This window comes from Vitis riparia, chromosome 17 (genome assembly GCF_004353265.1).
Source record: "Vitis riparia cultivar Riparia Gloire de Montpellier isolate 1030 chromosome 17, EGFV_Vit.rip_1.0, whole genome shotgun sequence".
Taxonomy (NCBI): domain Eukaryota; kingdom Viridiplantae; phylum Streptophyta; class Magnoliopsida; order Vitales; family Vitaceae; genus Vitis; species Vitis riparia.
Genome location: NC_048447.1, coordinates 11368581 through 11430842, shown reverse-complemented (window position 1 = coordinate 11430842; position 62262 = coordinate 11368581). Strand labels below are relative to the sequence as shown.

The following is a 62262-nucleotide window of genomic DNA, read 5'->3' as shown; positions in this document are numbered from 1 at the left end:
TCTTTTCCTAGTATTTTTTGAAACAACCTAATTAAAATCATCACAAGAACTTATTGATTATTGTATACCATTCTATTTGTATAGCATATCTAGGCTATATAGAACTTTTTAACACATACACCAACAAGCAACTTCTCATTATGATAATCTCCATTCCCAGGTTATAAATCCATCCAAATACGTACTTCATGGCAAAACTGTAACACCCCAAAATAAATTTTAGGGGTAAAATAGTAAATTATAAATTAATTAATTAAACTCATTAAAGGTAAAAAAGTCCTTTTACAATTAATAATCTTTGGAATAAATTAGATTTTTCTCTTATCTTCTTTATTCAGAAAACTCTATTAACCAAAAATCAATAAACTGGAGAATGTAAGGCTCAAGGTTTGAAGGTCTAGAGTTTGAGGTTCAAATTTTAATTTAGATTAGGGCTAGTTTAGTTAATTTATTTTAAGATCAAAAAATTGAAATTATGAATATAAGTTGTTTCATTGATGAAAATAGGGAAATTCGAATCTTTTTTTATATGAATAGATCTAAACAATGAAATTTTAAAAATTAAATGAGTAAATAAATATATAATTATATGTGGCTTAAGGGATTGGAAAATAATAAGATGAAAAATTGCATGTTTCTAGATTTTGGATTTGAGGCAATGTGTTGGGGTGACAAAAAAAATGATATGTAACTGTGAAAAGGGTGGTAGTGGAATAAATTAAAATAATAATAATGAGTAGAGTTGGTGGGGTTGTTGGAGTTGTTAAAAGTACATGAGGTATTTTGTTAAATAAGAGGAGTCATTGGGATTAATAAGAATAATGATAATGATGATATTAATAATAATAATAATAATAATAATAATAATAATAATAATAATAATAATAATAGTAAGAATTGTGTGATTTGGATGTTTGTGAGTGACGTACAATAGGGGGTGTTTTTGGATGTTGCAAGGTATCGAAAAATATAGTAATAATAATAATAATTGTTTTTAATAAAAGTTTTAATTTAGTTTAAGTATACAAAAAAAATAAATGGTTAGAATAAGATTTGGAAGAAATATGAGTTTATAAAAAATTTGGAAATTCATTAAATTATATTATTATTGTTTAAGAAGTTGAAACTAATATTGGGTAATAATAATATTAGAATGAGAAATTAATTAAGATCCCTAATACTAAATAAAATATTTTTAGGATTGTCAAATTTTTACTGTTAGATAATTGTGTATGATAGTATGTTAGGTGAAGAGTAAATTCATCAAGCTAAATACTTCAAGTTTTTGAGCACTTCTTCAAGGTAAGGGAAATTAATGCAGATTTTTTCAAATAATAATAATAATTTTCTTTTTATATTGTATTTTGAAATGTGTAAAAATATTATTTTTATTTTTTCGCATGAATCAAATGTGTTTTGTATGGAAAGTATATTTGGCAATTTTCTTTGTTTATGAAAAATGAAAAATTGAGGAGATATGATATTTTGTTTTGTAAGTTTGATTTAATGAAATAAAGTGTTTGACTATGGATTATATGACCCTAGTCAATGAGTTATAATTGTTGATATTTTCGGCCTTAGTCAACGATTTATAATAGTTGATATTATATGACCCTAGTCAACGGGTTATAATAGTTAACCTTATGACCCTAGTCAACAGGTTATAATTGTTGACTTTTGGTTATGTTCACCTTAAATGGAACAAATTTGAAACTAGCCACTCATTTGTGAAGTCCCACCTAATTGGGCACCATTTGTTATTTGATAATCAGAGCAAAGATATTTTGAATGTATTTGATTTGGTTTTGATAAGAAATTGTTTTGAAATGGATATGAGAAAGTTTTGTTGAAAAGTTTGAATGTATTAGTATTTTGAACTCAAAAGTTTTTATGAAAATAAGTATATGTTATACCTCCTATTTGCAAGTATGATTGAAAATGTTTGATCCATGAAACTGTATTAATGTTCCTTATCGAGCTTTGAGTTCATCACACTTTATTGATAATCTTTCAAGTAACCTCAGTTTGGGCAAGGAGTGACCAATATGAGGGAAATTTGGCTTTATTTGTACATTTGTTTAAACTCTTTTTATCTTGGACATTGTTGAAATGTTAAAACTTAATTCTCGTTTCAATTATTTTGAGTTTAGAGTTATTTGGATAATAACACTTTCGTTGATGTATTAGTTTTTTTTAAAAGTTGATATTTGGAGATTTTAAAATTTTGTCCTAGAATAGGAATTTGGTAATTGGTAAATTTCCAGTTACAATACGGATGTTTGTGTTGTTTCCACTTTGAGCCCTTAGGCTTGAGATGTGAAATGACTGTCATGCCCTTGGAATGGGTTTTAAGGCGTGACAGAGTGGTATCAGAGCACTAGGTTATGATCTTGTTGGGAACTTGTTTTAGTTTACTTTTGGGATAGATGAGTGACATATTAGTTTAAGTTTCAGTTTCATCTTCTATAAATTCCTATTTTTTCTTATGAATCTAAATTGGCTAATTGGTTTTTTAGTGACTAATTTAATTATACCTAATGTTTTATAGAACAACATGGCACCAATAAGAACAACATCTTCCAAAAACAGTCAGGCTAATAATGATGTACCTCCTCCACTTGAGGGTTTGTCTCCCATGAATGTAGAAAAACTTTATAGGTATCTTGAGACTTTAGCTGGTTTGGTTAAGCGTCAAGCTAGAGCTATTGAGACTCAAGCTCTTGGACAACACTCATCTTCTAAGGGTAGCTCATTTGATGACTTTAATAAGTTAGGTCCTCCTTAATTTTCTGGTACTTCAGACCCAATGGAAGTAGAAGCTTGGATTCTTAAGATAGAGAAATTCTTTGATGTTAAAGATTGCTCTGAGGAGCAAAAAGCTTCTTATGCAGCATTTATGTTAGATAAAAAAACAGATCATTGGTGGCATATGACCAAAAGGCTTTTAGAGGATCAGGGACCTATAGTTTGGAGACAATTTAAGGAGGCATTTTACAAAAAGTAATTCCCTGACAGTTTTAGACGATAAAAAGTAAGAGAGTTTGTTCGTTTGGAACAGGGGGATATGATGGTGGACCAGTATGAGGCTAAATTTACAGAGTTGTCACGTTTTGCTCCACAATTAATTGCTACAAAGGAGGAAAAGACATTAAAGTTTTAGGATGGATTGAAACCCTATCTAAAGAACAAAATATATATATTTTGAAGCTTAGTGCCTATTTAGAGGTTGTAGATAAAGCCCTTATAGTGGAAAAGGATAATAAAGAGCTTTAACAGTACAGAGAACAACAAAGGAAGAGGAGTAGGAGTGATGGTGCACATGAGAACCAAGAACCAAAAATGTATGATTCAATTGAGAGTCAGAATAAAGTGGAAACAATGCAAAATTCATATTTGACTTGTTCTATTTGTGGTAAGAAACATTGGGGTAAGTCTTGCTATAAAGAGTCTGGAACTTACTTTGGTTGTGGGAAGCATGGACATACGATTTGGGATTGCCTAAAGAATAAGAAGTTTATGATTGGGAAGCCTAAGGAGGAGAATAAAGAGGATAAACAGAAACCCAAAGTCCAAGGGCGAATGTTTGCTATGACTCATCAAGATGCTCAAGTCACTTCTGATGTGGCGACATGTACTATTTGAATTTGCAATTAGGAAAGTTGTGTTTGCAGCTGCCTGTTTGAAAGTATTATGGATATCAAACTGGAAGAAGTTGGAATATGAGATTTGACCATGAAATGGCAAAATATTATCTTTCTCATGCACTTTTTTTTCTAACTCCATTTTATGTTCTTAGATTGCCCTTCCATGTTTCCATGTCAGCTGCAACCCTATCTCCATATTAGCAGGAAACCCTCCATGTCACATAAGAGACTTGAAATTTATAAAACAAAAAAATCAAACCTATGAAAAATCACCTAACCTGAGACCCATGTAAATTTTTAAAACCTTTCTTCTCTTTGATTTGGGAGCTTCTTTCTCTCTCTCTCTTGGCTTCATCACCCACACAATCCCGAGACCCATGTAAAATTTCCTAAAAATTATCTCATTGGAGAGGAAAAAACCATTAATCTAAAACTCTAACCTGTGTGTTTCTCTCTTGTCCACATAAAAGTGCAACGAAATAGAGCATTCCATCCTAAGAATGTCCGGTTAAAAGAAGACTTCAAGAGGCGCATCCATGATTGTGAATCTACTTCAGTAGCGCGCACCAGAACGGAAATATGGAATCCAAAATATTGGGTTCGTGAACAAGATATCTCTTCCTGTCATTGAGTGGCATTTTTCCCTAACCCCAAACCGAAATATGAAGGTAAATTATTTTCATTTATTGTTCTTTAGTTCATTAATTTGAAATAGAGCACATCAACAATTTTGGAGTAGTTGGTGGACTTGAACTTTTGTGTTGGGTTGTGGGAACCATATTATTCCCAAATAACCATATGACCCACAAGTTGTATTGAATCCAGATGGAACTTACAACATATCTGGTTATAAGTCGCATTGTTATTTTGCGGATTGTACCTTAAGTACTATCTTAATAGCCCTTAGGTACTACCTTAATCTACCTTAGGTACTACCTTAAGGGACCTTAGGTACTACCTTAGTTAAAGATGGGTTCTACCTATCCCAAGCCTCAAACCTTCCTTTGTGACCCTTAGACCATGCCATTATGTGATTCTTTTGTGTGGGCAAGTGGTTCACCTTTGGTTGTTTGCAGATTGTACCTTAGGTACTACCTTAATAGCCCTTAGGTACTACCTTAATCTACCTTAGGTACTTCCTTAGTTAAAGATGGGTTCTACCTATCCCAAACATCGGATCTTCCTTTGTGACCCTTAGACCATGCCATTATGTGATTCTTTTGTGTGGTCAAGTGGTTCACCTTTGATTTTTTTAGGACTATACCTTAGATATTACGTTAATAGCCCTTATGTACTATAATTTACTGATTACTACCCAAAAAGTGTTATTTTACACCTTTAAGTCATTATGTTTTAAGCACTTTTGTGTAGTAATTCTCCATCTTTATTCCAATTGGCATGTTAAGGACCTAGCAATGACTTCTAATCATATTTGTGGCTAGTTTTAGTGTTTTGACAGCTTTTTGGATCATTAAGACAAGCCAAGTAAAGGAGAGAAGCAAAGAGGAAAAACAAGCAAAGTGAAGAAAACAGAGGACAGTAGCTGCAGTCTTCTTTTGCACTTTTGGAGTGCTTCCCGAAGTCCATTTTTTACATTCTATATACCATTTCAAAGCTCAGGAAGTCAAGAATCCAACGCTTTAAACCGTGTACGATTTGGAGCTGAAATGAGGAAGATATGGCCTTTGGAAGACAACTGCTCCAGGCTTGTGCGAAATTCGCACAACACCTTGAAATTCGCACAACACCTCCAGGTTGTGCGAAATTCGCACAACACCTTCCAAATTCACACAGCCCATGCGTGGTGCGAATTTTCCTCTGTTTTTTCCGACTCCACTTTAGTTCTTTTCTTATGTATTTTTTGATGTAAATTCCTTTCTTATCCTTGTAACAAGCCAATCACAAGCTTTGCTTTTGTAAAGACTATATAAGGGGTGGAAATCACCTCTCAAACACAACTAACATATATGTTATGTTTTACACTTAGTAAAATACAGAGCTCTCTCGTTTTCCTTTTCTCTCTACTATTTTCTATTTCTTGGAAGCCAAACAACCTCTGAGGATGTTTTCCCAGAGGATGAGAGGCTAAACTTATAGTTTCTTGGAGTGAAGGAAGCTAGGTGAAAAGTCCAGATGCAATGGTGGAAAACTCTCGTGCATTAAATACAGTAGTTGGAGTTCATAAATGGCTTTTAAATCAAAGTTTTGCTTTAAATCCCTTAGAATCACTTTGAATGGCCAATACATGGTAAGCTTCAGGTCTCTATGGATGCTTATTGCTAGATCCATAACAGTCCATTAGTTATCATGTACGAGCCATTGGAAGTGGTTCAAGGTGAAGACCCATAGTGTCTAAAGCCATTAATGGACTTGACTACCATTTCTATTGACTTTTTATGGATTAAATCTTCATTGTTAAACTATACCGGTTCGGGAAATAACTATAGGGTTAATCCCCAATGCGAGGAGAAAAATCCGGATTTCCACTTTGCATTCTAAACTTGATCCTAGCAACCCTTAGCTCTGGGAGACTTTCTTTCTTCCATTTTTAATTAGTTTATGTTAATTTAGTTTCAAACACTTTCAAAACAAATTTTATTTTCTTTTAAATTTTAAGTTTTTGATAAAGGAAATCATTAAATTCAATTTCTAATCTTGAGTATATCACTGGTAGAATGAAAACTCATCCCAGAGTTCGACCCTAGAGCCACTATACTATAGTAGCTTTGCTATGCTAGTATGAGGTCATAGGTTTTATAAATGTTTTTTATTAAATGACCTGACTGGATTTACACGGAATCATCTACCTTAGGTACTACCTTAGTTAAAGTTGGGTTCTACTTATTCCAAGCCTCGAACCTTCCTTTGTGATCCTTAGACCATGCCATTATGTGATTCTCTTGTGTGGGAAAGTGGTTCACCTTTGGTTCTTAGAGGACTGTACCTTATATACTACCTTAATAGCCCTTAGGTACTACCTTAATCTATCTTAGGTACTACCTTAATCTACCTTAGGTACGATCTTAAGCGACCTTAGGTACGATCTTAGTTAAAGTTGGGTTCTACCTATCCCAAGCCTTGGACCTTCAATCCCGAACATTACTTGTTATATTTTAAAATTTGTAGTTTATCATTACTAATACTTTGTATTTTAAAATATGATATTATTTTAAATTGCACATGTTTTTTTTTAGAATTTCCCTTAATTTCTCTAAAACATATTATTAAGTAAATAAATTTTAAATCAAATTATTAATTTTTAAAAATAATTTGAAACTCAAAAATCAATTTAGGGTACTTTTTTATTTGAATAGCATAGAAAATCATGAAATTCAACAAAATAATATCAAAGAAATCATAAATTAAAATTCATTTTGAATGACTTCACTAGTTTCTTCTTTATATATAATTATATTTTGGTAAATTTTTTTATTTGGCAAATAAACTCTAAATCAAGCAAGACTTTGTGCATTGGATTCTTTAACGGATCTAGTAATTTTTAAAAATAAGTTAAACTCAAATAGTGATCAAATTAATATAAAAAATCTATGAACAAAAATTAATAACTTTATTGTTTATTTTCTATATAAAATAATTTTTTTTTTAAATTTTGTTTACTAAAAAAATAAACTTCAAATTAAATAAAATTTAATGCATTGGATTTATTAACAAGTCTAAGTAATTTTAAAATCAAATAGTGAACCAATTAATACCATAAATTTTTGGATATAAACTGATATCTTCTATTATTTATTTATGAACATAGTTATATTTTTATAATTTCTTTCACTACAAAAATAAACTTCAAATCAAACAATATTTTGTGCTGAATTTATTTATTTTAAATAATACTATTAATCATTCTTATTTTTAAAATATTATTATTGATTTTTAATAAAAAAAAATCAATTATTATTTTACAAAGATGTCAATATCCATATTTTTATAATAAAGAGCAAAATAGTATAATAAATTCATTTTAAATAATATTGTTAATAATTATTATTTTTAAAACATTGTTATTAATTTTTAATTAAAAAAAATCAATTATGCTTTTACATAGATGTCAATATCCATATTTCTATAATAAAGGGTAAAATGGTATAACTTTAATAAAAAAATATATAATTTTGTGATTGTAATATAATATTACCATTCCTATTTTACTGAAGACTATTTATTGTTTAATTACAAAACTAATTTTATTTTCAATAAGAATTTTATTAAATTTAACTAATATTACATATTGAATTTTTATTAAAATTTAATTAATATTATATAAATTTAATTTACAATGTTTTTACAAAATCAAAATAAAAAATAATAATCTTAAAAAACAATGCATCCAAATAAGTTTTTTTATCTTTAAATTTAAAAATAAATAAAAAATAACTTACCAAATATCCCTATTTTTATGAAATACTATAAAAACTATATATATTGTTTTTTAACTTCAAACAATTTTTTTAAAAATATAATAAAATATGACCTTATATTCTATTCAAACTTAAACGTTAAATAGTAATTCTCTTTTTGTCTGTGAGCTACTAAATATTTATAAAAACTATCATCCATAGGAATAATATTTAGAGTGTCTTTGAAAGTATTTTCTGTAAGGTTATTGTGGATCCCGCATTTTGCACGATGCGTTATTACTTGATGACGTGACTCACTTTTTAATTTATTTTGGTGAAAATTTGATATTTTTTGAAAAAGACTTGGAGTCACCACTTATTTTTGTTTTATTTTTTTAAGGGAAAAAAAATAAGAAATAAAAACCCTAAGTGTGACTCTTGAAACTGTGAAAAATCGAGTATGGGTCCAGGGGTCAGGTTACTTATTAGGAAGGTACGATGGTGAGCCGTAGCACCCCTCTAAGCTCATATACGTACAGACTCTACTAAATGAATTAAGAGAATTGCGACAATTAATTAATTAATTATGAATACTAAGAAAAATAATCATGCATGAGTATGTACAAGTCATGGTGAAAATCATTATACATAAAAATAATGATGAAATCTAATTACAAGAATACACAAAATAAATGACAAGAAAATTATGCAAAATGATTTATTGAACTAAAAAAATATTTCAAAAGAATCAATTTTCAAGAAATTTCAAAGAATTTTGTTAAAAACAATTTTCAATTAATGATTTCAATTTATTTATTTACGAAAAAAGAGTCAATTTATTTTCTCAACTTCATTCATATTCAATTTTCAAAAAAGTTATTTACACTTATTGTATCAAAAGAATTTATTACAAAATTTCAATTTGGCAACAAAAATTATTTTACTTGCTTTTACAAAAAATGAATGAATTTTTACAATTTTATTTACAAAAGTATTTCAATTTGTTTTCATTTAAGAAAAATGATTTATACAAATTATTTAAAAAGACATGACTTTATTTGCAAAAGGAATTTTAATTGAAAAGAAAAAAAAATTAAATCATCTATTTCTAAAAAAAATACTTTTAATCCCATTTTAATTAAGGAAAAATAATTCATTTTTAAAAAAAAATATTTTTTGGAAAATTTTATTAAAAATTAATTTTTGGGACACCTTTATTTACAAAACAATTTTTAAACAATTTTTATTAAACAAAGAAATTTTTGGACAATTTTATTAAAAACAAATTTTCAAATTCTATTAAAAACAATTCTTTTGGATTTTTCTAAATGCATTTTTCTGAATTTTTATTAATAAAAAGACTTTCTTTTATTAAAAATAATATTTTAAAATTATTATTTTATTAAAACATATTTACTGAATTCTTCCTCTTATTTAAACAAAATTTATAGTTTGTTCGATGTTCAATTTTGTACACACTCAATAAATATATGCAAACGAATATTTACAAGAACTAATAAAAATAAAACCAAATAAAAGTGAGAAATAAAATATGCATCCAAATAAACTCACAACAAGCTCAATGTCTTCCTACAGCTTTTCGAGTCTCACTTTCTTCCATGAAATTTCATGCTCCATATGTCATAAATTCGTACTCAGCCAATAAGATTACAAAATGGGTCCATGCAAAAACAAAAACATCTCAAATGTAAATATTTAAAAATGTATAAAATTCATAATAGATATTCAAGCCTAAATTCAAATTTCAAATTAGTTTAACAAATTTCATCAATTAAAAGTGGGCTCAAATTAGCAAATATAACCCAACAAAAATATCTCACATGTTATAAGCCCTAATATAAAATTTCCAAATTAATAGCTAAAATATAAGCTCAATTAATCAAACCTAAAACATGATAAATTAAAATAAATCTCATTAGGCCTAAACTTAATATCACATAATCCAAGCCCAATTTAATATGCAAACTTAAATCCACAACCAAAATCAACTCAATTTAATATGCAAACCCACATCCAAAATATACCACAATAATATATCATATCTAAATTAAATAATTAAAATGAGTACAACTATATAAATTATCAACTAATCTAACTCAAATTAACAAATTCCAAATTAATTCACCAACAATAAATTAGCCCAAAATCCTAATTAATTTACCAACAACAAATTAACCCAAATTTCATATTAATTCAACAATCCAAATTTCACAAACAACAATTACTATTAAAATAAAAGAAAATAATAATAATAATAATAACAACAACAACAACAACAATAATAATAATAGAAAATAAGTGGGATGGGAAAGTGAGGGAATAAGAGAAAACGGGAGGGGGTCGCCGGCGGCGAATGTGAGGGGGTCGTCGGCGGCGACTGGCCGGTGATCTACCGATAGTGAGGGTTGATGGGTTTTTGGGAAACAAAAATGAAATAATAATAATGATAGAAATAATAATAATGATAATAATAATAATAATAATAAAAAGGATAAATAAATATAAAAAACATGGGAGGAATAAAAATGGAGAAAATGGGGACGGAGGAGTGCTGACATCACGCCACCGGCAGTGATGATGGAGTCGGGTGGGGATATGGGCGTTGAGACGAGTTGTAGGAGAAAATAAAATGAAAAAGAAATGGGCGTCGGTCATCCATGTGTGTTGTGGGGAAGGAAAAAAAAAATGAAAAAAATGAAGTGAGGAAATTAGGGAGCACGACTAGGAATCGGAGTTGGGGTGTGGTCAGGGAAAAAAAATCCAGAAATGGGGAAAATGGAGGTCCAGGTGAGGTCGTCTAGCTACCAACCTTAAGAGAGAGAGAGAAGAAATGGAGGAGCCAAATGGGAAGCCAGGAAAGTGGGTAGGAAGAAGAGAAATAAAATAAAAAAAGGAAAATGATGGAAGAAAGGTGAGGGGGGCATGTCTGCATGACGTGGGAGGGATGGGAGTAGATGAGAGTAGGTAAGGGAGAGAAAGAGGAAGAGAGAAAATAAAAAAATAAATAAAATATAAATATAAATATAAATATATAATATAATAAAAAAAATAAAAATAAAAGTAAAAAAATTTACAAAATAATAAAAATTAAGAATTAAAGGGTGAGTGGGTCAAAAATATAACATATAATTGGGATTTAAAATCTAAGTACAAAATTGGGCTCGAAATTAACGTATAAATAAAATTTGGACAAATTTTGGGGTCTACAACCATGTTTGGTTTAAAAGATATGAGACCATAAGATATATACATATATTATAATATCATATGTCATTGGATTGAAAATACATATCCTATGGTATGATTTCCAATGAGATATGTATTATTGGATATACATATTCTATGAACATGATATTTAAATGTATAGCATATGAAATGAAATATATTATGTTTATATTTAATATGTGAAATGGATAAAAAAATAATATCAAATATATATTATTTTTCAATGTTTAAAATAAAAATTATATCACATTCTAATATTTTATATTTTAAAAATTAAATTTATGTTATTCAATATATCAAAATAATTTATATATCATATATTAATATTTTTTTTTATACAAATTTCTGTAGTATTTCTTTTTCAACCATAAATTTAATTTATAATAAAAAAATTATTTTACAAAATAAGTATATAAAAAAAAAATTATGATACATGAGATATGCATATCCCATATTGTAGTATGAGATAACATAGCATATGTAGAAGGGACATACTTGCCATGATTAGGCTTCAATTGAAGTTGAATTTGGAATGCCTATGCTCAAAACAACTGCTATGATAAATGCAAAAGAGACATTGAAACAACATTTTATGATAACATTTCATATTAACACAACCAAATTTAAAAGATTCCAAGGAAAAACAAAGAACAAAATGTTTTGAAATAACATTAGTTATTCTATCATCTCCTGAGATTGGTCTCTTAAAAGCTGAGTACCAAAGTACAGTGCCACTCTGACCAACCAACTCCAAAACCAGCATTACACTACACACCACATTCCTCATCAATCTCTCAATCTCTTCACTACACTACAGTACAAGCCAGTGGGTGATTTGAAACCATATAGAAAAGTGTTATCCGGAGAAATTCCATCCCAACTAACATTTTTTCAATATTTTGGAGCACATAAAATAGAAATTTGAAATTGAAGACTTCATATGTTTGCCATACTTGGTGAGACTTTTAAGGAAAGAAGTAGATCTTAATGAAGAGTGCCAGACCTATTTGCAAAACAAATGAAGCAACAATCACCAGACTTATGTCGTTACCCTGTATGTAGGACCTCAGGTTCAAGGCAACAAAGCAAGCTAATGCGCCACCTACAAGGACTGTGATGAGCCACCACAGAAACTCAATCAGAATAACTAACAGGACCTGAAAATGTTCCAGGATAACACATTAGATGTTCACAAGACTACTGCTTAGAAACCCAGAAACTGAAAATTACACTATTAAGGTTTTGCAGCAATGGAAACCCCTATGTGTTAATCCTTTAAAGACAACAATAGAATAAACTGGCACTGGAGGTCCATAGTGTGGATGATGCACCACCAACTATTAACCTAAATGCTTGCTTGTTATGTAATGTATCTTTTATTAAATAAAACTTAAAAGATACATTATGTAACAATCTTGTTTTAACTTTAGTTATTTCCCCTGCTATATAATGTTTTTATAATTGTACATATATTTGACTAATATTGCTTTATTGTATGTAGTGCATTTCTATTATTTAACATATATTTGGACTTCTATATTAAAACATATATTTGACTCATAATAAACTTGATGCATACAAAAATACATACAAACATATATACTTATGTGGATGTATACACGGTGTACATGTAGGTGTATACATACATATACATGCATACAAATATACATACATATATCAGAATCTATTAGATAAAAGAGATAGATAACAAAGGACAAAATTCCTCCAAAAGAAGGAAACATACACAAGTAAATTATAAAAGGAAAACCTTTGGCTTCCCAGCCTTACGGAAAAATCCCTAAACTTCAGAGGGGCATGTGATCATCACATATGATGCACCAAAAAAAAAAAAAAACTTAAAGAAGAATTTTATAGACATAGTGATATTTGCAACACAAAATGGAGCACAATGTTCCAAAATTTCCAATTTATTTTTTAGCAAAGACACTACAAGAAGATACGTCACCTTTTCTACAAATATCACTAGAGTGCCATCCTATTGACTAAGACTAATCAGCTTGGCTCAATTTTATCCAACAACCTCCTTAAACAAGATGTCTCAAGGATACAGTTGGACCACAAGGCCATCAATAATGTCAGTGATCAAGAAAGAAACATATAAGTACTGTATTTTTGCACATAAAAAATATTTGAGATAGGAGAGTGGGCAAGTATAGGATCCAATGATAAATTTGACTGCGTGAAAGAGATACTAATAATGGCCTAAATATCCAATCTTATCAAGAGTAATATACTTGAGAAAGATAATTTGCCAATATAGAATGAGGTCTAACTACTGATTATTGGGGAAAGCCTGATGTTTTATCTTATAGAAGATGGTGTTTCATACCTCAACATCAAGATGAATTCATTGAAATCCATTGGTTATACTCATCCATCCTTATTATAAAGGAGCTGGAACTTGGGGAGCCGCCTCCACCATATGCCTTCACATTTATGTGTAAAGAAAACTTGCTTACAATCAATCTCAAATATCCAACATTAAACACAAAATAAATAACTAAGAAGAACCATGATTGCTTCATATTGATGCACACATTTGCAACTTTAGATGTATCAGTAGCACTATTAGTGCTCCTCAAGCACATTTTTAGATTATTTTGTTGCATGTAAGTAACAACTCTTATAGGCCTGATATCAACAATGAAGATACTCTAAGATGATGAAGCATTTTACTCTACCTAGCAATGACTTTAAAATGTAGACATCTCCATGAAAAGATCCTTAGTTTGGAATTCGGCTTCCATAGTAAATGTAAAGCTCTGTCTAGCAATGGGCTATGTGGTGAAGCAATCATAAGTCTGAGCAAAGAGTGTTGGTCAAATAGTAGAAAAGGCGAGCATAGGAGGAGCTACTTAATAGTAGAGATGCCAAAGGTCAATTAGACATTTAACTGATTGAGCCAACCTTTAAAAAGAGTTGACATACAAAAATTAATGAACTATTGATGTACATGTGAAAATTTGTTGAGATTATAATGTTGAAGTGTATGTATTTCAAATCCAATGCTTTTACCATATGACTGAAAAGTAGGAAACAGAGTTTACTTCTAGTAATTGAATTAAGTTCATGCCAAAATGAGATGAAGGAAAATGTGAGAAAAATTATTTCATCATTTGCTCAAGTAGCCCCTGTCAAAGCAGGACCTCTTTCATTTTTTTCTCACTTTTGAAATATTGAAGAGCCTAAGCATAAGGGTTGAACCCTACTGGAGAAGAAGTGCATAAAGAGCCACCTGACATGGGCTGAAAAATAAAGAAACAGAACACAAAAGGAATATGCATGCATAAAACAATATCACCATCGGCACTTGACTCACAGCACTGAATTCGGGAAATCCATGAAAGATACCTTTTCTTCCCCATGGGTACCTAAAGAACATAAATACCAAGCTTTAAGGAACACATCACTAAGTTTCAGCACAAAAAGCTTTACATAAAAAAGGTTCTTATGTTCCTTCTTCCAAATACACCAAGAACACAAAATGGAGCAGATATCCAAAGGCTCCCTCTTTATATGTCTGTGCACACACACACACAGACATAATAACATTACTTCTTTTCTTTCCCACAGAAATTCCTCTCCAAAACTATAGAAAGCTCTTTATTCGATCAAGGCAGAACACAAGAAACACAAGACAAGGAAAAAACTAGAGACAAAAGAGGTGGTCTACCATACAACGTAGAAGAATATAGTTCACGAAGTCCTCATCCTCATCTTTTTGCATAAGCAACACCAATTAACAATAGTACAACCCCTATGCCCCCACACAAATGCAACTTTGTCAAATGGGAGAGCCTGCTAACCTTAACTCTACTCCACATATAACTCTTTCAAACTACAAGTAAACCTAAGTTATAGACATGTAACACTTTCATTAACCTTCCAAATCAATTAATTTTGTCAAATTCAAACAGCAAGTACCTAACAGGTTCTCAGATCAACTTTTTTTTCTTTAATATATTTTCATTTACACAAATCTGATTTTTATAAACAAAAAAAATACAATGATAATCCTAAGCACAATCAAATTGGAAACTTATGCATCTTAGTAATTTTTTTAATTGCATTTCCACATAGCTAATGAATCAAGAAAATAAAATATGTTCCTTGTTAACAGTAATAGTGGTTATTGGAAAACAGTGCCACAAAAATCGAAATCACAATTCCCATCAAATTCACAACCGGAAAGAACATCATAAGCTAAAATAAGAAACAAATAAATATTATTTATCTTCAAAAATCATTCATTTTTTCATTAGTTAGTATTCACTTTCTCACAAGAATCATATACAACTCCCATCTCCACTTCTTATCCAATAAATAGAAGGCTTAAAAAGACAAGTATATGATGAAATAGGAATTGAATTTGAGTCATCATTAAAATTTAAAAAGAAAAAATAACAAACAAAGACAAAATTTAAAACCTAAGAAGATCTTTTGGATTTTGGATTGATTCGAATCATGCAAACAAACAAAAGAAGCAAATAGAAAATAAAGTCATGACAAATAATTGCAAGCCTGTATTACCCAAATCAAACCCTGTTACCCTGACCTTTCTCTGTACATCAAAATCCTACTTCACGATTTGATTTCACACTAAACTCGTATAGATATGAACATAAACAAAAAGAGAATCGATATCAACATATTCCCCGAAATAGAAACAAAAAAAAAAGCAAAATAAATCCAAAAAAACAAAAAAGAAAACTGGGTGGCTTTAAATTAAAAAAGAAACCGATTTAAAAAGATGTGGGCACATCTGGAAATTTATTTAACCAAAACAAATTTTGTCTCATCTTCATTCATGCAAAAATTAATCAAAACACAACAAACCCCAAAATATAACACCTTTGGCCCCAATATTTTCTCAACAGCCAAATGAATCCTTAAATGGAAAACTCAGCTATGATTGATTAATCCACAGCAAGAGGAAACTTCATTTTGATTTCCAAAAACCTTAAAAAAATTCAACCTTTAGTGAATAAATATGAAGATATGCCTCAACTTTGGCTTCGTTGAAGGTTTTCAAAAGATGCCTATCGGGTTTGGGTGGTCAACTCGTGAAAAGAGACACAATAGGGTTAGGCCAAAATCAGACGAAGACGGCTTTGGGAAGATAGGTATCTATCGTCTGGTTAGGACGTCAATAAAACAGATCAGTTGCCTACCTTTGTGTATTAAACGAGCTATGAAAATGGGAATTTTTTAGATCGGGTTAGGGCAAAATGAGATGAAGTGACAAAAATAGTTTCGCAACTTTCAAATGTTTATTGGGTCGAGTGTATTGTGGGTTTCAGATTTGATAACGTCAAGTTTCAAATTTTGGTGTTTATTAAATGACGCACCTACCTGTTGACATGGACATCGGTGGCTGCTGACAAGGAAACATTAAAGGGCAATTTTGGAAATGCAAACCTAAACAATATATAGTGCATGAGAAATATAATATTTTTCCCATTAACAGGCACATCTCATATTTCATTTATGTGGGTTTCCAAAACCATATATCTTCCTAATAGCAGCCTACAAACACAACTTTCCATTTGCAATTTATTGTTAGAGCCTTGATTGACCTAAACTCAACACAATCTATGTTTCAATATCTTTTGTTGGTTTGTTAGGTTTGCTTATTAATAGCTTAAACTTTGATTTGACTGTTGTTTTTCCTATGGGACATTCTATTGTGGATAATATTATGTTTAGAGGTTATCTTATGATGACTAGTTATATGGAGATGTTAGTGGACTTAATACTTCTTGACATTATGATTTTGATGTGATTTTGGAGATGGATTGGTTAGTTTCCTTCTATGTCTATATTAATTATTTTGGTAAAAAGGGTGACTATCCATATTCCTAGCTAATATGCATTTAGTTTTAAGGGAAAACATGTGATTAGACCATTGTGTATGATCTTAGCTTTATGGGCTAGTTCCTTGCTTAGAAAAGGTTGTTAAGGGTTTTATGCTTATGTAGTGCGTGATAAAAAAAATAAAAAATAAAAAAATAGAAATTACAATCTATTATTGCCAAGTTGATAAAGGTTTAATGATGCAATCTTAGTATTCAAGAGGTCACTTAGGAATTAGAAAATGAGATAAGAGAAAAGCATCCTCATTATTTGAAGATTTATGTACGTCAAGTTTAGATGACTAAACTTTTGTTAAGGAGGGGAGGTTGTAACACCCCAAAATAAACTTTAGGGGCAAAATAATGAATTATAAATTAATTAATCAATCAATTAAACACATTAAAAGTAAAAGAGTCCTTTTACAATTAATAATCCTTAGTATAAATTAGATTTTCCTCTTGTCTTCTTTATTCAGAAAACTCTATTAACCAAAAATCAGTGAATTGGAGAACGTAGGGCTCAAGATTTGAAGGTCTAAAGTTTGAAGTTCAAATTTTTCTAGGTAAGATTTTAACCCTAAATTAATATATTTTATTTGTTAGTTAGTTTTGAGCACATTAGATATTCTTTAGAAAATTTTAATTTAGATTAGGGTTAGTTTAGTTAATTTATTTTAAGATCAAAAAATTGAAATTATGAATATAGGTTGTTTCATTGATGAAAATAGGGAAAATTGAATTTTTTTTTTAGATGAATAGATCTAAGCAATGAAATTTTAAAAATTAAATGAGTAAATAAATATATGATTATATATGGCTTAAGGGATTGGAAAATAATAAGAAGAAGAATTGCATGTTTTTGGATTTTGGATTTGAGGCACTATGTTGGGGTGACAAAAAAAATAATAATATGTAATCGTGAGAGGCAAAGGGTGGTAGTGGAATAAATTAAAATAATAATAATGATAATAATGAGTAGAGTTGGTTGGGTTGTTGGAGTTGTTAAAAGTATATGAGGTATTTTGTTAAGTAAGAGGGGACATTGGGATTAATAAGAATAATGATAATAATGATATTAATAATAATAATAATAATCATCACCATAATAATAATAATAATAAGAATTGTGTGATTTGGATGTTTGTGAGTGACGTACAATAGGGTTGTCTGGATGTTGCCGAATATCGAAAAATATAGTAATAATAATAGTAATTGGTTTTAATAAAAGTTTTAATTTAGTTTAAGTATAAAAAAGAAATAAATTGTTAGAATAAGATTTGGAAGAAATATGAGTTTATAAAAAATTTGGAAATTCATTAAATTATATTAGTATTGTTTAAGAAGTTGAAAATAATATTGGGTAGTAATAATATTAGCATGAGAAATTAATTAGGATCCCTAATACTAAATAAAATATTTTTAGGATTGTCAAATTTTTATCTTTAGATAATTGTGTATGATATTATGTTAAGTGATGAGTAAATTCATTAAGCTAAATAATTCAAGTTTTTGAGCGTTTTTTCAAGGTAAGGGAAATTAATGCAGATTTTTATAAAAGAAAATAATTTTCTTTTTATATTGTATTTTGAAATGTATAAAAATATTATTTTTATCTTTACGCATGAATCAAATATGTGTTTTGTATGGAAAGTATATTTGAGAATTTTTTTTGTTTATGAAAAATGAAAAATTGAGGAGATATGATATTTTGTTTTGTAAGTTTGAATTAATGAAATAAAGTGTTTGACTCTGAATTATATGACCTTAATCAATGGGTTATAATTGTTGACATTTTCAACGGGTTATAATAGTTGACCTTAAGGACATAGTCAACGGGTTATAATAGTTTACCTTATGGCCCTAGTCAACAGGTTATAATTGTCGACTTTTGGTTTTATTCACCTTAAATTGAACAAATTTGAAACTAGTTCCTTATTTGTGAAATCCCACTTAATTGGGCACCATTTGTTATTTGATAATCAAAGTAAAGATATTTTGAATATATTTGATTTGGTTTTGATGAGAAATTGTTTTGAAATGGATATGAGAAAGTTTTGTTGAAAAGTTTGAATGTATTAGTATTTTGAACTCAAAAGTTTTTATGAAAATAAGTATATGTTATACCTCCTATTTACAAGCATGATTGAAAATGTTTTATCAATAAAACCATATTAATGTTCCTTATTAGGCTTTGAACCCATCCCCCTTTGTTGACAATCTTTCAGGTAACCTCATTTTGGGCGAGGAGTGACTGTTATGAGGGAAATTTGGCTTTATTAGGATATTTGTTTAAACTTTCTTTATCTTAGACATTGTTGAAATGTTAAAACTTAATTATCGTTTGAATTATTTTGAGTTTGGAGTTATTTGGACAATAACACTTTGGTTGATATATTAATTTTTTTTAAAGTTGATACTTGGAGATTTTAGAATTTGATCATACTACTTTGAACAGGAATTTGGTAATTGGTAAATTCTCGGTTACAATATGGATGCTTGTGTTGTTTCCACTTTGAGCCTTTGGGCTTGAGGTGTGAAATGACTGACATGCCCTTGGAGTGGGTTTTGGGCGTGACAAAAACAATTCATATCTCAAATGGAAAACACTCAACAATTCTCCCAAATTTTTTTCTTTTTAGCCAAAAAAAATTGGATCCACAACAATGGTTTTAGGCAATGAAGATTCAGCAACATCAAAATGTGGAAAAATAATAGATCTAATCCACTTGCATGCTAATAAATAAATAAATAAATAATCCAACACCATCCAAATTTATATTATAATTCAAAAAAGTTACCTTTAAAAGTTCCCATTGATAATAATGAGTAGCTCGATCACACTGACACAAAGAAATACCTCTAATTGTTGGTGTATTTTTTTGCTTGTGAAATCAAGCATTGACATAAAAGCAAATAAAAGGAATGAATCGTTTTACCATATCCCAACACAAATAAATAAATGAATATACTTGATAGATTCATAATATAACACCAAAAAAAACAAAATGAAAATCCAATCCAAAAAAATAAAAATAAATAAAGAGATAGAAATTGAAAAGGGTTTGAAAGTTAGAACGGGTGTTGGAATTGGGTTTGGGTGCTCAAATGGGCTGACCCGACCTGACCCAAAAACTGCCACTATTATAAAAAAAAAATTATTTCTCTATGTGGAAACCCTCTCTTTCTGAGTATTCTCCCTCAAAAAACTTTATTTTTCTCTTTCTCTGAAAACCAGAAAGTGAAAAATATATTTCTTCTTTCCCTAAAAACAAAAGAAAGAATATATTTTTCTTTTTAAAAGAAAATCATTTCTTGAAGTTTTTTTATTTTTCTTCCTGAAAACAAAAATCAAGGTTCTTGTACCGTAAGAAAAGAATAATCTTTATATTTGTAATTTCATTCATAACTTGAAACAAAAAAATTGATCAGTAAAATAACCAATCAGAATTCTTAAGCATTTCAATAGTTAATTGAATGCATTATTTTTCATAAAGGAAAATATTTGAAAAACCAATAATGAAGAGAATCCATAAAGATAAAAGGAATAATCGAAAAATAAAGAAAATTATATATATAATTGTAATCGTAATCGGTACATGATAAATGGGTGAAGATTTTGAAAAGTGAAATAATTGTAAATGAAACCAAATTCACTTAAAAATAATATTCTGACAAACACGTCACACTTTTGAAATTAGTACGAAGACGTTTGAGCTTTTACACGACGATAACACGAACCGTTAAATACGAAATGACGCGCGTAAGTGGAAAGGTGGGAATTAAAAAGTTGTTGGGGTTTGATCTCAAGGCATATAACTAATTTTTAAAAAAGAAAAAGTGGGACATGGCGCCTCCGACTGTCGTCAAAAACGTGTGGGCCGCTCTCCATTGTCATTTCCGGGCAACTCCAATCCAACGGAATATGATTCCATTCCCGCAGTGATCCGAAATGGCCAATAAACCACTCACTGTCTTGCCCACTGGTTATAAATCAAGTTGCAGCGTCACAGCTTCAAATCACACACACAAAGAGAAAATTTGCATAGAGAATATGGGAGAAACACTTAGAGATCGTATTGGGTTGAGCGACGAAGTCATTAATGCAGCGGCTTCTCTAGCCATGAAAGCCCACGATTGCACTGGTGAGCCATTTCTCCGCAAGAAAGGCTTACCCGTTACTGTTTTTGCATTTGCTGGATCTTGGCTTCCCGATAATTGGTGAGCGCAACCACCTTTTGGAGAAACGAAGATGGATACTTGTAACTTTCCTTCGCTTAAAAGTTTAGGTGATGACGGAGTCGCTCTGGTCAACGGGTCGTTTCTCCGGCGATTCAATGCCATCCATTCATCACTTGCCAAAAAGGTACTTCAATTCAACTTATGCATAGATATATGAAAAACAATCTCTTGAATTCAAAATGTGGATGTTGGGGTTGGATTTTTCAGGTGAAAAAAGTAATTGTAGAGAAGAAGCAAGTTGTTTTCACCGGCTACTCGTCGGTTGCTCCGGTGGCCATCCTGGCAACTCTATACCTCTTGGAGAAGTCAGAGCCCAATCAGATCGAGCCCACCCCGCTGCGTCACTTTCGGATCCCCCCTCGTCGGTGATCGGATCTTCGGTCTAATAGAATAAATGTGGACCGACAATATATTAAACATTGTCCAGGATTAAGCTATCTTTTAACATGCAATTTCTGATTTAATCTTGAGTATGGACCACCTAATGTGTAGAGCCCAATGCCATCACGGGCTTTAGATGATGGGCCTAAGGCCCGTGAGGCCCAATAACCAATGGGTATGGTCCCTAAGGCAGGAGGGTATAAAAGGCTTAGGCTTGTGTCTTTTGGATATAACACATCATTTTAAAAGAATAGAACCGCTCTCTCTCCCGATTCCATTGTCTGAGAGAATCCAGAGAAAGGTGGTGCCCTCCATCAGCCTTAGAAGATCCGTACCGTCTTCAAATTCACACATGGATTCAGGTTGGTACAATTTTAATAGTAATTATGGTATAATTTCTTCATTTGATTCAACATACGATCCTGTATGATCATTGAATATATAAATTGAAATCTCACAATTGGTATTAGAGCCTTTGTTGGATCAATGAGAAATAGCATGTTAGGGCAATAATAATTGTACTGGCTTGAATTCAGACGCGATACTAGCGTCATTTGCAGCACCATCGGAAGTGTGGTTCAGGCGCCAATGGAGGCATCGTTCAGGGCGCACTTGAGGCGCCACTCCGGCGCCGTTTGCAGCGCCGTTTAAGGCCCCACTCCAGCACAGTTTTCGTTGGAGGTGCTGGAGCGCGCCACTCAAGGCATCGTTAAGGCGCGTTTTAGGGCGCCATTCCAGCGCCTTTGATGGTGTCACTGGTGCGCGCGGCTTATGTGCGCCACTGGTGCGCACGGCTGAGGGGACAGGCGTTGCCGGCCTGTGCGTGCTGCCTGGGGCGCAGCCTATGCGCGTAGTTCAGGCAGCGCCTGCAGCTCCATTGAGGCGCGGTTCAGGCAGCGCCTTCAGCGCCATTGACGCGGTTCAGGCGAGTTTCTGGCAACCCACTCTGGTGCCATCAAGTACCATTAAGGTGTGCTCCCAAGCGCCGTTGAGGCGCCATCTGCAGTGCTGATAGAGTGTTCTTTGGGGCACCATTAAGGTGCCGTCTTCGGTGCCGTTAAGGAACTGTCTTAAGCACCGTTTAGGGCACACTTTAGGCATCGTGCTATTGTAGGCTACCAACGCCATGAATGGCGTTTTTGATATATATATATAAATAAAAAAAAAGAGGTGGAAAATGGAGGAAAGACCACCAAAGGAGCTTGAACCCATGACCTGGGTTGTTCCAAGGCCACGACTGAACCACTACACTAAGTTTCTATTTTATGCATTAATTGATATATATATATATATATAATATATATATAATATATATATATAATAATATATATATATATACATGCTGTTATGTTTAAATTGGTATGGATATATACATAAGTTTATGTATAAATAAATAGATGAATAATTTTAATTAAATTATTTCTTGCTATATTTGTGTTTTATATTTTAAAATAAATGAATTATGTATATTGGTTGCCAAAGTAACTTATATTATATAATTTATTTATTTTACAATATCTAAACATGTTATTATTATTATTTAAAATAATCGGCCCAAAGGAAGATTATTTTAATATAATAATAGATAAAGTAGTCATAAATATGTGACATATAATGTTTATCTTGCATTCGATATGTTAGTCCAAAGACAGACATATTGTTTTCGATTTTATTGTCAATATTTATGAATTAATTTTGTATAAGGATACCAATTACAAGTTAATATTTTTGTCCAAAGACTGAATATTAATGTTTGTGCTAAGTATCTTGCATGATGTTTATTTATTCATGTATGTATGATGCTTATGTGACTGATTGTGAGCTTTATTATTATGAATTCAGCATCTTCTATATCTGCAAATGTGAATAACATTCCTATTCTTAATGGCACAAACTTCAAGAAATGGAAAGAGCACGTTATAATTGTGCTCGGGTGCATGGATTTAGACTTTGCATTAAGGGAGGATCGCCCTTCAGATCTTACTAGTGCCAGCACTGCTGAGCAAAGGTCTACTATGGAAAAATGGGAGCGATCCAATCACATGAGTCTAATGATTATGAAGCACTCAATTCCAGAAGCAATAAGAGGTGCGATACCTGAGGAAACCCAAGCCAAGGCATTCTTGGACCAGATAGCAAACCGATTCGCTGCAAACGAAAAGATTGAGACAAGCACTATTCTTAGTAAGCTTGTCTCTATGCGGTATAAAGGGAAAGAGAATATCAGGGAGTACATTATGGAAATGTCTAATCTTGTGACGAGACTCAAGGCACTAAAGTTAGAGTTGTCGGAAGACATACTCGTGCACTTGGTCTTGATCTCTCTGCCTACACAATTCGGTCCATTCAAAATCAGTTACAATACACAAAAGGAAAAATGGACTTTGAATGAGCTTATTGCTCAATGTGTGCAAGAGGAAGAGAGAATGAAGCAAGAAAGGATAGAAAGTGCTCACTTGGCTTCCACATCTCAGGGATTTGGTACCAACAAGAAAAGAAAGAGGGACAATAAAGGAAAACAAACTGCAGTTTCTGGGACATCAAAGCAAAAGGAGCAAAAGAAACAAGATAATGAGATCACTTGTTTCTTTTGCAAGAAGGCTGGTCATATGAAGAAGACATGTACCAAATACGCTACTTGGCGTGAAAAGAAAGGTACACTTCTCAACTTTGTTTGTTCAGAAATTAATTTAGCTGTAGTGCCTACTGACACTTGGTGGATAGATACGGGTGCAACTACTCACATAAGTGTCACTATGCAGGGTTGCCTAAGGAGCCGAATGCCAACTGATGGTGAAAGATACATTTATGTGGGAAATGGCAACAAGGCTGCAGTCAAGGCTATTGGTCTTTTCAGATTACAGTTAGACTCTGGATGTACATTGGATTTGGAAGAGACTTTTGTAGTACCGTCGTTTAGACGAAATTTAATTTCTGTTTCATGTTTGGACAAATTTGGAAATTGTTGTTCATTTGGAAATGGAATGGTTAGTCTTTATCTAAATTCAAATATTATTGGTATAGGTAGTCTAACAGACAAACTATATAAATTGAACATAAAGGCCACTAATGGAAATGAAACCTTGCATTCAAGTAATTATGGCATTAAGCAAAAATTAATGAATGAGAATTCATCAATGTTATGGCACAAGCGTTTGAGTCATATTTCAAATCAACGAATACAAAGACTTGTGTCAGATGGAATTCTCGATCCACTTGATTTCTCAGACTTTCAAGTCTGTATAGAGTGCATTAAAAGAAAACAAACAAATATGAAGAAAAAGAATGCCAATAGGTGCAGTGACGTCTTGGAATTGATACATACAGACATTTGTGGTCCATTTCCTACCCCTTCATGGAATGGACAACAATATTTTATCACTTTCATTGACGATTACTTGCGTTATGGCTATCTTTATTTGATTCATGAAAAGTCTCAGTCATTGGATGTGTTCAAGAATTTCAAAGCTGAAGTTGAGAACCAACTAAGCAAGAAAATAAAAGCCGTTAGATCTGACCGTGGAGGTGAATATTATGGTAGATATGACGGATTCGGAGAACAACGTCCAGGGCTATTCACCAAATATTTGATGGAGTGTGGTATCGTTCCTCAATACACCATGCCAGGGACTCCGAGCCAAAATGGTGTAGTAGAGAGGCGAAACCGTACTCTTAAGGATATGGTAAGAAGTATGATCAGTCATTCCACCTTACCTGAATCACTTTGGGGCGAAGCCATCAAAACTGCAGTTTATATTTTGAATAGAGTACCAAGCAAAGCAGTAGCCAAAACCCCATATGAGTTATGGACTAGCAAGAAACCTAGTATTAGGCACTTGCATGTCTGGGGTTGTCCAGCTGAAGCTAGGCCTTACAAGCCAAATGAAAAGAAATTGGACTCCAGAACAGTGAGCTGCTACTTTGTAGGGTATTCTGAAAGGTCGAGAGGTTTCAAATTTTATGATCCCTCAACTAGATCATTCTTTGAAACGGGCAATGCTAAGTTCATTGAGGATGGGTTGAGTTAAGTGGGAGAGAGCCATTAAGAAAGGTGGTATTTGAAGAGGAATCTGTTAATATTCCTATTATTACGAATGGACATGGTCATATTATGTTTAATGACACTATTCAGAATGTACAGTCGATAACAGGGATTCAAGACACACCTGAGATTCCTCCTACTCAAGTTATGGAACCGATTCAAGTTCATCAAGAGGTAACTCAACAACCTCAAGAACCTCAAGTACAAGTGCCACTAAGGAGATCCACTAGAGAAAGGAGAAGTACAATTTCAGATAATTATGTTGTACATCTCCAAGAACATGAGTTTGACATGGGTCTGGAAGACGATCCAATTTCAGTAAGTCAAGTCAAACAAAGTTCTGATTCTGAAAAGTGGATAGAAGCCATGAAGGATGAGATGAAATCAATGAAAGACAATGGTGTTTGGGACCTAGTAGAGTTGCCTAAAGGTGTAAAACCAATTGATTGTAAATGGATTTTTAAAACCAAGCGGGATTCAAAAAGCAATATTGTTAGGTATAAGGCACGCCTAGTTGCAAAAGGTTTCACTCAAAAGGAAGACATTGATTATATGGAGACATTTTCACCAATTTCATCAAAGGACTCCTTTAGAATCATCATGGCACTTGTAGCTCATTATGATTTAGAGCTATATCAAATGGACGTTAAAACTGTGTTTCTTAATGGCAACATTGATGAGACAATATACATGGTGCAACCGGAGAACTTTAAGTCTAATGATTCAAAGCAACTTGTATGCAGATTAAAAAGGTCCATATATGGTTTAAAGCAAGCATCCCGACAATGGTACCGAAAGTTTGATCAGGTGATTACTTCATTTGGTTTTAGGGAGAACACCGTTGATCAATGCATATACCTCAAGTTTAGTGGGAGCAAATTTATTATCTTGGTGTTATATGTTGATGATATTCTACTTGCAAGTAGTGATGTGGGACTTTTGCATGAAACCAAGCGATTTCTGTCTAGTAAATTTGACATGAAGGATCTTGGTAATGCATCTTTTGTGCTGGGTATACAAATCCATAGGGATCGTTCAAGAGGTATACTTGGGTTATCACAAAAGGCCTACATCGATAAGGTGTTGAGTAGATTTGGCATGAGCAATTGTGCACCAGGAGACACGCCTGTAGCAAAAGGCGATAAGTTTAGTTTGCACCAATGTCCGAAAAATGAACTTGAGAAGAAAGATATGGAGAGATTTCCCTATGCCTCGGCAGTAGGAAGTCTCATGTATACACAAGTTTGTACGCGCCCGGATATTGCGTACATTGTTGGAATGTTAGGCAAATATTTAAGTAACCCAGGTATGGATCATTGGAAAAAGGCAAAACGGGTTATGCGGTATTTACAAAGAACTAAAGATTACATGCTCACATACCATAGATCAAGTCACTTAGAAATCGTGGGATATTCGAACTCCGATTTCGCAGGATGTCTTGATAGTAGGAGATCCACTTCAGGCTACATCTTCATGTTAGCGGGAGGAGCAGTTTCATGGAAAAGTGTTAAACAAACACTTATTGCTTCTTCCACCATGGAAGTAGAATTCATAGCCTGTTATGAAGCATCAAACCATGGGATATGGCTGCGGAATTTTGTCACTCAATTACGAATAGTTGATGGGATTGAGAAACCGTTGAGAATCAACTGTGATAATAAGGCCGCATAATTATATTCTAAGAACAACCGAAGTTCGTCAAAGTCCAAACACATTGACATCAAGTTCTTAGTTGTGAAAGAAAGAGTTCAGAGTCTTCAAGTATCGATTGAACACATAAGTACAAACTCCATGATTGCGGATCCGCTCACTAAGGGTTTGCCACCCAAAGTATATCATGAGCACGTCACACATATGGGTGTTGTACACATTGATGATGTGTCAGAATAGTGGAAGTTTGTATCTAGATTTTGTGTTTATTCTCTTGATGTGATATTATGTTGTGTTATCTGTATAGATCTTGATTTTAAAGACTATTGTATTTGAACACTCTGAATTGAAATGATGACTTTCAAAAGCAGTTTAGCATCAAGTGTTGAAAGTGGTATTTGGCTATCTTTTAGTCATAAAGTAGGACCAATTGGAAATAGACATATTAAAGATCATATTCTATATAATTTCCATACTACACATCCATACTTGATCCATGTTGCTAATTTTGTTAATGTTGTGATTGATGATAGGTCAAGTTATAATTATGATTAACGAAGGCTGCTTTAATCCTATGTTAGCATAATTAGTAGACCGAATTGTTTAAGGATATTTTGAATAAGATAGCAAAGATGAGCTCAATAAAGTACTATCATGAACATTGTTTGTAATATATATGTGGTCCAAGTGGGAGATTGATAGAATAAATGTGGACCGACAATATATTAAACATTGTCCAGGATTAAGCTATCTTTTAATATGCAATTTCTGATTTAATCTTGAGTATGGACCACCTAATGTGTAGAGCCCAATGCCATCACGAGCTTTAGATGATGGGCCTAAGGCCCGTGAGGCCCAATAACCAATGGGTATGGTCCCTAAGGCAGGAGGGTATAAAAGGCTTAGGCTTGTGTCTTTTGGATATAACACATCCTTTTGAAAGAACAGAACTGCTCTCTCTCCCGCTCCCATTGCCTGAGAGAATCCAGAGAAAGGTGGTGCCCTCCATCAGCCTTAGAAGATCCGTACCGTCTTCAAATTCACACATGGATTCAGGTTGGTACAATTTTAATAGTAATTATGGCATAATTTCTTCATGTGATTCAACATACGATCCTGTATGATCATTGAATATATAAATTGAAATCTCACATGGTCATGCTCTCAGGCGGGAGAAATGGTCCGACCACTTCATTTATTTTGTTATGAGATACGATGTGATCCCTCGGATTATGCTTGGCCCTTTATCCACTGAGCACAAACAAATTCTCGATTTCTTCAATCCCAGATCTGAATCCTTCAGAAAACACACTGATTCTTCTTTAGGTCTATATGCCAGCGTGATGAGGAATGCATCCATGGTTGCAAACTATGATGCCTGCAATTTCATGGGATGCAGAATCCCGGCGCTGGAAACTCTTAAGGAACTTCATTGAGCTCAGCCCTTATAGACCTTTCGGAACTTACATCTTCTGCAGTGGAAGTGGAAAACTGGTTGTCGTAAGGAACCCGAATGCAGTACTGCAGATACTGTTTTACTGTGCTCAGTGGAGCCCAGAAGAAGATGCAGAGGCTGCAAAAAAAGGCCTAAATGAACACTTGGCCTACCAAAAGGAACTACAAAAGAGCTTAGGAAAGCAGAATGTAGTCTATCTAGATCATCTGGAAGAGCTTCCGGTGTCTTCTGATGGCAGTCCAGCCACAGTCAACACGACCTTGAATGACCTCGGCCTGGTGAGCCTTCTTTCTTTCTTCTTACTGCCAAACTACAGAATTTTAGCTTCCATACGTATGTAAATCTCAGCTGATGTTCTAGTGTTTTGGATTGCAGGGCACACAAGCCATGCTATGCCTTCAAGCTACAGGAGAGTTGGAGAAGCGAAAGTCAAGAAACCAGGATAAGATCATTAATGATTATAAGCAAAAGATTGAAGGTGAATTAAGAAAGCTGAGTAAGTACAAGGAAAAGGCCGAGACTTGCGGACTGGGCTACTATGATTCCTTCAAGCTCCAAGAAAAAGAAGATGACTTCCAGGCTAATGTGAGCAGGCTTGTGCTAGCTGGTTACTGGGACGAGATGATGGAAATGTTAAAAGCGTATGAACTTCCGGATGAATTTGAGAAGAGGCAAGAGTTGATACAACTTGGAACAAATTATCTCCGCATGGTTGAGCCTCTAGATATTGCCAACTTCTATCGACACGCCAAGGATGAAGAGACAGGATTCTACGTGAAAAAGGGGACTCGACCAAAACGATACCGATACATCCAAAGTTGGCTCGAGCATGCTGAAAAGAAGCCATCTGGATCCCACTCAGAATCCTGTTTCTGGGCTGAGGTAGAGGACCTCCGCATTAAAACCAGAAGCAACGGATCCTCTCCAGAAATTAAGCAGAAGGTTCAGCAACTGGGGCAAAATCTAATTAAATGGATTGATGATGAATCTTTAGGCAAGGATGTGTTGTTGGAGAATTCCACCTTTGTTAAATGGTGGAAACCCCTTCCTCCTGAGTATAAATCAGAACCCGAATCATCTCGCATTATGAAACTCATCCATGAGAAAGATTGAGAGGGTTTCATGCTGTTATCTCGAGGCATTTGTTCAAAGCCAATAAACCCTGTAAATAAGCTCTAGCTTTGACTGCTCTCTTGATAACCGAAATGTTCTTGATAAGTCCATTATTTACTAGTAAGATGGTTTTCTTCCTGAGTGTATGCAAAATCCTGTTTCCTGTATTAATACGTAACGATCCATTCTCAATCGTGTAGATAATATCACTGTGATACCCCGGGTCTTAGGTCCCACTATGTGAAAATCAAGAATGCAAATGACTAGATACCAAGAGGTAATGCTCATGATTTTTTCATACAAACAAACAAGTAGGCTGTACTTCAACACAGATGAAGTTTGCGATTTGAAGTTACAACTATCTGATAATAAAGATGATGAGAAGGCATATTTCTTAAGAAAATGGCCATGATAGCATTTAGCAGAGGAGCATACTAATACAGAAGATTGAAAATGGGCTGGTAAATTAACGGACAGATGAACGCTTGATGTGCATCCTTGGCCGATCGATATGTATATGAAATTAAATGCTGTGACAAAGACCTAGTTAGCTCCACAATGAAAAAAGAAGCCCTTGCCATATGACTACAGAGGCCCTGTCACAGACTCACAGTTCAACTACAACCAGTTCCTTCCTAGCTTTTAGAACTTTCCATATTTAAAAAATATTAATTTGATATTTTATAGTTGGTAGTTAAATTCATAAAAATAATAATTATATTTTTCTATATTTAAAATAATAATCAATAATTATTTAATATTAATAATATTTAAATTTATAAAGTGTGGAATCAAGAAGTTTCTAGGATAATACTAATAAATGTTGGATTCGCATTTTTCACATGTATTCTCACTTGACGACCAAACTCATATTTATTTAAGGTGAAAAACTGTATTTTATAAGAAACTGGAATCGCTACTTATTATTATTTTTTTAAAGGGAAAATAAGGAAAGACAGGTTTGTAAAAACTAAGTCAGATTCGGGTGTCAAGTTACTTATTGGGAAGGTACAGTGGCTAATCGTAGCACCCTTCTAAGCGTTACAAGTCAGGTCTCTACTAATAAAACTAAGACAGCTATGACAATTGGTTGATCAATCTATGGATACTTAGCAAGAGTCAAAATATACTACGACCAAAGCATGTATCAAAAGATAATTGAATGAGTAAAGAAGGAAAGGAGTGTACCTGAGTAATAAGTCGAAGTGTGCTTCTATGGAAAACAAGGTTAGTAAATAATATAAGTATAAAATATCTCATGCCAGTCACAAACAAAATCAATCAATATTAATCAAGCAAAGCAATTAGAGGAAGGAGTGTCATGGATGTTGGGCCCACCAAGGCCCAATTTATTTTTACATGAATTAATTCTACAAATTCCATTATTTTTTTAATCATAAAATTTATTTATGCATTAAAAATAGAGAAAATCAAGAAAAACTATATAAAAAAAAAAAACTGTGAAATGTACTTGCTAGGGGAAATATGACAGCAATGTTTATAAAAATCGGGATTTTAGTACCTAAAATAGTCTAAAGAACATTTAAAATTGGGTTTATTTCAGTCGAAAATAGTTTTGAAAATTCAATTTAAAAACCTGTAAATTCTCACCAAGATAGGAAAAGCACACCAAGAGGAAGGAAGGATGACTTAAATGGTGCACCAAAACAATTTAGATTAAAAAATATGAGAGAAGAGCAGTATAACATCACATCCATATCAAAACAATTTAACAATGCCTAGAAAATTAGAAATAACAAGAGAGAATGAAAAAAAACAGAGTGATAAGTGAAAATGAGCAAAGAAGCTACAAAAAACGTACCTGAAAATGCTCCCTCCAATGAGAATAGTTGGGCTTCAAGCTGGTTTGTTTCTTCTTTCAAACCTCCAGAAAACCACAGTAAAATCAACTTCCCTTTCTCTCCCTTGCTCCTAATCACCCTGCTTAGAATCCTCTCTGCTCCCTGTTTTCTCTCTAACCCCCAATTCCGAAGAATCCCACCATCACTCCAACCAACCTCTCAGCAATTCCCCCTGTTTCCACTCTTTCCATTTATGTTTTTCCCCTGTCTCCACTCTCCCCCGACCCACACTCACAGATACTTTCCTGCTCAAGACTCCTACTCCTCTCTCTAAAAAAACGACCCGCCCAAAACTTTGCCACGTGTCGCTCTCACTGGCTCCCCTCTCTCTCCGTAAGTAACTCACCAAAAAGACAAAAATTCACCCTCCACCATTGTGCAGAGCCTCCTTGCCCACCTAGTTTGCCACGACTCCAAAACAGAGTTTAAGTCCAAAATAATCCGTTGGTAGAAAAAAATGATAAGAATAGTAGTCATCTCAAAATATTTGTCAAAGTAGTATTTTCCATCCACGTAATCATTCATGCGGGTTTTTTTAGTGTAAAACACCATTGTTATTGACTGAGATTTTAAAAGTTACAGAAATATCCTTAAAACCACAGTCACAGACCGTGGTTTTATAATTTTCCTCGTTAGTAACTGTGGTTTCATAATATTTTTAAACCGTCCTTGTTTCAATGGTATTATGATTTTAATATTATTTTTAAAATATTTTTTATCATAATAACCATAAAACCATAGTTAGTAACCGTGGTTTTAAAAATATCCTAAAAACCACGATCAAACCATGGTTTTACAATTTTCTTTAGAACCACAATTATTAATTGTGGTTTCACAAATATCTTTAATGAGAACTCGTGTAATCATAAATCAACTAAAAAAATGTATGAGATTTTAGAACTTTGCTTTTTTTCTTCTTAGTTTTAGTGTAAAATGAGAAAAAATATTGTTTATTCATGCATTTCAATAGTACTTTCAAATCATTTCACAATTACCCTCATAAGTGATATGAGATTATAAAACTTCGCTTTTTTCTTTTTAATTTTAGTGTAAAATGGGAAAAAAAAAATATTGCTTATTCATACATTCCAATAGTGCTTTTAAATTGATTGTGAATTTAATTTTTTGTTTGGTTAAAATATTTAATTTTTAATTAAAATAAAATATATTTTTCATTAAAAAAAATGTATTTAACCTTTTATATTAATTTCATAAAAAATCGGTATACCCTTAAAAAAAATAGGTATATTCATGCTTAGGGAAACCGGAACCACTATCATACTTATCATGGTGTATATTCCTTTGGGACCCTCAATAAGTAATTAGAGGTCCTCGCCCACCCCAAAACGAACTTTGGAATCCTAGGTATATCATTTCTTAGAAGAACCAAGACCCCTATCCCCATTATCATGGTTCATATATTCCTTTGGGGACCTTTGAGAATGAATTGGAGGTTGTTCCCCACCTTGGAACAGACATTGGAACCCAATGAACATCTTAAAGATAATTTGGTACATCTTTCACAAAATTTGGCACATCCTTAAAACAATTTGGTACATCCAATCCATGAGCCACCAAGACCTCTATATTATTACCCATGGTTCATTTATTTCTTTAAGGATCTTTAGGAAGTAATCAGAGATCATTCCCTACTCCAAAACTAACTTTGGAACCCTAGGTACATCCTTAAGGAAATTTGGTACATCATTAAGAAAATTTGATATATCTAATCCTTAAACTAACGAGACACCTATTTTTCTTCTCATTGTCTATTTATTCTTTTAGACAACCTTAGGAAGTGATTAGAGGTCGTTTCCCAATTTGGAACGAACTTTGGCCTCCCTTGGTACATCCTTTACAAAATTTGGTAAATATTTTATAAAATTTGGTACATCATTCACAAAATTTGGTACATCCTTAAAAAAAATTGTTACATCCAATCCTTGAACTACTAAGACCCCTATCTTATTTCCTATGGTCTGTTTATTTCTTTAAGAATCTTTGGAAAGTAATTGAAGGTCATTCCCTACTCCGAAACGGACTTTGGAACCCTAGGTACATCCTTGAGAAAATTCGATACATCCATTACTTGAACTAACAAGACACCTATCTCCCTTTCCATGGTTCATTTCTTCTTTTGGAGACTCTCGGGAAGTTATTAGAAGTCATTCCCCACCTCAGAACTGACTTTGGCAACCTTGGTACATTCTTTATACAATTTGATACATCCTTTATAAAATTTGATACATCATTTACAAAATTTGATACGTCATTCACAAAATTTGGTACATCCTTAAAATAATTTGGTACATCCAATCCTTAAGTTACTAGGACCCCTATCTTATTACCCATTGTCCATTTATTCCTTTAGGGATCTTTGGAAAATGATTGGAGGTCGTTCCCTACTCTGAAATGAACTTTGGAACCCTAGGTGCATTCTTGAAAAAATTTGGTACATCCAATCCTTGAGCTATCAGGATTCCTATCTTATTACACATAGTCCATTTAATCCTATAGGAATCTTTGGGAAGTGATTGGATGTACCAAAATTTCTCAACGATGTACCAAATTTCCTTAAGGATGTACTTAGGGTTCTAAAGTTCGTTTCAGAGTAAGGAAAATTTCTTACAATTTTCCATTGTCATTTTTAAATTATTATTTTTTTACAAATCATCCTTAACAAATTTTTTTTCTTTACGACTATTTTAAAATTATTTTTTTTTTCATATTTTCCTTGAAATTTTGAGAAAATAATTTTCCCTACATGCATTCCCATAAAATTTTATATATTTATGGTAAATAAAATATTTATTTGTTTTATAAATTTTATCACATATGAATTAAAGAAAATTATTTTTTCATATTATTTTTAAATTTTAAAGAATATTTTTTATAAAGAATATTTCAAAAATAATATTATGATAAAGAATATTTTTAAAATAATATTAAAATTACAATACCATTGAAACGGGGGGTGGTTTAAAAATATTTTTGAAACCACAGTTGCTAATTGTGGTTCTAAAGAAAATTATAAAACCATAGTAACATACTGTAGTTTTAAGGATATTTATGAAAATTTTGAAACCACAGTCATCAACGATGGTTTTTTACACTAAAAAAAAAGTTCACGTGGATGATTACGTGGATAGAAAAAACTACTTTGACAAATATTTTGAGATGGATACTACCATTTTTTTTCTACAAACATATTATTTTGGACTTAAACTCTCCAAAACATGCTCCCCAAAAGAAAATCTGATTTTTTTTTTCTCCTGAAAAAAAAAAAAAAAAACCCAAAAACATGCTATTTCCCACCAGCTACCCACGAAAAGATACATCTCAAAAGAGCCCTCCCAAAATGGGGTTCTATAATATGTTATATCATTTAAAATTAAGGATTAATTGATTAAAAAGATGAAAACATTCCAAAATACCCTTCAACATTTTCATTATTTACATGTGTATTTTAAAAGAAATGGTTACTTTTACAAAAATAAATAAATAAATAAAAAATGATGAGGGCATTTTGATAAAAAAAATGAGTATTTTTTAGATTGAAAAAATGTGAAGGGTAAATTTTCCAAAATGTCCCTATCCCTAAAATTAATGCTCATTGGCTTATAAGGGACATGACCTCATCCATTGATCTAAGCTTATTTTTGCCCCGTATTTAACACTTGGTTTTTAAAAAGGTTATTGTGGACCCCATATTTTCGCTCGATGCGTTCCCACTCGATGGTGAAACTCGTTTTTTATTTATTTGTGAAAATTTGATTTTTAGAAAAAGACTTGGAGTCGCCACTTATTTTGAAGGGAAAAAACAATAACAAAAAAGAAAAACCCTAAATGTGACTCCTAAAGGGGAACTGATCTACAAAAAACCGAGTCTAAGTTCAGAGGTCAGGTTACTTATTGGGAAGGTATGGTGGAGAGCCGTAGCACCCTCTAAGCTCGTATACGTACGGCCTCTACTAAACGAATTAAGAGAAATATGACAATTAACTAATTAATTATGGATACCAAGAAAAATAATCATGCAAATGAGTATATACAAGTCATGGTGAAAATCAATATACAGAAAAATAATAATGAAATCTAATTACAAGAGTACACAAAATAAATGACATGAGCATTATGCAAAATGATTTATTGAACTAAATTAAAAAAAATGGTTTTCAAGAAATTTCAAAAGGATTTTATTAAAAACAATTTTGAATGAGTGATTTCAATTTATTTATTTACAAAATATTTCTTCAAGTGATTTGGTTTAATTTCATTTGTATTTAATTTTCAAAAAAAGTTATTTACACTTATTATATCAAAATAATTTATTACAAAAGTTCAATTTGGCAACAAAAATTATTTTATTTGCTTTTACCAAAAAAAAAAAAGAATGAATTTTTACAATTTTGTTTGCAAAAGTATTTCAATTTGTTTTCATTTAAGAAGAGTGATTTATACAAATTATTTAAAAAAACATAACTTCATTTTGCAAAAAGAATTTTAATTAAAAAGAAAAAAAAAGATTTAAATCATCTTTTCTATAAAATAAAAAAAAATACTTTTAATTCCATTTTAATTAAGGAAAAATATTCATTTAAAAAAACATTTTTTGGACAATTTTATTAAAAATTAATTTTTGGGGCAACTTTATTTGCAAAATAATTTTTATTAAACAAAGAAATTTTTGGACAATTTTATTAAAAACAATTTTTCAAATTCTATAAAAAAAAAAAAAAACAATTCTTTTGGATTTTTCTAAATGCATTTTCCTGAATTTTTATAAATAAAAAAATTATTTTGTTTAAAAAATATTTTTAAATTATTATTTTATTAAAACATATTTACTGAATACAAAATTTCTAGTTTGTTCGATTCTCAATTTTGTACACACTCAATGAATATATACAAACGAATATTTACGAGAACTAATAAAAATAAAACCAAATAAAAGTGGGAAGTAAAATATGTATCCAAATAAACTTATAACAAATTCAATGTCTTCCTACGCCTTTTTTATTCTCACTTTCTTTCATGAAATTTCGTGCTCCACATGTAATATATTTGTACTCAACCAACAAGATTGTAAAATGGACCCATGCAAAAACAAAAATAGCTCATGTGTAAATATCCAAAAATATGTAGAGTCCAAAATAATTATTCAAGCCCAAATTCAAACTTTAAATTAGCCCAATAAATTTTAACAATTAAAAATGGGCCCAAATTAACAAATATAACCCAATAAAAATATCTCACATATCATAAACCCTAATAGAAAGTTTTCAAATTAATAGTCAAAACATAAGCTCAATTAATCAAACCCGATAAATTAAGATAAATCTCATTAGGCCTAAATTTAATATTTCATAATCCAAACCTAATTTAATATACACCACAATTGTCCCATGCCCAAATTAAATAGTTCAAATTGGTCAAACTCATATCAAATATTTAAGTCATCCAACAAATCTCACCCACATTATGGGTCTAAAATTCATATAAGTTAACAAGCCTACATCAATAATTTACATGGCCAAAGAAAATAATATTTCAAGCTCAATCCAATAAGCTCAAACAAATAACCAATTAACAATAGGCGCAAGTCGAAATAAACAATATACAATTAATATAATCCAAATATCCCAAATTAATCACCAAATGCAATATAACCACAAATCCAAATTAACAAATTTCAAATTAATTCACAAACAATAAATTAGCCCAAATTTCATATTAATTTACCAACAACAAATTAACCAAAATTTCATATTAATTCAACAATCCAAATTTCACAAACAACAATTACTATTAAAATCAAATCAAGAAAAAAAATAATAATAATAATGAAAAATGAGTGGGATGGGACAGCGAGAGAATGAGCGCCGGCAGCGACTACAAGGGGCTCACCAACGGTGGTGAGAGGAGAGTAGAAAATAATAATAATAAAAAATGAAAAATAAAAAAAGAAATGAAAGAAAAGAAAATAAGAAGAAATCAAAATAAGGGTGTTCGGATGGAGAGAAAAGGGAAGGAAAATGTGGGAAAGAAAAAAAAATGAGGGCCCATCACCGCGTGTGGGAGTTGGAGGAAAAAAAATGAAAAAAATGAAGAGGGGAAATGGGGGAGCACGGTTGAGAATGGGAGTGGGTGGTGTCAGGAAAAATCGAAGGAAATGGGGTCGGCTATCCACCATGGGAATTGAAGGGGGCAGGGAATCTCAAAAAAGAAAGAGGGGAAAAATAGGGGTCCGCTCACCTTGGGAATTGGAGAAAAAGAAAAAAAAAAAAAAAAAAAAGGATGGAGTGCACATGGGGAGCCTTTGGACGTGGGAGGTAGGTGAGGGTAGGTGGAGGGAGAGAAATGAGAGAGAAGATAAAAATATAATAATAATAATAATAATAACAAATAAAAACAAAAATAAAATATTTTATAAAATAATAAAAACTAAGAATTAAATTGTGAGTGAACCAAAAAACACATGTAATTAAGATTTAAAATTTATTGACAAAAATTGAGTTCAAAATTAATGTAAAAATAAAATTGGAACAAATTTTGGGGTTTATAGTTATATTTGATTAAAAGGATCATTGAAAACTTAATTTTAGAAATTTAACATTTCATCATTCTTTTTTTTTTTTTATCTCATTTTAACAAAAATGTTCTTATTCTTTTCATGTAAAAATAACTTTTTATTTTAAAACCTACATGTAAACACTTGAAAAGATAAAAAAAAACACATTTACATCAAAAGCGGGATACTCTTCAAACAAAAATACAAGAAGGTTTAGATTTACAAATATGAGGATTATTTCACCACTTTTAACTAATTAATTCTTTTTCAAATAGGCAAAATGTGAACTTAGCACGATTAACATTAGTAAAGTATCTAATTACTAAAGAGAATGGTAGGATTTATTGACCTAACTCAATTTAATATATGTTAAAATGGTGACATTTTCAAATTATAGGCATAAAAAATTAGGTGAATGACAAAACTTAGTTATTTTTCTCAAAAATGACATAAAAAAAATTAAAAAAAACTAGGTCCTAATATAGTCTTATAAACTACAAAAGAAAGAAATTTGAACTGTTGTACATCAAGGCCTAGCCTTGCATGACAAATAAATTGGCCAAGGATTCTGAATGGAATGGGAATGATCCCTAGCCACAAATGTGAGTGTAATTAAGAAAGCAAACACATGAGTCAATGATGATACATGTTGTTTTTAAGGTGTATAATATAAGTGAAAAGCAAGATGGGAAATTAAATCCAAAATCATCCAATGGATTTGCCTAAATGGCCTAACTAAATAAAATATATTAACCCAATCTAACACTCGCATCGGTTTTGGAAAGGATAAAACATGGATTATTTACTAAAAGCCCGAGTCAAGAGGTGGGAGGAAATCATGTTTATGAGAGTTGTCACCATGATTGCACTTGAGCGTCTAGCACACGAAGTAAAGAGATGCAAGTGGTACATTCTCCTTATGTGGGTTGATGTTAGGTTGCGTTTGTCTTTTTTATTTAATTCTAAATAGAATCTTAATGTTTAATAGTGTTAAATATTAGGTTGTTTATTTTTGTGGTATTTTATTTTTATTAAGTATTAAAAAGTAAAGAGAAATCAATATATTATTTTTTTATTTAGAAAAAGTTACATATTTTGGTCTTTTTTATTTAGTAAAAAATTTATAATAAATCATAAAAAAGTAAAAAAACAAATAATCTAAATTTTAAAAACAAATTATTTTTAGGAAAAAGTAAAAAAACAAACATCACCTTAGATTATTTATTATTTATTTATATTTATATATATTTTGGGTTAAATGTGTAGGTTTTGATAAGTCGTTGGGTGTTAATTTTTAGGGGCAAATGGCTTGATGGTTTGTTAGGTTACTTTTAGGTAGTTGAATTAGAGTATCTGCGAAAGAAAATTTTTGACAAACATCTCACACTTTTAATACTCGCAGGTCTTTTAATATTAATATGGAGATAGGAAGATAGAGACGTTTGAGCTTTCACACGACAATAACACAAACCGTCAAAGACGAAATGTCGCGCGTGAGTGGAAAGGTCCAAGCAATTTAATTATTAATTAGTTACTGGAGTCGGAGCTTTCCATAACTAATTTTTAAAAAGAAAAAGTGGGAAATGGCGCCTTCAACAGTCAACAAATGCCGTTTCAACCGGGGCTTAGCCTGTGGGCCTCCCTCCACTGTCATTTCCACGCAACTCCATTGCAACGACGGAGTATTATTCCATTCCCATAGACCACCATCCAAGTCAACTAAAAGTCTAGATCAATTACTTGTTTTAGTCACCAGAAATTACCAATAAACCACTCACGGTCTTGGCCACTGTCTTGTTATAAACCAAGCTGCAGCGTCACCAGAAACTTCAAATCACAAGAGAGAAAATTTGCATAGAGAGAATATGGGAGAAACACTTGATCGTATTGGATTGAGCGGAGAAGTCATTAATGCAGCTGCTTCTCTAGCCATGAAGGCTCACGATTCCACTCGCGAGCCATTTCTCCTCGAGAAACCCCGTGGCTTATCCGTTGCTGTTGTTGCATTTCCTGGATCTTGGCTTCCCGATGATTGGTGTGCGGAGACACCTTTTGGAGAAACGACGATAGATGCTGGTACCTTTCCTTCACTTAAAAGTTTAGGCGATGACGGACTCGCTCGGGTCAACGGGTCGTTTCTCCGGCGATTCAAGGCAATCTTAGGCCAATCATCACTTGCCGAAAAGGTACTTCAATTCAACTTATGCATAGATATATGAAAAACGATCTTGTGAATTCAAAATGTGGATGTTGGGGTTGGATTTTTCAGGTGAAAAAAGTAATTGCAGAGAAGAAGCAAGTTGTTTTCACCGGCTACTCGTCGGGTGCTCCGGTGGCCATCCTGGCAACTCTATACCTCTTGGAGAAGTCAGAGCCCAATCAGAGCCCACCCCGCTGCGTCACTTTCGGATCCCCCCTCGTCGGTGATCGGATCTTCGGTCATGCTGTCAGACGGGAGAAATGGTCCGACCACTTCGTTCATTTTGTTATGAGATACGATGTGATCCCTCGGATCATGCTTGCCCCTTCATCCACTGAGCACAAACAAATTCTCGATTTCTTCAATCCCAGATCTGAATTCTTCAGAAAACCCATTGATTCTCCTTTAGGTTTCTATTCCAGCGTGATGAGGAATGCATCCTTGGTTGCAAACTATGATGCCTGCAATCTCATGGGATGCAGAATCCCGGCGTTGGAAACTCTAAGGAACTTCATTGAGCTCAGCCCTTATAGACCTTTCGGAACTTACATCTTCTGCACTGGAAATGGAAAATTGGTTGTCGTAAGGAACTCGAATGCAATACTGCAGATGCTGTTTTACTGTGCTCAGTGGACCCAAGAAGAAGCTGCAGGGGTTGCACAAAGAAGCCTATCTGAACACTTGGCTTACAAAGATGAAATACAAGAGAGCTTAGGAATGCAGAATGTAGTCTATCTAGATCGTCTGGAAGAGATTCCAGTGTCTTCAGATGGCAGTCCAGCCACAGTCAACACGGCCTTGAATGACCTCGGCCTGGTGAGCCTTCTTCCTTTCTTCTTAATTACCTTACTGCCAAACTACAGAATTTTAGCTTCCATGTCTGTAAATCTCAACTGATGTTCTAGTGTTATGGATTGCAGAGCCCACAAGGCAGGCTATGCCTTCAAGCTGCAGGAGAGTTGGAGAAGCGAAAGTCAAGAAATCAGGATAAGATCATCAATGATTATAAGCGAAGGATTGAAGAGGAATTAAGCAAGCTGAAAAAGTACAAGGAAAAGGCTGAGACTTGCGGACTGGGCTACTATGATTCCTTTAAGCTCAACAAAAAAGAAGAGGACTTTCTGGCTAATGTGAGCAGACTTGTGCTAGCTGGTTTCTGGGACGAGATGATGGAAATGTTAAAAGCGTATGAACTTCCGGATGAATTTGAGAGGAGGAAAGAGTTGATACAACTTGGAAAAAATTATCTCCGCATGGTTGAGCCTCTAGATATTGCGAACTTCTATCGACACGCCAAGGATAAAGAGACAGGATTCTACGTGAAAAAGGGGACTCGACCAAAACGATATCGATACATCCAAAATTGGCTCGAGCATGATGAAAAGAAGCCATCTGGATCCGGCTCAGAATCCTGTTTCTGGGCTGAGGTAGAGGACCTCCGCCTTAAAACTAGAAGCTATGGATCCTCTCAAGAAATTAAGCAGAAGGTTCAGACACTGGAGAAAAATCTAATTAAATGGATTGATGATGGATCTTTAGGCAAGGATGTGTTATTGGAGAAGTCCACCTTTGTTATATGGTGGAAAGGCCTTGGTCCCGAGTATAGATCAGAACCTGAATCATCTTTCATTTCGAAACTCATCGGTGGGTAAGATTGAGAGGGCTTCATACTGTTATCTCGAGGCACTTGTTCAAAGCAAATAGCGGCAATAACCCTATAAATAAGCTCTAGCTTTGACTGCTCTCTTGATAACCGAAACGTTCTTGATAAGGCCATTATTTACTAGTAAGGTGAATTTCTTCCTGAATGTATGCAAAATCCTGTTTCCTGTATTAATTAGTATGCAAAATCCTGTTTTCTGTATTAGTATGTAAGGACTCATTCCCAATCGCATAGATAATGTCACTGTGATATCCAGGGTCTCAGGTCCAACTATGTGAAAATCAAGAATGCAAATGACTAGATATCAAGGGGTAATGCTCATAATTCTTTCATACAAACAAGTTAGAATTGTGTAAGTTCTACAGACGATTATTCAAGTAGTCGTACTTCAACACAGATGAAGTTTGTGATTTGAAGTTACAACTATCTGATAATAAAGAAGATGAGAAGGCATATTTCTTAAGAAAATGGTCATGATAGCATTTGGCAGAGAGGAGCATACTAATACAAAAGATTGAAAATGGGTTGATAAATTAACAGGCAGATGGACGCTTGATGTGCATATTCCTTGGCCGATCAATATGTATATGAAAATACTGTGACAAAGACCTAGTTAGCTCCACAATGAAAAAAGAAGCCCTTGCCATATGACGACAGAGGCCCTATCACAGTCTCACAGGTCAACTATAACCAGTTCCTTCCTAGCTATCAGAACTTTCCTTATTGTGCAAGAAAGAATAAGCATGATATTATGATGTTCCCTTACTAATTTACTACTGAACACAAATCAACAAGCCATCCCTTTAAGGACATATCTATAAGTTCCATCTGACAAGGACCTCTCCAATGGTTACGTATATCTTTCTTTATGGGCCACTAAAGGAAGCCCTTTTCCATAAACCAATACAACCCAGTTGGAACATATCATCCTCAAAAGTGAGAAATCATCGACACTACAAGGGTGCGTTTGGGATATGGGAATTGGAAAGGAAATAGGATGGGAATGAAGGTGAATCACGATATCATGTAGAAGAGAGGAATCAAAATCCTAGTGAGAGTAGCATTTGGTTTCCATAGTAATTCATTTTTTATTCTTGTTCTCATTCTTAAAACAATTCAAACACAGTAATTAATGAAAATGAAATTGATTTTGCACTACTATTCTCTATCCCAGTGTGCCAAACATGACCTAAGTTATGTTACCTCGTTCTATTCCTAATTGACTTGAAGTTCATTTGGAGCAAAATAGAACACATTGCCCTAAGAAAAGTTTATTCTTCAGGTCGGCCTATTTTGAGGCTTCTTTTCCAAATCGGTCCATTTGAGACAAACCATTGTCTAACTAAATGGTGCGTATGGCCTTGCAATAAATAAAACGTCAAACAATGCATGAAATTCCAACAAGAAAAACATTCAAGGTCCAACACCCACCTTGATCATTTTGAACATTGACACCAAAAAATCAAGAACTTTGAAACTTTTCAACCCATGTGGGTCTCATACGATTGTAACATGAAGCATGATTAAGACGTTAAGGTTAGGGTCCTATGACAATTACTTTTTGCTCTTTTCAAAGTATCTTGGGTCTTATCCTTATCGGTTAGAGAGACTCTTCTTGGTTGGTATGACTCCTTTGTAGGCAAGAAACTCAAAAAAGCTTGGAAAACTGTCCCTTCATGTATTTTTTGAATAGTTTAAAAAGAAATGAACAAACTTATTTTTGATAATGAGGAGTTGTCCATACAAAGGTTGAAAAACTCCTTTGTTTGTACATTTTGATCTTAGATTAAATCGTGATCAGGTTGCTATAAATTGATTTCAAATATTCACATCAATCTTTTGCTAAAAACTAAAATAGAATAAATCTTGAAGGAATTATGCTAAGATTCATTAAGCTAATTGTAATAACCAAAGATAATGCAATTATAGACATCTTTTCCCTCAAAATAACTAGCTTATTATAAAAATATTTTATTATTCTTCTTTTTCATAAATGTTTTTATGTTTTTTGTCTATAGCACATAAGGGTTACATCAATTAACTAGATTTTTCATTGCTAAATTACTATATATTCAAATCTTTAAGTAGAATTGTGCAATACGATCCACAAAGTAATGTATAAGCATTTGATTTTTATCAAATGTTTTTCAAAAACTCCTCTAAATACTTTGTCTTATTGAGTGTTTGAAATGGACAATATTAAGATACTTTATACTATGTTTCTTAACATATTAAAGATGTTTAATTAGGGCTAAACAAATATTAGTAACTTCCAAGCCTTTCATGAATCTAGGGAGCTAGATGCTTTAATAAATTAAAAGGCTTATAAGATAAAGAAGCTTCATAATTTTCAATTTTTATGTATACAATAAGATTTTTATATATTCTACCACTTATTTTATCTTATGTTTAATTGAACATATAATAGGATAATCGTGATTTGAAATATCTATAAATACTGATAATATATCGGTACTTGAATTTTACGGATATATCGGAAATATCGATGGATATTTTTGTAAAAATATCGGTGATGTGAAAATTATTCAAAATTCATGTAAATACTTGAAAAAACTCTAAAAATAATAAAATAAGCAAGAATACATGTTAAAGTTTTTTTACAAATATAATTGACATAGTATGATCAAGAATAATATTTATAAATTTTTTTTTAGAAAAAATTATCTAAAATTCCTTTAATATGTTTATATTCATTTAATTTCTAAAATTTTATTACTTGTGGTGACAACTTTCTCTATCAATATTAATTTGTTTAAATAATTAAATTTATTAAAAATTATGTTAATAATTTATCTTATCAAATTAATTTTAATTTATAAAATATTATAACTTCATTATTTTTTTATATTTTATTAATTTTTGAATAAAATTATATTTTTAATATTTTAAAATAAAAAGATTCAAAATTATATATGATTTTTTTATACTGTTTATATTATTGTTATTTAATTATCATATAAATGATTTTTTTTAAAAAAAGACTTGTTAAAAAAAATTATAATGATGGTTTTTATACTTTTATTAATTAATTAAATAAAAATTAAAATATAATAAGTAGAATTAATTTATTTATTAAAATATTTCTTTAATAATGGATTTTAATATATACTTGTGCACATTTATTAAAAAGGGTGAATTTGCCCGAGTGGTAGTTGGGCTTCAACCCAAGCATTTTGGTCTCGTTCCAATCCCTCCCATATATCAGAAAACAAGTGAAACATCGCTGGGCCGACTTTCAGCCCATATTTCATGTCAGGCCTCACCAACAAATGAAATTTCGCCGACATTTCAAAGGTTTTTTTTTAGTACTACCGACTATAAACTACCACCAAAACAATGATAAAAGAAAAAGACTGAACTATCCTTAGAATTTAAATTTAAGTAAATATATCTTGAACCTCAAATAACAACCTTTTTATGGGATTAGTATAATTAAAATTTGATCATGTATGAACTTTCAAACTTAAAATTTTATATTGATTTGGGAAACATGAACATTAAGGTTATGTTTGGTTCTCGGAAAATTTGAGGAAAACTATGAAGGAAATAAAATAGAGAGGAAAAGTAGAAGGAAAATAAAAAGTAAGTTTAGATTTAATAAATTATTTTAAATTAATTTTAATTATATTTTATTTTCTTTTATATTTTTTATCGTAAAATTAAACATGAGAAAATCATTTTTCTTAATTTTTTTTTCTTTTCCTAGTATTTTTTGAAACAGCCTAATTAAAATCATCACAAGAACTTATTGATTATTGTATACCATTCTATTTGTATAGCATATCTAGGCTATATAGAACTGTTTAACACATACACCAACAAGCAACTTCTCATTATGATAATCTCCATTCCCAAGTTCTAAATCCATCCAAATCCGTACTTCATGGAAAAACTGTAACACCCCAAAATAAACTTTAGGGGTAAAATAGTAAATTATAAATTAATTAATTAAACTCATTAAAGGTAAACTTTTACAATTAATAATCTTTTGTATAAATTAGATTTTTCTCTTATCTTCTTTATTCAGAAAACTCTATTAACCAAAAATCAGTGAACTGGAGAACGTAAGGCTTAAGGTTTGAAGGTCTAGAGTTTGAAGTTCATATTTTTCCAAGTAAGATTCTAACCCTAGAGTAATATATTATATTCGTTAGTTAGTTTTGAATATATTAGATATGTTTTAGAAAATTTTAATTTAGATTAGGGCTAGTTTAGTTAATTTATTTTAAGATAAAAAAAATTGAAATTATGAATATAAGTTGTTTCATTGATGAAAATAGGGAAATTCAAAAAAAAAATTATATGAATAGATCTAAACAATGAAACTTTAAAAATTAAATGAGTAAATAAATATATGATTATATGTGGCTTAAGAGATTGGAAAATAATAAGAAAAAAAATTGCATGTTTCTAGATTTTAGATTTGAGGCAATGTGTTGGGGTGACAAAAAAAATGATATGTAACTCTGAAAAGAGTGGTAGTGGAATAAATTAAAATAATAATAATAAGTAGAGTTAGTGAGGTTGTTGGAGTTGCTAAAAGTACATAAGGTATTTTGTTAAATAAGAGGGGATGTTGGGATTAATAAGAATAATGATAATGATGATATTAATATTAATATTAATAATAATAATAATAATAATAATAATAATAATAATAATAGTAAGAATTGTGTGATTTGGATGTTTGTGAGTGATGTACAGTAGGGGTGTTTTTGGATGTTGCAAGGTATCGAAAAATATAGTAATAATAATAATAATTGTTTTTAATAAAAGTTTTAATTTAATTTAAGTATACAAAAGAAATAAATGGTTATAAAAAGATTTGGAAGAAATATGAGTTTATAAAAAATTTGGAAATTCATTAAATTATATTATTATTGTTTAAGAAGTTGAAACTAATATTGGATAGTAATAATATTAGAATGAGAAATTAATTAAGATCCCTAATACTAAATAAAATATTTTTAGGATTGTCAAATTTTTACCTTTAGATAATTGTGTATGATATTATGTGGTGAAGAGTAAATTCGTCAAGCTATATACTTCAAGTTTTTGAGTACTTCTTCAATGTAAGAGAAATTAATGCAGATTTTTATAAATAATAATAATAATAATTTTCTTTTTATATTGTATTTTGAAATGTGGAAAAAGATTATTTTTATCTTTTTGCATGGATCAAATATGCGTTTTGTATGGAAAGTATATTTCAGAATTTTTCTTTGTTTATGAAAAAATGAAAAATTGAGGACATATGATATTTTGTTTTGTAAGTTTGACTTAATAAAATAAAGTGTTTGACTATGGATTATATGACCCTAGTCAATGAGTTATAATTGTTGATATTTTCGGCCTTAGTCAACAATTTATAATAGTTCATATTATATGGCCCTAGTCAACGGGTTATAATAGTTGACCTTATGACCCTAGTCAACGGGTTATAATTGTTGACTTTTGGTTATGTTCACCTTAAATGGAACAAATTTGAAACTAGCCACTCATTTGTGAAGTCCCACCTAATTGGGCACCATTTGTTATTTGATAATCAGAGCAAAGATATTTTGAACGTATTTGATTTGGTTTTGATAAGAATTTGTTTTGAAATGGATATGAGAAAGTTTTGTTGAAAAGTTTGAATGTATTAGTATTTTGAACTCACAAGTTTTTATGAAAATAAGTATATGTTATACCTCTTATTTGTAAGTATGATTGAAAACGTTTGATCCATGAAATTGTATTAATGTTCCTTATCGGGTTTTGAGTTCATCCCTTTTTATTGATAATCTTTCAAGTAACCTTAGTTCGAGCGAGGAGTGACCGTTATGAGGGAAATTTGGCTTTATTAGGACATTTGTTTAAACTCTTTTTATCTTGGACATTGTTGAAATGTTAAAACTTAATTCTCGTTTCAATTATTTTGAGTTTAGAGTTATTTGGACAATGACACTTTGGTTGATGTATTAGTTTTTTTAAAAAGTTGATACTTGGAGATTTTAGAATTTTGTCCTAGAACAAGAATTTGGTAATTGGTAAATTTCCAGTTACAATACGGATGTTTGTGTTGTTTCCACTTTAAGCCTTTAGGCTTGAGATGTGAAATGACTGTCATGCCTTTGGAGTGAGTTTTGGGGCGTGATAGAGTGGTATCAGAGCACTAGGTTATGATCTTGTTGGGAACTTGTTTTAGTTTACTTTTGGGATAGATGAGTGACGCATTAGTTTAAGTTTCAGTTTCATCTTCTATAAATTCCTATTTTTCCTTATGAACCTAAATTGCCTAATTGGTTTTTTAGTGCTAATTTAATTATACCTAATGTTTTATAGGACAACATGGCACCAATAAGAACAACATCTTCCCAAAACAGTCAGGCTAATAATGATGTACCTCCTCCATTTGAGGGTTTGCCTCCTATGAATGTAGAAAAGCTTTATAGGTATCTTGAGACTTTAGCTGGTTTGGTTAAGCGTCAGGCTAAAGCTATTGAGACTCAAGCTCTTGGACAACACTCATCTTCTAAGGGTAGCTCATTTGATGATTTTAATAAGTTAGGTCCTCCTTAATTTTCTGGTACTTCGGACCTAATGGAAGTAGAAGCTTGGATTCTTAAGATAGAGAAATTCTTTGATGTTATAAATTGCTCTGAGGAGCAAAAAGCCTCTTATGCAGCATTTATGTTAGATAAAAAAACAGATCATTGGTGGCGTATGACCAAAAGGCTTTTATAGGATTTGGGACCTATAGTTTGGAGACAATTTAAGGAGGCATTTTACAAAAAGTACTTCCCTGACAGTGTTAGACGATAAAAAGTAGGAGAGTTTGTTCGTTTGGAACAAGAGGATATGATGGTGGACCAATATGAGTCTAAATTTACAGAGTTGTTACGTTTTGATCCACAATTAATTGCTACAGAGGAGGAAAATGCATTAAAGTTTCAGGATGGATTGAAGCCCTATCTAAAGAACAAAATATATATTTTGAATCTTAGTGCCTATTCAGAGGTTGTAGATAAAGCCCTTATAGCGGAAAATGATAATAAGGAGCTTTAACAGTGCAAAGAAAAACAAAGGAAGAAGAGTAGGAGTGATGGTGCCCATGAGAACCAAGAACCAAAAATGTTCAATTCAATTAAGAGTTAGAATAAAGGGGAAACAATGCAGAATTCACATTTACTTGTTCTATTTGTGGTAAGAAACATTGGGGTAAGTCTTTCTATAAAGAGTCTGGAGCTTACTTTGGTTGTGGGAAGCATGGACATATGATTCGGGATTGCCCAAAGAATAAGAAGTTTATGATTGGGAAGCCTAAGGAGGAGAATAAAGAGGATAAAAAGAAACCCAGAGTCCAAGGGTGAATGTTTGCTATGACTAATCAAGATGCTCAAGTCACTTCTGATGTGGCGACATATACTATTTGAATTTGCAATTGGGAAAGTTGTGTTTGTAGCTACCTATTTGAAAGTATTATGGATATCAAACTAGAAGAAGTTGGAATATGAGATTTGACCGTGAAATGGAAAAATATTATCTTTCTCATGCACTCTTTTTCTAACTCCATTTTATGTTCCTAGATTGCCCCTCCATGTTTCCATGTCAACTACAACCCTATCTCCATATTAACAGGAAACCCTCCATGTCACATAAGAGACTTGAAATTTATAAAACAGAAAAATCAAACCTATGAAAAATCACCTGACTCGAGACCCATGTAAAATTTTTAAAACCTTTCTTCTCTTTTATTTGGGAGCTTCTCTCTCTCTTTCTTGACTTCATCACCCACACAATCTCAAGACCCATGTAAAATTTCCTAAAAATTGTCTCATTAGAGAGGAAAAAACCATTAATCCAAAACTCCAACCTATGTGTTTCTCTCTTGTTCACATAAAAGTGCAACGAAATAGAGCATTCCATCCTAAGAATGTCCGGTTAAAAGAAGACTTCAAGAGGTGCATCCATGATTGTGAATCTACTACAGTAGCGCGTACCGGAAAGGAAAGATGGAATCCAAAATATTGGCTTCGTGAACAAGATATCTCTTCCTGTCATTGAGTGGCATTTTTCCCTAACCCCAAACCGAAATATGATTATTTTCATTTATTGTTATTTAGTTCATTAATTTGAAATAGAGCACATCAACAATTTTGGAGTAGTTGGTGGACTTGAATTTTTGTGTTGGGTTGTGGGAACCATATTATTCCCAAATAACCATATGACCCACAAGTCGTATTGAATCCAGATGGAACTTACAACATATCTGGTTATAAGTCACATTGTTATTTTGCGGACTATACCTTAGGTACTACCTTAATAGTCATTAGGTACTACCTTAATCTACCTTAGGTACTACCTTAAGGTACCTTAGGTACTACCTTAGTTAAAGATGAGTTCTACCTATCCCAAGCCTCAAACCTTCCTTTGTGACCTTTAGATCATGCCATTATGTGATTCTTTTGTGTGGGCAAATGGTTCACCTTTGGTTATTTGCAGACTATACCTTAGGTATTACCTTAATAGCCCTTAGGTACTACCTTAGTTAAAGATGGGTTCTACCTATCCCAAGCCTCAGACCTTCCTTTGTGACCCTTAGACCATGCCATTATGTGATTCTTTTGTATGGTCAAGTGGTTCACCTTTGGTTTTTTTAGGACTGTACCTTAGATATTACGTTAATAGCCCTTAGGTACTACCTTAATCTACCTTAGGTACTACCTTAAGGGATCTTAGGTACTACCTTAGTTAAAGTTGGGTTCTGCCTATTCCAAGCCTCGAACCTTCCTCTGTGATCCTTAGACCATGTCATTATGTGATTCTCTTGTGTGGGCAAGTGGTTCACCTTTGGTTCTTAGAGGACTATACCTTATGTACTGCCTTAATAGCCCTTAGGTACTACCTTAATCTACCTTAGATACTATCTTAAGCGACCTTAGGTACTATCTTAGTTAAAGTTGGGTTTTACCTATCCCAAGCCTTGGACCTTCAATCCCGGACATTACTTGTTATATTTTAAAATTTGTAGTTTATCATTACTAATACTTTGTATTTTAAAATATGATATTATTTTAAATTGCACATGTTTTTTTTTTTAGAATTTCCCTTCATTTCTCTAAAACATATTATTAAGTAAATAAATTTTAAATCAAATTATTAATTTTTAAAAATAATTTGAAACTCAAAAATCAATTTAGGGTACTTTTTTATTTGAATAACATAGAAAATCATGGAATTCAACAAAATAATATCAAAAAAATCATAAATTAAAATTCATTTTGAATGACTTCACTAGTTTCTTCTTTATATATAATTATATTTTGGTAAATTTTTTTATTTGGCAAATAAACTCTAAATCAAGCAAGACTTTGTGCATTGGATTCTTTAATGGATCTAGTAATTTTTAAAAATAAGTTAAACTCAAATAGTGATCAAATTAATATAAAAAAATCTATGAACAAAAATTAATAACTTTATTGTTTATTTTCTATATAAAATCATTTTTTTAAAATTTTGTTTACTAAAAAAATAAAATTCAAATTAAATAAAATTTAATGCATTAGATTTATTAACAAGTCTAAGTAATTTTAAAAAATAATTTAAAAATCAAATAGTAAACCAATTAATACCATAAATTTTTGGATATAAATTGATCTCTTCTATTATTTATTTATGAACATAGTTATATTTTTATAATTTCTTTCACTACAAAAATAAACTTCAAATCAAACAATATTTTGTGCTGAATTTATTTATTTTAAATTTATTTTAAATAATACTATTAATCATTCTTATTTTTAAAATATTATTATTAATTTTTAATAAAAAAATCAATTATTATTTTACAAAGATGTCAATATCCATATTTCTATAATAAAGAGCAAAATAGTATAATAAATTCATTTTAAATAATATTATTAATTATTATTATTTTTAAAACATTGTTATTAATTTTTAATAAAAAAAAATCAATTATGCTTTTACATAGATGTCAATATCCATATTTCCATAATAAAGGGTAAAATGGTATAACTTTAATAAAAAATATATATATAATTTTGTGATTGTAATATAATATTACCATTCCTATTTTACTAAAGACTATTTATTGTTTAATTACAAAACTAATTTTATTTTCAATAAGAATTTTATTAAATTTAACTAATATTACATATTGAATTTTTATTAAAATTTAATTAATATTATATAAATTTAATTTACAATGTTTTTACAAAATCAAAATAAAAAATAATAATTTTAAAAAACAATGCATTCAAATAAGTTTTTTTATCTTTAAATTTAAAAATAAATAAAAAATAACTTACCAAATACCCCTATTTTTATGAAATACTAAAAAACTATATATATATATATTGTTTTTTAACTTCAAACAATTTTTTCAAAAATATAATAAAATATGACCTTATATTCTATTCAAACTTAAACGTTAAATAGTAATTCTCTTTTTGTCTGCGAGCTACTAAATATTTATAAAAACTATCATCCATAGGAATAATATTTAGAGTGTCTTTGAAAGTATTTTCTGTAAGGTTATTGTGGATCCTGCATTTTGCACGATGCGTTATTACTCGACGACGTGACTCACTTTTTAATTTATTTGGTGAAAATTTGATATTTTTTGAAAAAGACTTGGAGTCACCACTTATTTTTGTTTTATTTTTTTAAGGGAAAAAAAAAAAAGAAATAAAAACCCTAAGTGTGACTACCGAAGCTATGAAAAACCAAGTCTAGGTCCGAGGATCAGGTTACTTATTGGGAAGGTACGGTGGTGAGCCGTAGCACCCCTCTAAGCCCATATATGTACGACCTCTACTAAACGAATTAAGGGAATTATGACAATTAATTAATTAATTATGAATACTAAGAAAAATAATCATGCAAATGAGTATGTACAAGTAATGGTGAAAATCATTATACATAAAAATAATAACGAAATCTAATTACAAGAATACACAAAATAAATGACAAGAGAATTATGCAAAATGATTTATTCAACTAAAAAAATATTTCAAAAGAATCAGTTTTCAAGAAATTTCAAAGAATTTTGTTCAAAACAATTTTCAATTAATGATTTCAATTTATTTATTTACGAAAAAAAAAAAGTCAATTTATTTTCTCAACTTCATTCGTATTCAATTTTCAAAAAAAATTATTTACACTTATTGTATCAAAAGAATTTATTACAAAATTTCAATTTGACAACAAAAATTATTTTACTTGCTTTTACAAAAAATGAATGAATTTTTACAATTTTATTTACAAAAGTATTTCAATTTGTTTTCATTTAAGAAAGTGATTTATACAAATTATTTAAAAAGACATGACTTTATTTGCAAAAGGAATTTTAATTGAAAAGAAAAAGAAAAGATTTAAATCATCTATTTCTAAAAAAATACTTTTAATCCCATTTTAATTAAGGAAAAAAATTCATTTTTTTTTACAAAAAAAAAAACATTTTTTGGACAATTTTATTAAAAATTAATTTTTGGGACACCTTTATTTACAAAACAAATTTAAACAATTTTTATTAAACAAAGAAATTTTTGGACAATTTTATTAAAAACAAATTTTCAAATTCTATTAAAAACAATTCTTTTGGATTTTTCTAAATGCATTTTTCTGAATTTTTATTAATAAAAAAACTTTCTTTTATTAAAAGTAATATTTTAAAATTATTATTTTATTAAAACATATTTATTGAATTCTTCCTCTTATTTAAACAAAATTTATAGTATGTTCGATGTTCAATTTTGTACACAGTCAATAAATATATACAAACTAATATTTACAAGAACTAATAAAAATAAAACCAAATAAAAATGGGAAATAAAATATGTACCTAAATAAACTCACAACAAGCTTAATGTCTTCCTACAGCTTTTCGAGTCTCACTTTCTTCCATGAAATTTCGTGTTTCATATGTCATAAATTCATACTCAACCAACAAGATTACAGAATGGAGTCATGCAAAAACAAAAACATCTCAAATGTAAATATCTAAAAATGTATAAAATTCATAATAGATATTCAAGCCTAAATTCAAATTTCAAATTAGTTCAACAAATTTCATCAATTAAAAATGGGCCCAAATTAGCAAATATAACCTAACAAAAATATCTCACATGTCATAAGCCCTAATATAAAATTTTCAAATTAATAGCCAAAATATAAGCTCAATTAATCAAACCCAAAACATGATAAATTAAAATAAATTTCATTAGGCCTAAACTTAATAATTCATAATCAAAGCCTAATTTAATATGCAAACTTAAATCCACAACCAAAATCAACCCAATTTAATATGCAAACCCACATCCAAAATATACCACAATAATATATCATATATAAATTAAATAATTCAAATGAGTAAAACTATATAAATTATCAACTAATCTAACCCAAATTAACAAATTCCAAATTAATTCACCAACAATAAATTAGCCCAAATTTCATATTAATTTACCAACAACAAATTAACCCAAATTTCATATTAATTCAACAATCCAAATTTCACAAACAACAATTACTATTAAAATAAAAGGAAAATAATAATAATAATAATAGAAAATAAGTAGGATGGGAAAGTGAGGGAATTAGAGAAAATGGAAGGGGGTAGCCGGCAGCGACTGACCGGTGATCTACCGATAATGAGGGTTGATGGGTTTTTGGGAAACAAAAATGAAATAAAAATAATAATAATAAAAAAGATGATAAATAAATATAAAAAAAAATGGGAGGAATAAAAATGGAGAAAATGGGGACGGAGGGGCGCCGACATTACGCCACCGGCAGTGATGATGGAGTTGGATGGAGATATGGGCGTTGGGACGAGCTATAGGAGAAAATAAAATGGAAAAGAAATGGGCGCCGGTCGTCCATGTGTGTTGTGGGGGAGAAAAAAAAATGAAAAAATGAAGTGGGGAAATGAGGGAGTACGGCTGGGAATCGGAGTTGGGGTGTGGTCAGGGAAAAGAAATCCAGAAATAGGGAGAATGAAGGTCCAGGTGAGGTCGTCTAGCTGCCAGCCCTAAGAGAGGGAGAAGAAATGGTGGGGCCAAATGGGAAGCCAGGAAAGTGGGTAGGAAGAAGAGAAATAAAATAAAAAAAGGAAAATGATGGAAGAAATGTGAGGGGCATGTCCCCATGACGTGGGAGGGATGGGGGTAGGTGAGAGTAGGTAGGGGAGAGAAAGAGGAAGAGAAAGAAAAGATGAGAGAGGAGAGAGAAAATAAAATATAAATATAAATATATAAATATAATATAATAATTTAAAAAATAAAAATAAAAGTAAAACAATGTACAAAACAATAAAAATTAAGAATTAAAGGGTGAGTGGGTAAAAAATATCACATATAATTGGGATTTAAAATCTAAATACAAAATTGGGCTCGAAATTAACGTAAAAATAAAATTTGGATAAATTTTGGGGTCTACAGCTATGTTTGGTTTAAAAGATATGATACCATAAGATATATACATATATTATAATATTATATGTCATTGGATTGAAAATACATATCCTATGGTATGATTTCCAATGAGATATGTATTATTGGATATACATATTTTATGAACATAATATTTAAATGTAGCATATGAAATGAAATATATTTTGTTTATATTTAATATGTGAAATGGATTAAAAAAAATATATCAAATATATATTATTTTTCAATGTTTAAAATAAAAATTATATCACATTCTAATATTTTATATTTTAAAAATTAAATTTATGTTATTCAATATATCAAAATAATTTATATATCATATATTAATATTATTTTTTAATATTTTTTATACAAATTTTTGTAGTATTTCTTTTTCAATCATAAATTTAATTTATAATAAAAAAAATTATTTTACAAAATAAGTATATAAAAAAAAATTATGATACATGAGATATGCATATCTCATATTGTAGTATGAGAGTAACATATCATATGTAGAAAGGACATACTTGCCATGATTAGGCTTCAATTGAAGTTGAATTTGGAATGTCTATGCTCAGAACAACTGCTATGATAATGCAAAAGAGACATTGAAACAACATTTTATGATAACATTTCATATTAACACAACCAAATTTAAAAGATTCCAAGGAAAAACAAAGAACAAAATGTTTTGAAATAACATTAGTTATTCTTTCATCTCCTGATATTGGTCTCCTAAAAGCTGAGTACCAAAGTACAGTGCCACTATGACCAACCAACTCCAAAACCAGTATTACACTACACACCACATTCCCCATCAATCTCTTAATCTCTTCATTACACTACAATACAAGCCAGTAGGTGATTTGAAACCATATAGAAAAGTGTTATCCAGAGAAATTCCATCCCAACTAACATTTTTTCAATATTTTGGAGCATGGAAAACAGAAATTTGAAATTGAAGACTTCATATGTTTGCCATACTTGGTGAGACTTTTAAGGAAAGAAGTAGATCTTAATGAAGAGTGCTAGACCTATTCGCAAAACAAATGAAACAACAATCACTAGACTTATGTCGTTACCCTGTATAAAAGACCTCAGGTTCAAGACAACAAAGCAAGCTGATGCGCCACCTGCAAAGACTGTGATGAGCCACCATAGAAACTCAATTGGAATAACTAACAGGACCTGAAAATATTCTAGGAGAACACATTAGATGTTCACAAGACTACTGCTTAGAAACCTAAAAACTGAAAATTACACTATTAAGGTTTTGCAACAATGGAAACCCCTATGTGTTAATCCTTTAAAGACAACAACAGAATAAACTGGCACTGGAGGTCCATAGTGTGGATGATGCACCACCAACTATTAACCTAAATGCTTGCTTGTTATGTAATGTATCTTTTATTAAGTAAAACTTAAAAGATACATTATGTAACAATCTTGCTTTAACTCTAGTTATTTCCCCTGCTATATAATGTTTTTATAATTGTACATATATTTGACTAATATTGCTTTATTGTATGTAGTGCATTTCTATTATTTAACATATATTTGGACTTCTATATTAAAACATATATTTGACTCATAATAAACTTGATGCATACAAAAATACATACAAACATATATACTTATGTGGATGTATACACGATGTACATGTAAGTATATACATACGTATATTAGAATCTATTAGATAAAAGAGATAGATAACAAAGGACAAAATTCCTCCAAAAGAAGGAAACATACACAAGTATATTATAAAAGGAAAACCTTTGGCTTCCCAACCTTAAGGAAAAATCCCTAAACTTCAGAGGGACATGTGATCATCACATATGATGCACCAAGAAAAAAACTCAAAGAAGAATTTTATAGACATAGTGATATTTACAAAGCAAAATGGAGCACAATGTTCCAAATTTTCCAATTTATTTTTTAGCAGAGACACTACAAGAAGATACGTCACCCTTTCTACAACTATCACTAGAGTGACATCCTACTAACTAAGACTAATCAGTCTGGCTCAATTTTATCCAACAACCTCCCTAAACAAGATGTCTCATGGATACAGTTGACCACAAGGCCATCGATAATGTCAGTGATCAAGAAAGAAACATATAAGCACTGTATTTTTGCACATAAAGAATATTTGAGATGGGAGAGTGGGCAAGTATAGGATCCAATGATAAATTTGACTGCGTGAAAGAGATACTAATAATAGCCTAAATATCCAATCTTATCAAGAGTAATATACTTGAGAAAGATAATTTGCCAATATAGAATGAGGTCTAACTATTGATTATTGGGGAAAGCTTGATGTTTTATCTTATAGAAAATGATGTTTCATACCTCAACATCAAGATGAATTCATTGAAATCCATTAGTTATACTCATCCATCCTTATTATAAAGGAGCTGGAACTTGGGGAGCCGCCTCCACCACATGCCTTCACATTTATGTGTAAAGAAAACTTGCTTACAATCAATCTCAAATATCCAACATTAAACAAAAAATAAATAACTAAGAAAAACCATGATTGCTTCATATTGATGCACACATTTGCAACTTCAGATGTATCGATAGCACTATTAGTGCTCCTCAAGCACATTTTTAGATTATTCTGTTGCATGTAAGTAACAACTCTTATAGGCCTGACATCAACAATGAAAATACTCTAAGATGATGAAGCATTTTACTCCACCTAGCAATGACTTTAAAATGTAGACATCTCCATGAAAAGATCCTTAGTTTGGAATTTGGCTTCCATAGTAAATGTAAAGCTCTGTCTAGCAATAAGCTATGTGGTGAAGCAATCATAAGTCTAAGCAAAGGGTGTTGGTCAAATAGTAGAAAAGACGAGCATAGGAACTACTTAATAGTAGAGATGCCAAAGGTCAATTAGACATTTAACTGATTGAGCCAACCTTTAAAAGAGTTGACATACAAAAATTAATGAACTATTGATGTACATGTGAAAATTTGTTGAGATTATAATGTTGAAGTGTATGTATTTCAAATCCTATGTTTTTACCATATGATTGAAAAGTAGGAAACAAAGTTTACTTCTAGTAATTGAATTAAGTTCATCCTAAAATGAGATAAAGGAGAATGTGAGAAAAATTATTTCATTATTTGCTCAAGTAGCTCCTGTCAAAGCAGGACCTCTTTCATTTTTTTCTCACTTTTGAAATATTGAAGAGCCTGAGCCTAAGGGCTGAACCCTACTAGAGAAAAAGTACATAAAGAGCCACTTGATATGGGCTGAAAAATAAAGAGACAGAACACAAAAGGAATATGCATGCAAAAAACAGTATCACCATCAACACTTGACTCACAACACTGAATTCAGGAAATCCATGAAAGATACCCTTTCTTCCCCATGGGTATCTAAAGAGCATAAATACCAAGCTTTAAGGAACACATCACTAAGTTTCAGCATAGGGAGCTCTACATAAAAAATGATCTCATGTTCCTTCTTCCAAATACACCAAGAACACAAAGTAGAGCAGATATCCAAAGGCTCTCTCTTTATATGTCTGTGCACACACACACAGAGACATAATAACATTACTTCTTTTCTTTCCCATAGAAATTCCTCTCCAAAACCATAGAAAGCTCTTTATTCGATCAAGGTAGAACACAAGAAACACAAGATAAGGAAAAAACTAGAGACTAAAGAGGTGGTCTACCATACAACGTAGAAGAATATAGTTCACGAAGTCCTCATCCTCATCCTTTTGCATAAGCAACACCAATTAACAATAGTACAGCCCCTATGTCCCCACACAAATGCCACTTCGTCAAATGGGAAAGCCTGCTAACCTCAACTCCACCCCACATATAACCCTTTCAAACTATAGGTAAACCTAAGTTATAGGCACGTAACACTTTCATTAACCTTCCAAATCAATTAATTTTGTCAAATTCAAATAGTAGGTACCTAACAGGATCTCAGATCAACCTTTTTTTCTTTAATATATTTTCATTTACACAAATTTGATTGTTATAAACAAAAAAAAAAAATACAATGATAATCCTAAGCACAATCAAATTGGAAACTTATGCATCTTAGTAATTTTTTTTAATTGCATTTCCACATAGCTAATGAATAAAGAAAATAAAAGATGTTTCTTGTTAACAGTAATAGTGGTAATTGGAAAACAGTGCCACAAAAATGGAAATCACAATTCCCATCAAATTCACAACTATAAAGAACATCATAAGCTAAAATAAGAAACAAATAAATATTATTTATCTTCAAAATCATTCATTTCTTCATCATTTAGTATTCACTTTCTCACAGGAATCATATGCAACCCCCATCTCCACTTCTTATCCAATAAATAGAAGGCTTAAAAGGACAAGTATATGATGAAATAGGAATTGAATTTGAATCATCATTAAAATTTAAAAAGAACAAATAACAAACAAAGAAAAAATTTAAAACCTAAAAAGATCTTTTGGATTTTGGATTGATTTGAATCATGCAAACAAACAAAAGAAGCAAATAGAAAATAAAGTAATGACAAATAATTGCAAGCCCGTATTACCCAAATCAAACCCTGTTACCCTGACCCTTCTCTGTACATCAAAATCCTACTTCACGATTTGATTTCACACTAAACTCGTATGGATATGAACATAAACAAAAAGAGAATCCATATCAACATATTCCCGAAAACAGAAACAAAAAAAATAAGCAAAATAAATCCAAAAAAACAAAAAGGAAAATCGGGTGGCTTTAAATTTAGAAAGAAACCGATTTAAAAAATGGTGGGTCCATCTGGAAATTTCTTTAACCAAAACAAATTTTTTCTCATCTTCATTCATGCGAAAATTAATCAAAATACAACAAACCCCAAAATATAACACCTTTGGCCACAATATTTTCTCAACAGCCAAATGAGTCCTTAAATGGAAAACTCACCTATGATTGATTAATCCATAGCAAGAGGAAGCTCTATTTCGGTTTCCAAAAACCTTAAAAGAATTCAACCTTTAGTGAATAAATATAAAGATATGCCTCAATTTTGGCTTCGTTGAAGGTTTTCAGAAAATGCCTATCGGGTTTGGGTGGTCAACTCGTGAAAAGAGACACAATAGAGTTAAGCAAAAATCAGACGAAGACGGCTCTAGGAAGATGGGTATCCATCGTCTGGTCAGGACGTCAATAAACAGATCAGTTGCATACCTTCGTGTATCAAACGAGCTATGAAAATGATCGGGTTAGGGCAAAATGAGAGGAAGTGACAGAAAGAGTTTCGCAACTTTCAAATGTTTATCGGGTCGGGTGTTTTGTGGGTTTCAGATTTGATAATTTCAAGTTTCAAATTTTGGTGTTTATTAAATTACGCACCTACCTGCTGACATGGACATCGGTGGCTGCTGACAGGGAAACATTAAAGGACAATTTTGGAAATGCAAACCTAAACAGTATATAGTGCATGAGAAATATAATATTTTTCCCATTAACAAACACATCTCATATTTCATTTATGTGGGTTTCCAAAACCATATATCTTCCTAATAGCAACTTACAAACACAACTTTCCCTTTGCAATTTATTGTTAGAGCCTTGATTGACCTAAACTCAACACAATCTATGTTTCAATATCTTTTGTTGGTTTGTTGGGTTTGCTTGTTGATAGCCTAAACTTTGATTTGACTGTTGTTTTTCCTATGGGACATTCTACTGTGGATAATATTATGTTTAGAGGTTATCTTATGATGACTAGTTATATGGAGATGTTAGTGGACTTAATACTTCTTGACATTATGATTTTGATGTGATTTTGGAGATGGATTGGTTAGTTTCCTTCTATGTCTATATTAATTATTTTGGTAAAAAGGGTGACTATCCACATTCCTAGCTAATATGCATTTAGTTTTGAGGGAAAACATGTGATTAGACCATTGTGTATAATCTTAGCTTTATGGGCTAGTTCCTTGCTTAGAAAAGGTTGTTAAGGGTTTTATGCTTATGTAGTGAGTGATAAAAAAAATAAAAAATAAAAAAATAAAAATTACAATCTATTATTGCCAAGTTGATAAAGGTTTAATGATGCAATCTTAGTATTCAAGAGGTCACTTAGGAATTAGAAAATGAGATAAGAGAAAAGCATCATCATTATTTGAAGATTTATGTACGTCAAGTTTAGATGACTAAACTTTTGTTAAGGAGGGGAGGATGTAACACCCCAAAATAAACTTTAGGGGCAAAATAATGAATTACAAATTAATTAATCAATCAATTAAACACATTAAAGGTAAAAGAGTCCTTTTACAATTAATAATCCTGGGTATAAATTAGATTTTCCTCGTCTTCTTTATTCAGAAAACTCTATTAACCAAAAATCAGTGAATTGGAGAACGTAGGCTCAAGGTTTGAAGGTCTAGAGTTTGAAGTTCAAATTTTTTCAAATAAGATTCTAACCCTAAATTAATATATTATATTCGTTAATTAGTTTTGAGCACATTAGATATTCTTTAGAAAATTTTAATTTAGATTAG

The 62262-nt window shown here is 31.4% G+C and overlaps 1 protein-coding gene and 1 pseudogene across 1 annotated transcript; both read left to right on the top strand.

The window, feature by feature from the left end:
* Positions 1–28581: 28581 nt before the first annotated feature.
* Positions 28582–30267, top strand: LOC117904085 (annotated as a pseudogene).
* Positions 30268–40244: 9977 nt separating this feature from the next.
* On the top strand, positions 40245–42599 carry LOC117905112 (protein EDS1L-like). The gene is made up of 3 exons (XM_034818019.1): positions 40245–40618; positions 40702–41448; positions 41553–42599. Exons 1-3 carry the CDS (start codon positions 40298–40300, stop codon positions 42282–42284), a joined length of 1800 nt encoding a protein of 599 aa, XP_034673910.1. The 5' UTR covers positions 40245–40297; the 3' UTR covers positions 42285–42599.
* The last annotated feature ends 19663 nt before the right edge of the window (positions 42600–62262 follow it).

Coding starts and splice junctions, on each gene's coding strand:
- LOC117905112 (XM_034818019.1), top strand. CDS start 40,298: ATGGGAGAAACACTTGATCGTATTGGATTGAGCGGAGAAGTCATTAAT. Junction 40,619..40,701: donor AATCATCACTTGCCGAAAAG/GTACTTCAATTC, acceptor TGGATTTTTCAG/GTGAAAAAAGTAATTGCAGA. Junction 41,449..41,552: donor CCTTGAATGACCTCGGCCTG/GTGAGCCTTCTT, acceptor TATGGATTGCAG/AGCCCACAAGGCAGGCTATG.